A 72,089-nucleotide genomic window follows, 5' to 3' on the forward strand; every position below is an offset into this window, starting at 1 on the left:
ACCAAGGAAGCGACACAAGTTCTATCCTTGGTAACACCTTTGACCCTGTCTCCTCCTCGGTCCTTGTCCAGCTCATACTGTTCGGGGCGTCCTGCCTTCTTGCTGTTCAGATGTGCCAGACTGTTCCCTCACTTGCCCTCCATCTTACTTCTGCCTAGAGCACTCAACTCCCAGATATCTTCCTGGTACATCACAGTCATTCAGCAAACGTCTCTTGAAGGAATAGGGAGTCAATTGAGAAGATTCATATTAATGAGATAAAATCAAAACTCTTTAGGGAATTCCCTGGCAGCCCAGTGTTTAGGGCTCCACGTTTTCACTGCCAAGGGCCTGGGTTTGATCAAGAAAATACATAAATAACATAAAGCTCTAGATTCACATTCAAATTGCACTTCAGTGATGCCCAACTTTGATCTTTATAAGCTTCTTGTGTGCAAATAGCATCTAGAAGTTTTCTGTTTTCCCTGCAGTGAGCGATTTGCATAGAAAAATCACTTAACAAAGACCTATAATTTGTGAAATCAGATATGAAGGAAAGGTACAGTTAGTCTAATTCATTTCAATTTGTATAAACTATTTTCCAATTACTAGTAATTCTAGACTAGTCTCTCCCCATGTAGCCATTTGTTCTAATTGTAGCAAATGAAACTGAGTAAGGTTTTGCCTGTAATGAGGATGATTCTTCATTAATAGTTAGGGGCTACCTGATTCTACCTAACCTAATTTTCCTTGTCATTTCTTTAAGCCTTTTTGGTGAGAATTTAAGATGCATAGCCTGGGGTTTTAAAAAAATCCGTGCATGGACATATCTTTTTTTTTTCTTTTATCATTTTTTGGAAGCTTTTATACTTGTTGTTGCTGTTTAGTTGCTCAATCATGTCTGACTCTTTGCAACCCCATGGACTGTAACCCACCAGCTTCCCTGTCCATGGAATTCTCCAGGCAAGAGTACTGGAGTGGATTGCCATGCCCTCCTCCAGGGAGGAGGAGTTTTAGTTTTAGAGTTTATAGAGTTATAGAGGAGGGATTTATAGTTTAGAATCTTGATTTTTCACTGAGCTCATGATCTTCCAGAAAAAAAGAAAATTCCCAGCCTCTTTTGCAAATGACTGTGACTGTAACACTATGTTCTACTAAAGGGAATATTAATGTAAGATATCAGTTAAGAGAGAATCAGCATGCACTCTTTTTTCCCTTTTCTTCTATGCCTCTTCCTCCATCCTGCTGCCTAAAATGCAGGTGTGATGGCTGGAAACCTAGCTGCAATTTTGGATAATGAGGAAATGGGCTATGTCCTAGAAAATGAGGGGTGAGCTAGAAGGGGTTTAGATTACTGAGGGACTCATGGAGCAGATCCATCATGCTAACCCTTGACATTTTACTTCTGGCCTTGTGTTAGAAAGAAATTTCTCTCTTACTTAAGTCACGGTTATTTTAGAACACACCCAAAGTCAAATATAATTCTACCCTAAACATCACAAAAACTATTTAGTTCCTGGAACTTTGGAGCTACAACAAATTACTGCAAAGAATCAAAGCAATAGAAAGAATCAAAACAACAGAAAGTGCCTGCAATGATAATCAAAGGTCTTTATTTTCTATATTTAATTTCTTACAATCATTTTGGAAAAATAGTTGTTTCTCCAAACGTACTTTCACTGAAGAAAGCTGATATGACCTAAGCATTATCTGAGAGACAATGGAAAAAATATTTATCACTGAAAAACAAGTGTTCTGTTCAGTTTGCACGTTACACATACTTAACACAAGCATAAAGGAAAAGTTCAGTGTCAGAAATAGAGGCCATTCTCCTTAACTGAAACATTCGATCAGAAGAGTATTTGGCAATTAGAGATTCAAATTTGAAAGATTTAAAAATCTCATTCAAAATAAATGCTGCCTAAGAATACAGAAACACACAACATTTTCTGAAAATCTTTTTTTAAAGAATTTTTTTTATCTTTGCTTTTGGTATTCTCTTAGACACTCTGAAACTTATTTAACACAGCATTCTATCTGCTCAACGTTCAAATTTAGATGTGCTTATTATCTCCTCCACTCTTCTGCATAGTTAAGTATGTCCTATAAATAAACACATCAATTTTGCTCGATTACTATCCTTCCAAAAAGCCTCATATAATTGGAATTAACCTAGTATTTACTTATCATTAAATATATTTTTATTAGAAAGGATGCACAGCACATGAAATCACAGAATTCTCATGAGTTAAAGACAAATTTCAGAACTCACAAATAATATTTACAATGTAAACATCACAGTTATTACATCAGAGTAAAATAAATCACAACATTCACAACACAATGTATTTTATTTGGTTTTGATATTGAAGTAGTTTTCTTGAATTACTTATGTAGAACTCAAAATAAAATTACTTCACTTATTGTTTTTCTTCAAGAATTCTGAAAAAGAAAGAATTGGTGTTTTAAGCATAAAATCATTTTTATTTACAGCCTCTGACTTTCATTTACTGATCCACTCATTTAATAAATATTTCTCTTTGCACTTGATCAGCAGCTTTTGAAAGGGGGTCACGTTTTGGAATATCAAGAGGGACTCTTCCAAGGAAACTATTGTTGGGAAGGGAGCCAGAATGTGAAGGGGTTCTCTAATTAGTCATAAATAATTTCTTATTTGTAATTTTCAGAATTGGCTGACCAGCAAAACTTGCTGTTAAAAGAATTTGTCCAATGTCACCCATTCAAAACAGCTAAAAAAGGAGGTTGGACTCTCACAAGGGGACAGAGTAATGAATCCTCTGTTATATTGTTGTGTCTATTGTATCTCTTAATTTAATGGAAAATTCTTTTTTTTTTCCTATGTACAGTAGATAAAAGTTTCATTAGACTGCAGAATGTTGTTTCATGGAAATTAAGATACACATGTTTCACACAAGACATTTTGCCATGAAGTGAAGTGAAGTTGCTCAGTCGTGTCCGACTGTTTGTGACCCCATGGACTGTAGCCTACTAGGCTCCTCGGTCCATGGGATTTTCCAGGCAAGAGTACTGGAGTGGGTTGCCATTTCCTTCTCCAATTTTAATGGAAAACTCTTATTTGATAAACCACTGAGAATCTGTATGTAACTCTCTTTTTTGAGCATTCGAGGAGTTTGTTTCTCTGAAATGTCTGTGCATGATGAGGAATGGGACCCTGAAGCACCCTTGACCACATATGTCTCTTACAGGGATCTTTCATGCTACAAGAGCAGAGTTGAGCAGGTGTTCCAGAAACTGTAGAATACACAAACCCAAAAATTTGTCCTCAGAGTCCTTTAGAGAAAAATTGTGACAACTTGATATAGTGATGCTACAAAATTTCTTTAAAGACTTGCCAAGCATTATAAAAATATTTTATGAGCTACTGTAAACATTAATGTAACTCAGGAAAGAAATGTGCCTTGTGTCCATGTTCACACAAAAATAATTTTGATAACAATCTTATCAACTTAGCAAAGAAAAAAATCTATTTGTGTTTTCTCTACTCCAAATATGTTTTACAGTGGATATTACTAGAGTCGTAGTATCTACACTCACTTTATAGGTAAAATAAACTAAATTTGATTTTTGCTCCATGAAGTTTACTATGTTTCAAGAAATACAATATTTGTTGTTCACCTGAAGCTATCACAACTTTGTTAATCAGCTATACCCCAATACAAAATAAAAAGTTAAAAAAAGAAACAAAGAGACCCAGGGTGTCTTGGTATCTTCCAATAACAAGCCACACTGTAATTTGGTAGTATTTCCTTATACTTAAATGAGATGTTAACAGTCAATTGTGATACTAGATTTTAATAAAAGCAACATGGCTTTACTATCCAAGAGAAAGCCAGTTTTTCTCAGTAGTGTGATTCAATCTCCTTTTTCAATATTTCTTCAAAAGGACAGGAATGAGTCTGAGCAAAGTAGGAGGTACTGACCTGTTTACTCATTGTGAGCTGTCTTTTTCATGCTATCAGAACACTGCATGAATTGTTTCAAGCTCTACTAAGCTGTGATCCACTTAGGTAGAAGCGTCCTTCTTAGATAAGGTCTCACTGGGAGAACATTATGATGTTTTTTACCAAGTGACTCCTACCCACTTAAATACTGAGATGGTTGCTACTAGCTTATAAGAACACACAGATATACTCACCACTGGGAAGTTGTCAGCAGCTTTGCTCCAAAGAGCTTTCTCATCATTTTTCTAACTCTTCAAGAAAGTCAGGAGACTCTCCTTCACTGCTGCAGACCAGAAAGAGAGAACTGTGCTTGTGAAGGTTCTTGGATGAGAAAGCTTCTAAAGAAGAGCTGATGCATGGCCTAGGCAGGACAGGGTGCTCAGATAAGGGCTCTGGGGGCTAAACACCTTTGTTTCAGGTGAGTCATTACCTATGACAGGCTCTTCAGTCTTAAATTGTCTAAAAGCTTTCTTAAAGAATTATAATCTGGTGGCCAAAGAGATCCATCTTGCTTGATCTCACCCAAATAGAGTTGTCTTGTGTACTCCCGATCTAAACAAAAATAACTGGAATAAAAGAGAAAGGATCGCACTTCCTATATATTGTGTTCCAATATTTACATACCATGGAAAGACACAGGTTTTACTGAATCCGAGAAGACAAAATAATTCATGGTTTAATTTGGTAAAATAGATAATTGAATTTGGAGGTAAAAAGGGAATTCCATGTGGTAACAAATTGCTAGCTGACTGCCCTTCACATGTTTTAAAAAAGCAGCACTTTTGATAAAATCTGTTCCTAGACCCAGACCAGATGTCTTTACAGTGATCATTTTTAACCCTGGAGGCACATTAGCATCAACTGGAGAACTCAGAAGATACCTGTGTCCACAGTCACATGCCTAAGGACACTAATTTCCTGGCAATTGGTTTTGGGTTAGGGTCAGACATCAATATTTTTTATATTCTCCAGGGTAATCTAATGTTAGCTAAGGTTGAGAATTACTGCTTCAAAGGTAGAGAGAGAGATATGTCTCCATATGCAACTACTATTTTGAAAGTCAGTTATAATTTCTCATGTTAGCAAGTTCTCATTTCTTTACCTTCGCTTTCCATTTAGAATTGAGTTCAGGTATTTCTTCACAGCCATTTGTTTTCGAAGGCGTGTGTAGTTGTCAGTGAAGACAGCATCTGAGTGGCGTTTAATTGGTCCCTGGTCTTCTGAGATGCTATTGCTAAGAAACATGAGGATAAGGAAGTCAAATAATAATTTCTTGGAGCCAGATAAAAAGGAATTCCAACACCCAACTCATTTCCTATCACCAAAAAAACTGAAAGAAAAAAGCATCTAAGCCTAACGAGGGAGGAGCATGGAATAATTCAATGTACTTTGACCTTTACTAGAGTGCCTTTAGACATTCTGTCCTAACTGAGCAAATAATTTATTAAAAAAAAATTGAGGAACTAATTGAAATTGTGTTCTTCCATTGGAAGAAGGAGTTCTTTAAAAGTAAACACTTCTTAAAAGCATAAATAAATGCTTCTTTATGAAGAGATGCCAATTTAAGTAATGCCATCTAAAATTCAGTTATTAACTATTTAAAGACAAAATCTTCCAATGCTTAGTTTGAGCAGGAAGTAAAATACAAATGCTATGGTTAGCCTTAAAATTTGCTTCAGTTTAGAATATGTCTTATTTTGTTTTCACTGTGTCTAGTTTAGTTTGTTTGCCAATTTATAAATGATTATTATTTAAGAAAAATAAATGTGTCTGGAGCCTATGAATATGATATTACTAGGAAACCTTATTTTCTTAATTCACAGGTCTAGTGTATTTTATTGAAGTATATAAATTATTTTATAATGAAATTAAACATTATCAAGAGTTATCAGTTTTGAATAAAATAAATAAGTTGCTTACAGTGAAGATATAATTGTCCAATTTAATAACCATAGCATGTTTTTTAATAGTAATAAATTCTCTTTACCTAACTCGTTTTCCAATAAGGGACTCAAGGTACTTTTTGGCAGAAAGTTGACCCAAGAGTCTACTATAGTCACTGGTAAAAACTCCATCAGCATGTCTGACATTTCTGAAACAAGGAAAAAAGGATAGTCATTATTTTGTAAATAGTTTGCTAAAAGATTATTTTGGCTCATTAAATAAAAAGGAAACATCAACTTATTTGATAGCTTCTCATTCAAACTTAAGTCCAAAAGGAAGTTTTTAAACAAGTGAATAAATAATATATTCTGGTGACTTATTTCCAGCCCCAAATTTTGAAAAACTGAAGAAATTAGCTTTTTAAGGAGCATATCCCAATATTAATATTCCCTGGTAGAATCTGTAAAACTAATTCTTTTCTATGAAATATTGGTGGGAAGATATATTTAGTTTCTATTTATTCATGGTGATTTATTTCTTCTACTCTGAATAAAGATATATGCAAGGGGAAATTATTCTGATTTTAGAAAACCTTATTATCCCTTTTGCTATTTCTTCTGCCGAAAGGTTGTAAACAAAATCTCTTAAGATAGAAAGACTCTAAAAGTCTATCAACCAAATTTTCCATCCAAATGAAAAATACTTCATGCTTTGCCTTCTGGACAGAGTTACTCTGTCTATACTGGAATGTCGCTCTGGACAATATTCTATGAAATGAATGGCTTTTATTATTAGACACCCTTTCTTTACATAGAAGTGAAACTCTAACCTTAGAACTTTTTCCATCATGGATTCTCAAATGCTGTAGTTTTACTACAGTTGACATAATTTCTGATGTTAAAAATTTATAAAACAGAGTATAAGTGGATGACTTGCTTAGCTTGGCCTGTTACAATCTCTCCAAGTAAAAATCACGCAAGCATCAAGAGTTTCAATAAATCAGGCTGAATGAAGCCACAACACATGGAAACTCATAGTGCAATGCTATGAGAATAGCTTCATGGTGACACAAAAATAAAATGTTTAGATTTTTAAAAAGTATTTGCTAAAATAAAACTCAATAAAAATGAACTCACCTGGATACATCATAATAAGGTGTGTCATTTTCAGCTAATGCCTCTTGTAAAATGTCAGTGTCTGCTTTTAACGAAACTTGATCAGGTTCATTTGCTCCTTCAAATGGTATTCTGTCCCCCATCCTGGTAGGAAAAGATACAGTCAAGTAAAATACAATCTTTTCTCAGAAGCTGGTGCTTACAGCTTAACTGTCATTTGAGATAAGATACTCAAAATCTTAGGAAATATCAGCCACTCATAATATATGGATGGCAAAATTGAATTAATGGCTTCCATGGTTTATGAAAATGTAAATAGTAAAATTCTTATTTATCCCATTAAACAGATGCCATACAATTTTTACAAGCTGTATGTAATAAAAGTTAGAGCTACTTAGCCTAGTTGTTCAGAACATTAAGCAAAGTACACTTCCTTGGCAATAAGTAAGTAGCTTCACTTTGCAAAGTACACAGGTAGAAAGATCTTACACAAAATAGAAACTTCGGAAATTTTTTTATATTCAATATGAAAATTGCAAGCAATTCATATATTTCTTGATGGCCAATATCATGTGTCTCAACATTTCTCAAGATTTGAATATTAACTATTTTTCTTTCTCTGAGTCCATAAATTTTACTTCAAAGGTTCACTTTGGTGTGGTGCATTTCTATGTATTGACCAAGTCCAAAGACTCTCCTCATCTCTGAATAGTCATTCAAACTCAGTGAATTTTGTTTTCAAGTTTACATAGGAGCACAATTTTAATAAAGGATATACAATGCTTTACTGGAAGACTAAGAATTGTCCTGCCTCTACATGGACTATGTGGGTGCATGCACATTTTGAACCCCAGCACACTTAAAATTATGTGTGTGCATGTTTTCACTGTTACCCTATTAAGAACTGTGTTGGCTGCTGGGCACTTGTGTATCTTTGGGTGAGGCAGTTCTTGGTAGTCAGGAACAAGCAACCCTCTTTAAGAGCAAAGCTTAGCAATTAATGTAAGCTCCAGCATTCTTGAGATTATTCATCTCTTTTGATATAACTATTCAGATAGACTAGTTCTATTTAATTATCAAAGCAACATACAATCTGGCTTTAAGCAAATTTCACAGAACACCACTAATAGCTAAGAGATTATTCACTCTATTGAGCATATGTCTACTTGAACAAAGAATTGGAAATGAGAAAATAAGTAAAGACATGTAAACTGGAAAGAAAAATAAAACTAATGTAGTTTCCTTTTACTGTTTCCTTCTTTAGCATAAAGTTATCTCAATTAAAGCTTTAAAGGTGAGTTGTATTATATGAATTTGAAATATGAAATGCAATGTAGAGAGCAGTAAAACTAATGATTTATGGTAAAAACCAAGTACCTTAAAATTCACTCCTTGGGGAAGGGTGACTCAGTAGATTAATTATCTCACAATTTTTAATATTTACAAGTTGATTCTGCCTAGATAGTCTGTCCAACATGATTTTATACATATTCCACTTATCAACTGTTCATGATTATTTGCTGATTGATCTCGAAAAATGAACTCAAATCAAGTGGGCAACTAGACATCTATTTTTCTATCAGAAACTGAACTGAACTGAGGTGACGATGGAGAAGAGCTAATCACTCACCTGAAACTGGTTTGAATGAAAGGAAATCCAAGCCCCCTTTCTGCCTTGCTAGAAAAGGTGGTCCATCTTACCCATAAAACTAGTCATCAACACTGTCTCTCTGGCCCTGAGAGTGAATTCCAAAACTCAGAACAATCATGCTGCCCTGAAGTTGAAAAAACTTGCTTAACAAGTCAACCAACAGATTTGAGTAACTAATACATAATTTGCAAAACTGAGCTGTCTGAAATAACATATCAGAAATTCCCATTTAGGTGGAGGAGGAATGCTCAACTGCCTGAATTGAAAGAGAGCCTACCTCAGAGTTGAAGGTGCTCCAAAAAGAGGCCACGCCAAGGTCTGGGAGAAGAGCACGCTGAACAGTGTCAGGAGCACAAGAAGCTGGGGCTTACTTCTTGCTTCCATCTCAGCACCTGGAAGGGGAGACAATCACAGCTGTCTTTTCCAGCCACAGCTGTGCCAGAAAGGTAACTCTGTGTGTTTATCAGTAATTCCTGAGGAATCATGAAGAGTTTAGAAAAAGCGATTTACATCTTACAGAAAGTCTTAAACTGCAATATGAGTATTTTTTAAATCAAGAAGGTCTTTGGGTGTGTGAACAGTGCTTGAGTAAAGATTAGAATCCTTTCAACTTCTGCCTATCTCTCACTAGGCACAAGATTGAATGCAATACTTTTATAGTACTGGAAGCAACCATAAGGGCAATTTTCTTATTATAACAGAGTTGTAACATCCATGTTTAGTATATTTTCTAACTATGAAGCAGCTTCAAGAAACTGATGTTTCTTCTTCTACTCTGTTTTTAGTACCTGAGTAATAGAAAAGTGGAGTGTCATGTATTTAATAATTTGTGTATATAGGTACATATATACCAATACATAGATACATATCAGTAAAATTATGTTGTATATACATTTTTCCTCTTTTGATTATAGATTTTACTGGGAGCTTAATCTCCTTAAGGAGTATGGGTCTGAACAAACTGATTCAATTAACAGTGTAAATTAATACCAAAAAATCACTGAGGTTCATATTTCCACCAAAATAATTTCTGCCATAAAAGGAAAAATACATCAAAAACAAAGCTTGTATATTTTCACATCTCATTTACTTACACATTTCATTTGTAAATAGGGTGCAGATAGAAACTTCAGAGTTTGATGTCTGTTTCTTGTGCTGTTTGTAAGACTCACAGCATTTAAACTCAGAAGAAAATAAATGTTTTGTAAGTTCACATAATTAACAAATGAAATGGAAAGAACAACACTAAGTAACAAGTTGAAACTTTCAGTACATATGTACCCACTGAACTTTCAGTTAAAAATTTATATACAAGCAAAAAAACAAAAAACCCCACTTGAAGGCATTATTTTAAAGTTGGCATTGAGTAAAAAAGCAATCAGAGTGAAGCATTTTCCAACTAAAGAATTCAGAAAACCCCTTCATATGTGAGACATTGAGGCATTTCTATACTTACCAGGTGACTTGAGAAACTTGCCTTTTTATTGTTGTAAAGAAGGAACACTGTAAAGTTATTTTTCAAGAGAAATAAAAACTCAATATATCCAGAGAAAAGTTCCAGAGTCAGGGGGAGAAAGAAAGAAGAAAGGTCAAGTTTTCACTTACTTTGCCGAGTCGTGGTCTTTGAGAGCTGTCTGTTCTGAGGCTGTGAGCGCTGTCTCAGGTGCTGAAGTCCTCGGAGTCGGTCTTCGAGTTCTCTTGCCCTCCAGCTGAACCAGAACTTGGTGCTGGCTGAGGTTGACTACTGCTGCCAGCAACTGCTTCTCACTCTACCCTGACCAGCATTTCAAGCCCATCATTTTATAGGGCTTATGCGTTGGGCTGAGCAATCACACAGCTCTCGGAAAGACGTCACACTAGTACTCTCATGGGATGAATAGGACTCGAAGTTCTTATTAAATTGTCATTATGCTTGATTTATATAAATTTAGAGTGAGTAACTTCAAGATGTAAGATATAAAGAGGAAATTTACTTTTCTTTAAACAGAAAAAGGTACTGAGCTTCATGTGAAATATTTTCATCTCTAATTAGTAGTAATGAAATAAAAAACTGATTAGTATTATGCCCAGGGCCAATGGGAATGCCTTTAGAAAATAAGAATTTTTATGTGTAGGAACAGATGCAGAAAGCAACAAATACTTAGGCTCATGGGCTTACCAGTGTATAATTCTCCTTTATTACAAGGCATCAATTGCCCTAAAGCTTTTTTATTTTTATACTCTTCATATAGACTCTGACTTAAACTTTTCTGAGATCTGTCTTAATTGTAAAAGCACCAGAAATAACTTTCTATATTCTATTGTTACATTTTCCTTATATTGAAACTAATCCCTGGATAAATTTTCAAAAAGCCTCTAAGATAGTGTAATATGGACACTGTTGCATAGAATAGTAGCAGTACTACTGTTTCACATTGGTAGAAAATGTCATCATTCCTAATGCATTTTCACACACATGATCTCAAATGATACAAAAAACTTAATAAATTATCATACTAGATAGCCCCAAAGGGTCATTTTTTCTCTCTTTTTAAGTCATACTCATCCATTTTTTAAGTTCTTACCCCGTGTGGAATTTTATGTATCCCTGAACATAGACCAACATCCATAGCAGCTTATAACATTTCCAACTCAGTCACTTGACAGGTGATTTCAAAGAACTGGTTGGAAAGCCTTTATGGAGTACTTTGACAAGTCCTTAATTTTTATTTGTGGGTTTCTAATTCAAAGTAGCCTAGCATACATTCAATCAGAGTTTAAGATTAAAAATACAGAAGCCTGAACAACTTCATGGACAACAAAGTAAAATGCTATCCTTCCTTTTACTTAAAAAAATGGCTGGGATATGTATTTTTACATTTTTCTTTGTAAGTTCCGGAGGGAAGGGGTAACAGCCTGAAGCCTCCTTTCCTTCTACTTTACGATTTCAATATCTATTTCCTTCATTCAAATCCAGTAAAAGAATATCCTGCTTTGCTTCATCATATTTTCTAACCCAGTTACAAGAAAAATTAAATGAATTAAATTTCAAAATGTCTGGAAATTTGTTTCCCAGTTGACAGCTCTGACTTAAGCCAGAGTTCCTGTGGCTTAATTCCAGGAAATCTTTTTTTACCTGATGGTTACAAGCTAGAGGTTGACATTATTCTCATATGGAACATTTTTATCTTTACTTTTCATCACCTAATTCCCAGTGAAGCAATTTTATTTAAGAACAGCAACAGCAAAATACGTTGATTGAGAGTCACAGGAAATCCAATGCTGAAGGTAAGCAGAAAAAAACCTAAAAGTAAAAAGACATAAAAGTTTTTTTATTACTTGGTCTAAGCAAGCACTTAGCATTCACACAGAGTACCTACAGTAAGTTTTCCAATTGTGAAGAAAGTTTCTCCAATTATAACAAAAAATTATAATAATAAAACACAAAATAGAATTAATTCAATCTTATCACCTCTGAATAAAAGTAAACTAAATCAAAGAACTGCATTTTCTCCTATGAATTCAAATAGAAAGCAAAACTGAATTTCAAAATGGCATCATAGCACCATCTGCAGGTTCATAAGTCTTAAATCACAGATTTTTTTTAAAATGTGTGGTTTTTTTCCCTCTTCTTTAAGGAAATAGATGTAAACCAGAGGTCTTTTATCCAGCTAAACCACAGAATTTTCCAGAAAAATAACCATGTGAAAAAATATTGTAGCTGAGTTTATTCTGAACACTTTGTTACTATAAAATTCAGTGAACACAAAACTACAAATACGAATTTACTGTTTAAATCTGCTTTCCCTCCTACTTTGGCATATCTTTCCATAATGTTCCCACATCTCTAGTAGAATTTATTCCTTACCTAAGACTTTTCATTAAAATGATATTATAAAAAGAACAATTAGCATACAACAGGTTCATTTCAGTGCCTGAAAGTAAGGGGATGTTTACATTTTTAAAAGGCTGAAAAATATTAAAAGAAGAAAAATGCTTTGTTACAGTTGAAAATTATATGAAACAAAATTTCAGTGCTCATCAATGAAGTTTTATTGGAACACAGAAATACTCGTCAAATATGTATTGTCTGTGGCTGCTTTTGTGATACAATGGCCAAGCTATGTAGTTGTGACAGACACCGTATAGCCTGCAAGACCTAAAATGTTTACTATTTGACCCTTCACAAATAAGCTTTGTGGACATCTGGTCTAGAGCCTCCTGTTAAGGAAGATATTTAAGAAGTCATGTTAGACTTAGTATTCTTAAATCCTTTAGATATCAATAACTTGTATTGGTTCCAAATATATACATGTATAGGTGTATATTGGAGAAGGAAATGGCAACCCACTCCAGTATTCCTGCCTGGAGAATCCCATGGAGGGAGGAGCCTGGTAGGCTACAGTCCATGGGGTCACAAAGAGTTGGACACGACTGAGCTACTTCACTTTAGGTATCTATCTATATTCTTTTAATATACACTATGGATAATGTGGCTTCCCTGGTGACTCAGATGGTAAAGAATCTGCCTGCAATGCGGGATACCTGGGTTTGATCCCTGGCTTGGGAAGATCCCCCGGAGAAGAGATCAGTGACCCACTCCAGTACCCTGGCTTGAAGAATTCCATGGACAGAAGAGCCTGGCAGGCTACAGTCCATGGGTTGCAAAGAGTCAGACACGACGGAGTGACTTTCACTTTCTTGGGTAATATGTATGTATGTGTATACCTACGTGCAATGTGCATAATGTATACATGTATCAAGAGCCTCCCTCTGCTGGATATTCTCAATTGCCCTTTGCATGTGTTCCCTGCTCCACTACACTCTGCTTTTTGTGCCTTTGAAGTTGGACCTCCGAATTCATTATGCTCTGTGGTCCTCTGGCTTCTGATTGGATTTAGCCAAAGGGAGGCACTAGGAGGAAACTAAGGGAGCAAAGATTAGAGAAACAAGGGTTCTCAATGTTTATTCTCCATAAGCCATAGTTTGGAAGAGACTACATTCCTCTCTCAAGACCCAGAATCTGTACAGTGGCCCCTCTCCTGAAGACCTAACAGGTACCAAAAGCTCTGGGGCTGAGGCTATTCCATGGGTCCTTTGCCACCTCGTTAGTTCTCAATATATTTATTAAATTCTCCTCAATCTTTATTAAACTCTATGATATCTTTATGAAACTCTGTTCATCTAACCTCTGAAGAGAGCCATGTGTGTCCTGCTTAGACTGTATCTCATGTGTTGCCACTCCTAAACCCAAGCTCACACTTCTAAGAGTAATTGGAGACACTGAATTTTAGGATTCAGTAGCTTTAGAAAATAAAATCTGTCATCATTTCCACTTTTTCAGTGACATATTTTATTTCCTTGGACTCCAAAACCAATGCAAATGGTGACTGCAGCCACAAAACTAAAAGATGCTTGCTCCTTGGAAGAAAAGCTATGACAAATCTAGACAGCATATTAAAAAGCAGAGACTTTCACTTTGTCAACAAAGGTCTGTCTAGTCAAAAATATGGTTTTTCCAGTAGTCATGTACAGATGTGAGAGCTAGACTATAAAGAAGACTGAATGTCAAAGAATTGAGGCTTTCAAACTGTGATGTTGGAGAAGACTCAAGAGTTCCCTGGACAGCAAGGAGATCAAACCAGACAATCCTAAAAGGATCCTGACTATTCATTGGAAGGACTGATGCTGAAGCTAAAGCTCCAATGCTTTGGCCACCTGATGGAAAAGCTGACTCATTGTAAAAGACCCTGACACTGGACAAGATTGAGGGCAGGAGAATAAGGGTGTGACAGAGGATGAGATGGTTGGATGAGATCAGTGACTCAATGGACGTGAATTTAAGCAAACTCCAGGAGACAGTGAAGGACAGGGAAGCCTGGCGTGCTGCAGTTCGTGGGGTCGCAAAGTGTTGGATATGACGGAGCAACTGAACAACAACAAAGCTTTAGAAAGTTTGCCTGTTTTTAAAGTTCTAATATATTAAAGTTGAGAGAATCCTCTGAATAATCAATGTGGAAGCTTATAGGAAGGTCACTCTAGCCCTGAGCATGTCTGCTGGACTGGTGAGCAAATAGTTTTTGAAGGTTGTGAAACACACATAAACGAGAAGCCCTTTCAGACCCTTGTTATTACTCAGGCCCCTCCAGGAAAAGAGGCTGGATCTATGTGACACATATCAGGAGGAAAGGTCAGTGTACTGCCAGAAGCCAAACAAAAAACCCTGATGGGGTCTCTGTAGTGAGCAGCACAGTGGTCCTGGGAAGGACATCTGAGGCCAACACGTCCTCCACCTCCCAGGGCTCCTGGCGCCTGGTCCTCAGGAAATAGACTATCACTGTCTAGGAAGCAGGAGATGTGGCTATTTGATCAACTTTATTTTTCAGTTAATCATCATTCTAATATCCTGTATCTGTAGTCATCTCTCTGTACTTCCCAGGCTGAGAGACTGATGTTCTCATTTCTGACTCATAAAACCATAATTTTTAGGTAGAAAGAATGTAAGATAGTGTTTTATCTTATCTGCAGTTTGTTCTGAGAGGTTGTTGGGCTTCAATATCCAAAAGAGGCATCAGTGTCTATTTCATTTAGGAACACAGAATTGAAAAGCCAAACTCTGTTTCCTATCTTAGCTCTCAAGAGGAGCGAAGATCAATGGAAAATAGAGACATTGAGTACATAATTACTAGGTGAATTGGTCTAAGAAGCATGACGTATTATGAAACGCAGAGCAGGTATTTCTGACAGTGTCATATCAAAGCTGAGATTTACTGAGGGCATGAGCCTTGGCTTAAAAACTAAAGGAGAAAAAGAGGGACAAACATTCCATGTATAAAAACAAAGCAATAATGCACTTTAGAAGAGCTGGAGGTATGACACACACAAGAAATTGATATGGAACTTCATCATAAGGAAAAGGAGAACCGATAAGTAGGGGGATGATATGAGCTTCTATTTGTTTTGTCTGCTATTACAGATAACTTACTGGGTATAAAAGACCAGAATGTCAGTCTGCTGAGATTAGTGTTCTAGTTCCAGAGGATACTAAAGCAGATTTTCTGTCCAAAAGAAGCAAGGAAAAAACAAAGTCCTTGGGATTTAATAAGGCGAGAAACTGCTTTAATCATTTATAAAAAGAAGAGTTAGAAATTGGATGCTGTTATCAATTATAGCTTCTTCTACGAGATAGTAGGTTTCAAACTTATAAGGACTTCTGTCTTTCCAAAGATCCGCAATAGTCAATTCATCCATGAATTGTGGTTTAGAGTGTAAAAAATGGCCAGGGTCTTCCCAAAATCTCCCTCTTAACATTGCTATGTGACTCAATAGATACGAGTTTGAGCAAACACCAGGAGACAGCGAAGGACAGAGAAACCTGGTGTGCTGCAGTCCATGGGGTCGAAAAGAATTGGACACGACTCAACAGCTGAACAACAAACAACTTTTGTTAATTCAAGTGGCATCAGTTAAATAGCTGGCTTAAGTTACTAAACTAGTAGAGGTATGGAGGAGCCAAATGCTTTATAAAGCCAAGTTGAGAAAAATATATCTTAGCTTCCCCTAAATAGTTTTAATCTTGCCTATTTCCCTCATTCTTAGAAACCATTTGAAGGACCTAGCAAATGTCAATAGTTTGAAAAATAGTAATTAAATGGACGGCAGGATAAATAATCATAATAAATTAAGCAAGACAGTCACTAAATGTGGAGAATCTTAAACTAGAGAAATATCAAGTGTATCACAAAAACTATACAATATTAGATAGCCTAAAGCTAGTGCCTCTGAGTTGTAGGATAATTGCCTGCTTGTTTGTCTCCTTTTCTGGGGTAAGAGAGGTGAAAGTGAAGATGGTGGGTGGCTTATTAGAAAGGAAAGATATAGAAAATAGAAAACCTTTAAAAAAATTTTTTTTAACTGTGTTGATAGCCTTACCTATAAAGAGCTTTCAAAATTAACCTTGCATTCCTAAAACTATTCTTCTAAAGAATGTGTTTATGGCTAATGGAAAAATATATCTGTAAATCAGATACAACTAAATATACTTTCATTTTTATATGAAGTACTAGCTTTTCAAATGTAAAGAACATTTGTTCTTTTGTTCTTCCTTCCCAGTAAGACACCTCAATCTGAAAATGCTTTCCTTTAAGAGAAGCCCACTTGTTTAAAATGGCTGAACTTCAGCTTCTTTTGAAGCAGAGTAGTTTACTAAAATGTCTCACACATTAATGCAAAATGCTGAACACTTCATAAAATGGTAACCGAATTTGCTTCTTTCTTTCTTTCTTTCTTTCTTTCTCTCTCTTGTTTGTCTGTTTTTGCTGTCCTGGGTCTTCATTAAGGTGTGGGAGACTTTCTAGTTGTGGCGTGTAGGCGGAGTCGCCCCATGACATGTAGAATCTTAGTTCCCTGACCAGGGATCAAACCAACATCCCCGGCATTGGAAGGCGGTGGATTCTTAATCACTGCACCACCAGGGAAGTCCCTGCTTGTCAGTTTCTCTTCGGTTTGTTTTGTTTTTTAAACGTCTACTGTGTAGCGGGCTTCCCTGGTAGCTCTTATAGTAAAGAATCTGCCTGCAATGCAGGAGACCTGGGTTCGATCCCTGGGTGGGGAAGATCCCCTGGAGGAGTGCATGGCAACCCACACCAGTATTCTCGCCTGGAGAATCCCCATGGACAGAGGAGCCTGGTGAGCTACAGTCCATGAGGTCACAAAAGAGTCGGACAGCACTGAGCAACTAAGCAAGACACAGCACATACTATTAGGAGACAATGTATTAAATACAACATCATTTGATCCAAACAATACTATGAGCTAAGTGTTATTTTCTCCATCTTCAGTAGGGAAAAGAAAATGCTGTCTAGAGGAATTAATTAACTGGTACAATAGTGTCCTACTAATGAGTGGAAGACCCAGTATTTAAAAGATATGAAGTCCACTAATGACTAATGAAATCCTGAAAAACTTTAAAGAAATCCCTGGAATTTGTCAAGGAATTTTCAAATATTTATGAAATAAAAATTACAAGATCAAGGAAAGAAAGAAAAATATTTATAATCCCATTACACAATGACTATTTCCATTGCTTTCACATTTTTTTTTGCTTTCACATTTTTATATGTATTTATGTTTTTAGTTGTTGAATGTATAATAGTTGTTAAGTATATGTCTATAAATTAGTGTTTTGCTATCCTTTCTTGATGCTTAGTCAGATGTTTTCATGAGTTTACAAATTTTTATAACTTCATAATACTTTTATAATATTGCACTGTGTTGATATGGTGATGCTAGTGGTAAAGAATCCACCTGCCAACGCAGGAGATGCAAGAGATGCAGGTTTGATCCCTGTGTTGGGAAGATCCCCTGGAGGAGGAAATGGCAGCCAGCTCCAGTATTCTTGTCTGGAAAATTCCATGGATGGGGCTACAGTCATGGGGTCTCAGAGTCAGACACAACTAAGCGACTGGGCACACACAGACATCCCCCTTAATGTAGCATCTCTGGGAAGGAAGGGGTGGGTTCTTTCCAATATTTTCTTATATTCTGTTACAAATAAAGACATGCTGGATATCTACTTGAATGTATATAGCTCTTGTGCTTTCCTTAAGTGGCTTCATTGGGATAAAACCCTCGAGTAGAATTGCTGTGTCGACTCTGGTGTAAACAGTCATACAGCTGGCTGGAGAAATTTGAAAGGATGAAGAATAAACCATTTAAGTGGATACTCTTAATTACATACAAATGCAACAATACTTCCTACACTTAAACAGTAGCTAACTAAAAGGAGATGTCCAGCTACTCTGTTAGCAGCTCTCAACTTCTCTCAGCTGTGCAACCTTAAACGGAATGATCACTGTACAAATGCTCTTGAAGAACAGGCTTGCGTGCTCAGTCGTGTCTGACTCTTTACAACCCCATGGACTGTGGCCTGTCAGGCCCCTCTGTCCATGGAATTTTCCAGGCAAGAATACTGGAGTGGGTTGCCGTTCCCTCCTCCAGGGGATCTTCCCTATTATCTTGTTCTTCAATAATTGAATGGCATTTTGAGTGCAATAGATGTGTTGTTCCTGGAAAGGCACATTCTTTTAAAAGTAAATAGCACGATGGTATTTGTCTCTTGATCACGTCTCTCGTGTCTCCTGCATTGACAGGCGGATTCTTTTACCACCTGAAAAGCCCCATATATTTTGTATATTTTATGTATTAAGAAAAATATATTCGAACATACATATATATTTATATATTTTATTTATGTAATTTAATATTATGTTTATATAGTATATAAATTATATAAACATATAGTATATATTATTTACATTAAATATAAATTAATTATATTTTATATTAAGAAAAATACTAAGACTATATTTATATAGCTTTAATATATATATAGTTTTAAGGTCTTGGCTAGATTGCAAGTATAAAAGTTTATTATACATCTTTTGTGTGTGGGTACAGCTTAAGACTTCATATATATTTTATATATGAATATATGTAAATGAAAATATATGTTGACTATATATCTTTTATCAGGGCTTCTCCGGTGGCTCAGACAGTAAAGAGTCTGCCTGCAATGTGGGAGACCTGGGTTCGATCCCTGGGTCGGGAAGATCCTCTGGAGAAGGAAATGGCAACCCACTCTAGTACTCTTGCCTGGAAAATACGGTGGACGGAGGAGCCTGGCAGTCTACAGTCCATGGGTTTGCAAAGAATCAGACACGACTGACCGACTTCACTATCACTATATATCTTTACAACATACTTAATATATAAAATATATATGAAAATTTAAGTTGTACTCACACACAAGATGTACAATAAATTTTTATACTTATGATTGAATCAAAACCTTAAGAAACTTCTGGCCTAACTACCTATTGCTAGAAACAAAACTTTTAATTTATTTAAAGCTAACAATACCATTCATCAAGATACCTCATTCATTTACAGAGGAATACATTTTGCAAGCAATTTCCATTAGTATATCATTTCAGGAAACTGCATCACTCAAAGCCAGACTGTCTATGGGTGATTTATTCAACGTTTCTTTTGTAATGTTCAAGATAATCTCCTGATTTCACCAGCTTTAAAAATATTCGTGTTATGCTTATCAACACACGGGCTGAACTTTTTTTCACTTCATTTGGAATATACACAAACTTATTTTCTATAAAAATCCTTATCTTTCTTGAAAATACACCTTGGCCTTACCTCTGAGCATATATGAAGCAGATTTCCAATCAGTCCCAAATCAGCGCCTCAGCTTTTATAAGAGGTCAAGTCTGTAGCGCTAGTGGTAAAGAACTCGCTTGCCAATACAGGAGGCATAAGAGACGTGAGTTTGATCCCTGGGTTGGGAAAATACCTTGAATGAAAGACTGGCAGCCCACTCCAGTATTCTTGCCTGGAGTATCCCATGGGCAGAGGAGCCTGGTGGGCTACAGTTCATATGGTCACAAAGCAACCGAAGTGACTTAGCACGCATGCACAAGTCTGCTCTAGTGAGCTGACTCATGGGACGTATGTTTTCTTTTTTTAGGGGACATGCAGAATTTTTTCTTTCTGAGGAGTAGGCAGAGAGCACAATCTCAAAACTCATTGTCATATATATTTTTGAAAAGTTGGTTAAGGAAAAGATATCTACAGATTTCTCTTGGTGGTCGAGTGGCTAAGAGTCTGCCTTCCAATGAAGGGAACATGGGTTCAATCCCTGGTCAGAAAACTAAGATCCCACATACTTCGCGGCAACTAAGCCCACACGCCACAGCTACTGAGCCTGCATGCCTCAACTTAGATTCAACCTATTCAAAAATGAGAAAGCAAATAAATGTTTGTTGGTTTTTTTTTGTTTTTGTTTTTTTTAAAGAAAAAGATATCCATAATGGATATGCAGTTTCTTTATTTCTGTAAATCAGTGGTTCTCAGTCTTTCCTGGAGCAAAGATCCTTCTGATAAAAATTACAAACCCTGTCCTCAAAAAAATGCATTCATGCCCACTCACACCCACTAATGGACACAATTTACAGGATCCCTAGAACTTTTCTTTTAAGACTTATTGATCAACTCCCTTTGGGCTTTTGAAACTGGTTAAAAAGATTTGTTCCAGATACTCCAAAATCTCTCAAGATCTGTAAGATGCCATTTATCTGGATGATACTATGGCATTTCCCCTATGGTTTTATTTTAAGTGATTATTTTTTGTTATAAGGACAACTGTCTAAATTAAGATACATTCTCATAAAACTGCTGTAGTTATCCTAAGCATATTGCTTAAGGCTTTGTTCCTTTCATCACACAGATCCTGTTTAGCATAAACTTCAAATCAGAAATTACTGTGCCTCTTCTTTGTGAATAATTTGCCTTTATTTTATGAGCACTCTGAATGATATGACTACTCATGTTTCTGTTTTTAAATTTTCATCCAGAAAGCTAAAAACCAAATCCATGGCCCTTTGCTGCTAAGTGTTTAGGATGTAAGGCTCTCTCATTTGAGCACTAATCTCATTACTGGCTCTATCTTACTTCCTTTTGGCCCTAACTTTGTCATATACTTCTTATTTATGTTACCTTGTTTAAAACCTTTTATAAAAATTTTATGACAGTAGAAAGAAGGAAGAAAAAAGACAGAACAAAGGAAAATGTAGAAAAGTTTTCTTCAATTAACTGTTATGTTCCTTTATTTGCAATTTCTTTCAAAACAAGCAATTAATCAAATATTTAATTCTGATTTATATTTTAGTTTTATAAGGCTTTAGAAAATTAAGGGAAAAAACAAAAAATGGTAATAAAATGTGAATTCACATGTTGCAAAATCTCAATTGTTAAAACATTTTTTAGCTATGAAATTTTAAAAAATTTTATTATTGAAACAATCAAATATATAGGCAAGTAGAGAAAATGGTATCATGAACACTCCTTTATATATCCATCTCCTAGATTTTAAAATTTTACCATATTTGCTTCTTTTAGTTTTCTTCTGTTAAAGTATTTTAGAGTCTAACTAACATAAAGATACTTCATTCTACACAAAGTCAGTATGAAAAGACATACAGACAAGTTTTTTGTCAGACAGAAAACAGAGAAATTCATACTAAATAATGTATCAAAGACAATGGCTCTAACACACCCAGGAGATAGACATGTATCTGTAGGAAGCAGAAGAATTTTCTGTAGAGAAACCACTTTCAGGAGATGATTAGGTGGACTTGGATTTTGTTATATCTGTCACTTGGCAAATGAGAAACCATCTTCAGGACATCCGTCTTATATATAGGTGATGATGCATTTGCAAGTGCAGTCCCATTATCACTGAAGACCACTGTTGTGATGCTGGAGGGGTATCTATGGACCCGATATATTTACAAATCCATCAGAACCACCCATGGCAAGTACATTGTTGATGTTGTTAAAACAAATGGCATTGACTGAATAAATCCACTTGGTATTCTTTTCTTTCAGCCTTGGACATTTGAAAACAAGCTTCTACTGTACCTCAGGGCTCAGCAGGAAGTATTCAGCAGCCACTTGGCCTTCAAAAGAGCTTAATACATAATTCTGCTTGTTTGGAAATGCTCAAAGCAGTGAGCCTGGTACTTCGGGTTGGACATCCAGCACTGTTGCCTGGAATCCATGTTTTGTGATCCCACGGTAATACTTTACGGCCTGCCTTGCTCACAGTCAGCCATGCTCAGACAGAGAGAAGGTTCTAGCACTGTAAGGAGTTCTGGGGTTCCACAGATTAACCGTTGAATCCCAATGCCCAGTGACCACCACAGTCACTTCTGGACAGAATTCACCGCCTCCGATGGGGCATCATGCGTTCCAACAAAATTTTCTTGATCAGTGTTGGAATCATGCATTTTCAGTCAAGGGTTTAATCTCCCACTCAAGGTGTGTTTGGATCGTTGAACACACATACCAGACAGCTCTGGACGCTGGTGCTTGAGCTGAATAACCGGAACATCACAGAGATGCATCCTTGAATCCCGGGAGGAGACAAGTAGGAGCTGGTCTTGGGAATGAACTTCACCAAGGAGACATCACCCTTAGTGGGTGGTTCAGCCTGAACTCACTACCAGCGAGCATAATGGGCTTCTCTCAGAAGTGACTTCACCGCCATCTCCTCCCAACTTCCCTCAGACGTTACAGTCTTCATCTTTTAATGTGCATCTCTGAAATGGAAACACATCTGTTTCTGCAAAATCACAATAACATTTTCACACCTATTAAAATTTGTAATAGTCTCCTAGTGTCACACTAAAACTAATGTCACCAAACGTGTGCGTGTGTGTCGGTGTGCTAGTCGCTCAGTCATGTCTGACTCTTTGTGACCCCATGGACTGTAGCCCGCCAGACTCCTTTGTCCATGGAATTCTCCAGGCACGAATACTGGAGTGGGTTGCCATTCCCTTCTCCAGGGGATCTTCTTGACCCAGGAATTGAACTCAGATCTCCTGCATTGCAGTTTCTTTATCTTCTGAGCCACCAGGGACATCCATACCGACTCTATATTCAAATTACCCAGTTATCCAATTACCTTTTATAACTGCCCCAAATTCTTAATCTTAGGCTATATGAGGTAAGCTACTCCGAGTTCCTCCTCACTTCCATTTAACCATTTTGTTCACCCCTAGATGCCAATATGTCTGGGTATCTCTAAATGGTTAAGAAAAACAAAATGATGAAATTGATTGTATTGTGGTCCCATTCAACAGTAAGAATTAACTCAAGACTCTTTAAGTCATCAATAAAAATTATCCTTTAGGAAAATTTCAATTTTCAATATTACTACAAAATAAGATGTCGTTTATTATGAATTTCCCAAAGGTTCTAAATACTAATTAAAATCAATATGCATTGGCTTTTAAATATAGGCTAAATGTACCAAAAACTTTACTTATGTATAGCTTTTTTAACTTTGAAATAAAAAGAAGTTTCTCTGTCAGTTTTTTTAACAATGCTAAATATTGTCACCCCTTTAACATTTGATAATGCTCTCTGACTCCCTTTTGAAAAACTAGATTCGATCATAATAACTTATACTGTTCTTTGTATATTTTCTGCTCCTATTGAATATAGTCATACTCTTCATGCATTTTAAAAATGTTAAATATAAATTTCTTTTTTAAAAATTTCTTTGAGGAGCATTATCTCATAAGCATTGCCTAATTTTATAAAGCAGCTGTAGATCAGGGATCTGGCCTATGTTGTTTTATTTTTAAAAGCAAATTTCCAGTAAATGCAGTTTTCAGTTTACACTTATGAAGTCAAAATGTCAAGATGACTCAAAAACAATACGTTAAATTGCAAGTGAACTTTACAGATTTGATTTGGTAAAGATAGCAGGAGATTCAGTGAGGCCAGACCCTGCATCTACAATACAACAGGCCTGAGTGAGCAGTCAGAGATCATTCAGGAAGATAACGTCAAAAGGCCAGACCCACATACACTTATGCAAATACCTTCGGGGGGAATTAACCTAATAGGATGAAACATTTTCCTCAGGAAAAAAAAAAAAAAGATGTCAAAGCATGTGGGGAATGTTACTAAAGTGTCTCATCTAATGAGAAACTCAGTGAGGAAAAAACTATGGAAAAGCACACACTTCAAGGTAAGACTCAGAATAAAAAAAAAATCCTTGCACACAAGTCTCATCACCTACTTCTACCACTGATGGCTGCGCTTCCTTTCAGTGAGGTGAGCAGAAGTGTCTAAACATAAAGACTGAAATTATCGCAAGCAGCACCTTTGATCTTGATGTTTATTACACATGAGCATCTTCTCATTCAAAGACCTTTGGGGGAAGGGATTGAGTTACAGAATTCTATACTTGTTCAGAAGAAATAGGTTAAATGAAATTGTGGATTTAGCAGGCAAGTTGGAGGACTGGAAGAGAACCTTGGGAAAATGGTCCAGATTTTGAAATTGAGATACAATGTGATGGTCTTTTAGCCAGCAATTGGCATTGCACATTCTTTTTTGTGTGCGTGTGGTGACAGTCTCATAATGTTTTATACTAAAGAATCCGCCTGCAATGCAGAAGACCCCAGTTTGATTCCTGGGTCGGGAAGATCCCCTGGAGACGGGAAAGACTACCCACTCCAGTTTCTGGCCCAGAGAATCCCATGGACTGTATAGTCCATGGGATTGCAAAGAGTCAGACACACCTGGGTGATTTTCACTCACTCACTCACTCACCCAGATTTAACTGTACCGGTTAGGGGCACTGAGTTCATTCACGCTGTGGTGCAGCTCTCACCATCATTCACCTCCTGATTTTTTCACTTTCCTAAACTGAAACTCTGTTCCCATTCAACATTAACTCCCCATTCTCTTTTGTTTGTTTGTTTTTAATTTATTTATATTCATTGGAGGCTAATTACAATATTGTGGTGCCTTTTGCCATACACTGACATCAATCAGCCAGGGGTGTACACATTTCCCCCTGTCCTGAACCCCCCACCCCCACCTCCCTCCCCATCCCATCCCTCTGGGTTGTCCCAGTGTACCGGCTTTGAGTGTCCTGTTTCATGCATCGATCTTGGACTGGTCATCAATTTCACATATGGTAACATACAGGTTTCAATGTTATTCTCTCAAATCATTCCACCCTCGCCTTCTCCCACAGAGTCCAAAAGTCTGTTCTTTACATCTGTGTCTCTTTTGCTGTCTTACATATAGGGTCGTCGTTACCATCTTTCTAAATTCCACATATATGCATCAATATACAGTATTGATGTTTTTCTCTCTAACTTACCTCACGCCATTCTGTTTCAACTCACAAGAGATTCATGGTTGAGAAAGGGTTGCCTAACCCTAACAGATTTATACTATCCACTTCATCTTTTACTTCTCCATGACTTCTGGTTCTAGGTCCTGCAATTTATTTGTAACCCTTGTTTAATACCTACTTTGCTGTGGGACACAAAGTAGGTATTTTTCTGCTTGAGCACTTGCAGAATGTGACCAGTATCTGAGTTTAGAGATTTGGGGTTATTTTCCGTGGAGTACAGTGAGAATTTTAACTTGCACTCACTCCCTCTCTGACTGTAAATTCAAATCCCAGCTCATCTCAAAAGTCAAATATGGCTGAGTAACCTCTAGGTCAAGAGTACATTTTTACGTGGTTTGGGAGTTGTAAGCAGACTTGGATTTGGGAAAGGGGCTTGTTATGCTGTCTTTTCAATGGAGGCTTTGGTTTAGTAATCATCAAGTCCCTGAGGAGGTAAGTTAAATGTAAAATTTTATAATAACTAGGATTACTTCTCCAGGACAAATGCTTATTTAATCCTCAAAGAGTATTTATATGGTCAAAGTACACTCTAGAAAAGTAAATTTCAAGGCCATATTAGCCATTTTTATATCTTTATTTTGCAAATTACCTGATCATTGTGCATTTTCCACTAAGGTATAGTTTTCCTAAATCAAACAGTGGAACATTCGATCTACACTAAAGCTCTTACTCACAGTTCGTAATTTGTCTTTTAATAGGGTTTAATAGCATCCTCTACTCAGGTAATGTTTAATCATTTTTTTTAATTCTTAAAAAAATAGCTTTTCAGAGACTTCCACCTCCAGCCAAAATAGATAAAAAACATAAGATTAATCTTCTGACAACAAAGTATAAAACTGAACATATTTGGCTACAGGCAGGACATGAGTTTGATTCCCAAAAGAGTAAAAACAAATGAGGGAAGCCCGACAATCACGTCCTATTGCTTTTTTTGGAAGACATATTCCAGGGCAGGGAGAAGGAATGCTAGGCACAGCACGCCAGTCTCTCCAAGTTGGGGAGAGAGTTCATGGATCAGGGGAGTGGAGGGAGCTACAAGGCTCCGCATAGTTATTACTCAGTAGGAACAACGAGGTCAGAGATCTTTCTGACTTCAGGGTGGATGCATGTGAGATCAGTGGCTCAGTCTTGGCCAACTCTTTGTGATCCCATGGACTGTAGCCCACCAGGCTCCTCTGTCCATGGGGCTTTCCAGGCAAGAACACTGGAGTGGGTTGCCATTTCCTCTTCCAGGGGATTTTCTCAACACAGAGATTGAACCCGCGTCTCCTGCAGCTCCTGCATTGGCAGGAGGATTACTTAGTTCTGCACCACCAGGAAGCCCAAAACACTGAATAGGCTAGCAAATAAACAAATCATAGTATATGCATTCAGTGGAATATTATTCATCTATTAAATAATGAATCTCTAAAAAAAGTAAAAAAAAAATTAAAAATTAAACTTACAAACATGCAACAACATGGATAAATTTCAAATACTTATCTTGAGAGAAAGAAACCAGAGGCAAAATAGCACATGTTGTGTGATTTCATTTGTAGAGAACTTGGGGACAAATAAACCTAATCCATAATGATAGGAAGTACATCTATGTATGTTTAAGTGTTGGTTGCTCAGTCGTGATGACTCTTTGCGATCCCATGGACTGTAGCCCATCAGGCTTTTCTGTTCATGGGATTCTCCAGGCAAGAATACTGCAGTGGGTTGCCATTCCCTTTTCCAGGGGATATTCCCAACCCAGGGATCGAACTCAGGTCTCCTGCCTTGCAGGCAGATGCTTTACCATCTGAAGTACCAGTAAAGCCCATGTATGTTTAAAGGTGGTGCTAGAAAATGAAGATTGGGATTTTTTTTTTTCCTTTTGGCCAAGCCATGCATGATGTGGAACTTTAGCTTCCCAACAGACCAGGGATCAACCTGGTGCCCCCTGCAGTGGAAGTACAGAGCCCTAACCACTAACCTCCAGGGAACCCCCAGTGTTCTTCATCCTGAATATGGTGATGATGACATGGGTGTCTGTGTTGTATTTGTGCTTAGTTTCTCAGTCGTGTCCGACTCTTTGTGACCCCATGGACTGTAGCCCACCAGGCTCCTCTGTCCGTGGGGATTCTGGAATACTGGAGTGGTTTGTCATGGCCTCCTCCAGGGGATCTTCCCAACCCAGGGATCGAACCCAGGTCTCCCACATTTGTAGGCAGATTCTTTACCATCTGAGCCCCCAGGGAAGCCAAAGAATGCTGGAGTGGGGAGCCTGTCTCTTCTCCAGTGGATCTTCCTGATCCAGGAATCGAACAGGTGTCTCCTGCATTGCAGGCAGATTCTTTACCAGCTGACCAGGAAGGCCTTAACATGGGTGTCTACCTATTTCAAAATGGATTAAGTCCAACACTTAAACTGCAATGAATCTAATTGTATATTAATTAAATCTCATAAAGTTGACTCCAAGTATCAATTTTAAGTAGCAAGATTTAATTTAAAAAATTAAACTTCAAAATTAAAAAAAAATCTGATTACCCACTATCCAAACTCACTCAGAAAAATTATTTCCATGTAAATATTTTTCTGTTTTTATTATATGCCTTTATTTTAATGTTTACATTTATTATTCATTTTAAATTTATTTTAAGATAAATGAGAGAGATATTTTTCTCTTTCACCATCTAGTTTCCCCCAAAACATTTGTGAATCAATTTTTCATTTATTAGAAATTCTTCTCTCAACATAAATAATTTTCCATATGATCTTTGTTCGATTTCTGTTTCATGTATTCTATTAAGTTGATTTGTACATTATTTTCTTTTGATTTTTTGTGTTGAATGGTAACTTTAGCTTTAAGAATGTTTTAATATCTAATAGCCCAAATTCTTTCTTATTACTCTTCTTTGTCAGAATCTTGGTGACTTTGTCTCGTTTTATTTCCAACATGACTTCCATCTTCATCTATAAAATACAAACAAAAACACATACAAAAATCAAAGCATAAACCCTTACAGAAGGATTCTGACTGAAATAGGTTGAATGTATAAATTAATTTATAAAATAGCTTAAGATATTGAGGCTTCCTAGCTATAATTATGGAGAAGGCAATGGCACCCCACTCCAGTACTCCTGCCTGGAAAATCCCATGGATGGAGGAGACTGGTAGGCTGCCGACCATGGGGTCACTAAGAGTCGGACACGATTGAGCAACTTCACTTTCATTTTTTTCACTTTCATGCATTGGAGAAGGAAATGGCAGCCCACTCCAGTGTTCTTGCTTGGAGAATCCCAGGGACAGGGGAGCCTTGGTAGGCTGCAGTCCATGGGGTCGCACAGAGTCAGACACAACTGAAGCGACTTAGCAGCAGCAGCAGAAGCTATAATTAAGGCATGTCCCTCACGTATATTCAAATATTTCTTTATATCCCTCAGTGTGTTTTTAGTTGGCTTTATGAAGACATTTCTGGTGCTTTGCTATTAATACTTGCTACCTAAGTTTCAAGATAATTTATATCCTCATTGGGATGATGGTTTTTAATGTTATGAAGTGATACTCTTTTTTTCTATTCACATAGCTTTTTCTGATGTTGATAATAGGTATACTTTATTATATCTTTGCCTTTACTTTGTGTGTGTGTGTGCGTGCTGGGTCTTCATTTCAGCACCCTCTTCACTGGGACATCTGTGGGCTCTCTCTAGCCTTGTAGCAGAAGGGCTCTGGGAGTGGGCTCAGTAGTTGTGCCACGTGGGCTAAGTTGTCCCAAAGCATGTGGGATCTCAGTTCCCTGATCAGGGACAGAACCTGTGTCCCCTGCATTGGAAGGTAAATTCTTAACCACTGGACCACCAGGGAAGTCCCTGTCTTTACTTTTAGTTTTTCTGAATCACTTCATTTTAGGCAAGATTTACAACTGGCTTACGGTTGGAATGTTTTGATCCAATTGAAGCTATTATTTTATGTATTTATTTCATTTGTATTAATTTTGTAAAGAATAAATTTTATTTTAATAATACTTGTGTATATTTATTACATTCGTTTTGTTGATATTTCATTTGAATCTGATATCTGACACTTTCACTTTTCATTATTTCCTTTGTTTTCTATCATTTGTTGTCTCATCTGTTTTTTGCCTGTTTTCCTAAAATAGATACTCTAATTTTACCAGCAGTTGCTAATAAAATTTCTCATAATACACTTATGCCCATATTTTTTAACTTATCAGCTTGAGAAATAAAGCAGTATATATTAAATTTCTGTTTTGTTAGAAACCTTTTCGGTGAGTGATTGTAGTCTAACTCAATTTGACCTATAGAAAAATGAGAATTTGCTAGAAAGCTATTATGGTATTCAGTTGAATCCAGGAAAGATTTCATTACTCTTGCCTTATGAAGGTAAGGAATGTATCCAGCCTTCAAGAGCTACAAAAACTAAGGATTTCAAATCCATTGACTATGCCATTTTTTTTTTTATTTCTTTCTGTGGATCAGTTTAATTTCTTTCCTATCACATGGCAGGAAAAAAGCTTTTACATCTTACTTCTTACAGTTTTAACCATCTAAGAGATGCTGATTTCTCTTGGGCTCCCTACCACAAAATCCTTTGCAAAGGACCACAGGATTGGTTTGATCAGACGTCTTCTAGACGAGTCAGTGAGGTTACCTTGGATGTGGTGATAGTTCCTGCTATAATCACATGGGTAGGTAGTCAGGGAAAGGAATTTGGTTTTCAGAACAGTAGAGGATTTGACAGCCAGAAGAGCATGTCCTATACTCTCACACTTTGAAAGATAAGCAACCTATCCCTTCTTTTGTTCCCAACACCCAGTAGCTACTTAATTTTGGTAATTTCTAGCTTGATTTTTTTCTTCCTTATGTGTAAATCAGATAATACTTGCACTAAAATTAGACACTTCTGTAGCTCTGCAGTTTTTTGTGTTTTTTCTTCTTGTGATTTTCATGCATTACTGGGGTTCTTTTTCTTAATTTCAGAAAGTTTATTTCTAGTTGTTTTAAGACTAGGCAATATATACATTAGACAAAATTCCAAATGAACCAATAGGACTGTCTACTGATATCAGAGAACAGGGAGCCAGAAATGGTAGGGAGGGAAGTGGAGACCAAAAGGGTGAAGCTTGTCAAAAAAAGGCATAAACCTCTAGTTGTGAAATAAACAAACCCTGGAGATGTAATGTACCACATTATGACCATAGTTCATTATACCGTACTGTATATTTGAAAATTGCTGAAAATAGATCATATACATTGTAAAGATGGATATATCCAACCAGTCAATCCTAAAGGAAATCAGTCCTGAATATTCATTAGAAGGACTGATGCTGAAGCTGAAACTCCAATACTTTAGCCACCTGATGCGAAGAACCGACTCATAGAAAAGACCCTGATCTGGGAAATATTGAAGGTGGGAAGAGAAGGGGACAACAGAGGATGAGGTGGTTGGATGGCATCATGAGTTTGAGTAGGCTCTGGGAGTTGGTGATGGACAGGGAAGCCTGGCGAACTGCAGTCCATGGGGTTGCAAAGAGTCAGACATGACCGAGTGACTGAACTGAACTGAACTGAGAGTAGATCCTCAAAGTTCTCATCACAAGTAACTAAGTGTGGCTGCGGGTGTTAATTGAGTGGACTATGGTGATCGTTTTGCAGTATATACATATATCAAATCCTTATGTTGTACACTTAAAACTAATATAATGTTAAAAGTAAATTATATCTCAAAAAGTTTATTCTCTTAAAAAGTTAAACAATTCTGAAATTGCTTATCTAGTGAGATAAGAATCTAAATTCATGTTTTTAACAAACAACTTATTTTTCATCTATATTAATTCACTGAAAACTGTTTTTTTTCTTTGTGATGTTACCCTTTTTCTGTTATATATTATTAGATAAAACAAGGTTTGTGTCTCTGAAATAGTTTATAAAGAATGATTTTTTTTCCCATTTTTTAGAGAATGATCTTGATTAAGTTAAAATACCAAATAAATAGGAAATAGTCACAGGCTATTCAATAAATAAACTCTGAATCAAAATTGACATTAGTTTAATTTTATTTCATAATCAACTAAATATTTCAAGTAAAATAATTACAATTAAGAAAAGTCTTCCAGTTTTTGTTTTAATTTCACGTTTTATACATTGCACAATATTTATAAGATACTCATTTTGGTTATTTCATAACTCGGTGAGGGAGGAGGTAATAATTCTTTCAGATGGTTAAATACAACAGAGGATTTTTGCTCTTGTTTTATTTGAGAGAGATGAAGCAGCTTTTATTTTCAACATAAATTCTACACAAAAACCATATACTTTGCTTACCTCACATATTAGACATTAAAGATGGCATACAAGCAAAGATAGAGTTGAATGGCATCACTGACTCAGTGGACATGATTTCCAGCAAACTCCAGGAGATGGTGAAGGACAGGGAGGCCTGGTGTGCTGTAGTCCATGGGGTCCCACAGACTTGGACATGACTTAGCGACTGGACAGCAACAAGCAAAGATCTCTTGAAATTTTATGTGGCTATAACTAAGTTTGTATTAAAAAAACTTACAACAAATTTGCTATCTTTTGAGCTGTTTTTCTCTTTCCTTCCTTCCTTCCTCTGTCCCTCCCTTCCCCCCCTCCTTCCTCCTTTCAGATATATTGCATTAGAAAGTATCTATTTATAGACATTTACTATAGACATCATTAAGTATAACTGTCTTTGAGGAACAGTGGAAAATGTAAGCTAAAAAAAAATAAAGAAAATGCTATACAGAATTTTTTATTATGTAAATATCTATTATAGCATTGAATCATATTCAGACACCATTAGCTGGGTCTGCTGCATTGCAGAAACTATCATGAGAGCACATTTTTCTTCACGGGAAATCCCAGAGTTCAGAGAAGAAACAGCAACATGAGCTAAATATTCACTATATCAGAAACAAACCCCAGGTCTTTTGAGTTATAATTCTGGGAACTCATGTCCTTAAATGAAAAAGACCAGCCAGGCATCTCTGGCCACTGAAGCTCTGTTCCTTTAAAAGGGTGGCTTCTTGTGGAGATAGACTCCTTAAATAACTGTCCGCACCAAGGACCATGTGGCATAATTTCATCTTTGTACAAAGACTCTTCACAGAAGCTGAGGTTGAAATCCATAGAGAAGTAAATAAAAGATGATGACTGATGGGCCCATCCAGGAAGGAAGATTCTTCATGGTTATAACATCTAATTTGGATAACAGACCTTCTCTCTACTAGCCCTCCTTTATTTGTCTGTGAAGTTACAGAAAATCCTTAGGTAACAAGCTTTCCCCATTACTAGATTTAAATGTAAGAAATACAGTTTATCCTTTAAGAAAAATGTAAACTCGGTATTAAAGTTTGTTTTTAGATCAAATGAATTGGATTTGCTATTGTTTTTCTAACAATATAATGAAAACAGTAAAGAAAGGTCAAATCATCAAGTGAGTAAATCCAAGGATTTTGCCTCAATGAAGTGGATAACTATTCTCGGGAAAATCACAAAAGGAGTCGGGGAAAAATAAGTGTCAGAATTGCAGTATTCTGTAACACTCACTGAGTTCAGCTTCCTATGCTTGATTTCCTCACTTGTCACAAATGAGTGAAATCAAGGAACTTCAGAATCTCCTATGTTCCATCATTTCATGTCCATAAAATCACTAAAAATCCAAGACTGTCAAATGATTCACTTGTCATTCTAAAGAAAGTTAAATTAAAATCCCTTAAGACAGGATTTTTTTTAAGTTACACAGTAATTTTTCCCCCTTTATAGTCATATTGGACATTGAGTGAAGATTGTAAACCACAAAAATCCTGTTTTTGTTTTAGTCTAAAAGATATAGATACTGTATCCAGCTGATTCTTAGGTAAGAATCACTATCTTAAAAAATTCCCATGTTGAATACAAAATACATAAATATATAACTATTTGGAAAAATATTATTTTTGTGTATGAGACAAAAAAAAAAAGGAAATCTGTTTTACATTGTGATGTCCAACTTGTGTGTGCACATTTCAGCTTGGAAACTCACTAGGCATTTGGGCCATGTCCTCAAAATTCTGTTTTGCCTATTTGTAATTTCCCTTCAATAAAAAAACAAGAAAAGAAAGAAACAAAAACAGAAGCACCCTACTCAGGAATCCGAGAACGCCTTTATGATGGACTCGTAGGCAGGTGGGGGTGGTGTTGAAACGCCAATCCGAAGATTGTTGTTGGACCAGTGGGAATCCGGCCGGCCCAGGCTGTGGGAAGTGTTGATGGTGGAGGAGGTGGTGGATGAAGGGAAAGTCACCAGCTGACTCTCAGTTTCCACAGGAAGTGGTGGGCATTGCAGAAAGGGGTGGAAAGTTGAGCCCCTGAAGCTTGATTTTCTTGGAAAGGAATTGGCTTGTTCCAGGGAAGCTTGTCGCTGGAAAGTGAGGCTCGCCAGGCTGAGGTTGCTTCGACGTTCACAGCCACTGTGGCGGTAAAATCCATTTCTGTTGAGGCCATGGGTATATGAAGATCTGGGTCGCCGGCTTGAACTCCACTGCGAGATGGGGGCGCTGGCCCTTCTTCGAGACAAACAGACAGACAAAGCCCAAATAAATCCTCCGATTACAAGTACCGTTGCCACGGATACCGTGAAGGACATTATCACATCCTCTGAAACAAAGAAAACAAATAGGCAATATGATTTATAGATAGGTGTTCAACTAAATATACAGGCAAAATGCAAATGAGGACTATGGAATATCTGATTAACTTAGATTTTGAATTTGGGAGATAAAAGATGGTGTTGGGTGGGTATAAATAAATGAAGCTGTTAGGCTTCCATTTATCAAAGAAAAACAATAAAGGATGTAAAATGAGATCTTTTTAGTTGTAACATTCCACATTGTTTACAATATTTTCTTATCTTTAAGAAATTAATAATTTAAAAGTCTCATGTTTTGAAAAAAGGCTCTTCTTTATTTAGCTCATAAATTTTTATAGTTGCAAATATAATCCAAAGATTACTTCCTTTTGAATTACAGTAGTAACCAATGTGCCAAAAATCGATAAAGAATTTCATAGTCACATCGGCTTTGCCTTTTCCTCTGTCCGCTTTCCAATCCCCACCAGTGTCTCCCACCCTGCAGGTGGCATGATGCCTCATTTCCTGTTCTTATTCTGAGACAGGAAGTGCTGTGCTGGAGCCATCTGGCTGACTGATTTATGTCATATTTCCAGAACTCCTGGACCGTCACCTTTATCTTTGACTCGTTGATGACATGAGCTGTACAGACTGCTGAGCTCTTTCTTGGTCCCCAAGGCTGCTTCATGCTATTATCATGCCCTTGTGATCATGAAATTCCTGTCCCCAAACCTCCATAGAATCTCTGCTATATACCAGTATCCTCCAGTTCACAGAATTTGTCCAGATTTCCTGTTGTAAGGAGGGAAAAATGCCTTTCGCAAATACCTTCTTGCTTCTTTTTGTGAACTAAAATATATTCTCGAATGAAACTGGTTAGCAGAGCCCTGCATTGACTGGAAAGACATGCTGGATATTAGAAGGTCCCTCCACCCTTATCACCCACCACACACACCCCCCCCCCTCTTTACCCCATGATCTAACCCATAAACCATATTGATTTTCACACTATCCAGAAATCTGTTGTTCTCACTCAAATTCCACACATTTCAGTATATTTTCCCCCAATACCTGGATATACTTTTAGAATTTTCTATTTGGAAAACTCAGTATGCACTGAATTTTAAATACAGTCAACCCACCAACTGAGTATGGTTCATGAAAAAAGACCAGCAGAAAATCCATCAAGCTGATCCCAGCCTAAGTTGCCCACCCACAGAATTGTGAGCTAAGTAAATGGGGTGGATTGTTAACACTGCAAAAGTTAACTGATTCAGGGTTCCAAACTCAGCTCTATTCCTAATGTGATTTTTATAAAAATGTATTTAGACTCACTTATTTTATTACTTTCTTCAAATGAAGGAGTTAGATTTTATGATAACAAAATTTCTCTCCAGTTTGTTAATATAGTCTATGACAGTATGCCCCAAACCTATAATATAGAAATAACAAAACAAACCAGTATTAATAGATAAAAAAGATATTCATTGTTCCTTAATTTTTGGATCTATTTTAGCACCCTTCTACCTTATATTGTTATGTTTTTCTCCTGTGGAAAGACCATATTTGTTATGTCGAATGTTTACAGTTATCATAAATGCTTGTATCAAATCTCTAGAACAACTCTTTATGTCAAATCTAAGCAATGCATTCTTTATAACAGGAAGATGACTTCTGAAATACAAGATGATTTATGACAGTTCTTCTAGACCCAGGATTGTTCTTCAAAATTGTCTCTCATCTAATATTGAGTCATGGCCTTAAAGTGAAATCTCTTGAGACTGGAGTTTCATAGAGTTAGGCTTTATCTGGAAAAAGCAATAAGCCCATTCAGAACCTAAAATTAGCCTTATTGATAATACAGTAAAATTCCAAGTTAACTTGTAACTATCAGTGCCCCCAAATATTTAGATCTTAAAAAGGGAATTATAGAAAATCTGGGCTGCCAACGCAAAGAGACCATGTAAATCAGGATTTTCCTAATTTTCTTCTGAAAAACAATAGAGAACAACAAGATGACCAAATAAAAATATACAAAACCATGCTTTCAGCATAATTAGAAGACAACAAATATCCAAGCGTCAATTTATCTAAAAAGTAAATGATGGAAAACAGAAATCAAGAAATTATCTCCCATACTTCCACCACGTTGTCATGGAGAAGAAGGGCAATTCTGGAGATACTATAAAAAATAAAATGAAAAGGTATTTTGGTACATGAGCATGCTGACCAGGAAAGGGACTTGTAAGTGAACATAGGAATGGGAAGTGGCAGTCTTGGAAAGTATCCTTCCTGTGAGGAAGAATCCTATCACAGAAGGATCACACATTTTATGATTCTACTCCCATGAAATGTCCAGAAGACACAAACTACATAGAGAGCAGATTGGTGATGGTCTAGGGCAAAGGGGGCGAAGTAGAAGGGAATCGGGGGGACCTCTAGTGGGGTTTGAAGGACAGAAGTGAAAGTTGATCAGTTGTGTCTGACTCTTTGCAACCCCATATAATCCATGGAATTCTCTAGGCCAGAATTCTGGAGTGGGTAGCCTTTCCCTTCTCCAGGGGATCTTCCCAACCCAGGGATCGAACCCAGGTCTCCCACGTTGCAGGCGTATTCTTTACCAGTTGAGCCACAAGGGAAGCCCAAGAATACTGGAGTGGGTAGCCTATCCCTTCTCCAGCAGGGAAGCCCCTCTTTGAAGGACAAAATGTTCTTAAATCAGATGCTGGTGGTGGTCACACAACTCCTATAACAAAACCATTTAATTGTGTGCTTTACGTGGGGGAACTATATGGTCTGTGAAATATATCTCAATAATACAGTTGTTTAAAAAAAGAAAGAAAAAGATAGGTGCTTTTTGGAAATCACACAATGAAGCAGGAAAGAGGCAAGACTGAGGGGAAACTTGAGGATCCTTCAAAACAAAAGAAAACTTAAAACAAAGGACATGCAATTCCTCCCAACTCCACTCTCTAAAAATTAAAATCAACCAGTAAAAAGCAACCAAACACACATGCAGACAGACACACACATACACACAAACACACACACACACCACACAGTCAGCCAGTAAAAACACCATGTTTTGCTACCCTGAGAAAAGGATGAACCTGGAATGACTCCCAGGTTCTGGATTAGGCAAGTGAGGGTGCACAGGTGCTTACTAGTATCGTTTGTCCAAACAGGGAAGTAACATGAGACTGTATAATTGGGGCTGAGCCTCATATTAGCCTCATGTTGAATTTGCATGTTCCTGGGGTGTATACTAGGAATTCAGGGTTAAATAAATACAGAGTTTAAAGAGATGCAAAATTGGGAATCTTCATTGCTGCTAGAGAGTTCAACTATCCAAGGAACGCACTTCTACTAAAAGAAAGGAATGTGTTTATAGGAGTGAGTTGAGAATAAACTTCCAGGAAAACCAGAATTTAACAGGTGGTGGAGGTCAACCCCAGGGAAATACAGAAGGGCTAATTAGGGTGGTCCACAGAGACAAGGAAGATTACTAGCCCTGAATCAAAGTGAGAAGAGGATTTTAGAGAGAAGTGATTAGCAACCAGGTGCCCCAGAGAAATTTATCAATTCATTTGTTAGTGTATAAAGCACCCACTAGATACCAAGTACTGCTAAGTACAGAGACAGCAGGGAAGAAAATAATCTGTAGAGACGTTAACATTCTAGAAGACTTAAAGTAAGAAAAATGCCCTTTAGATGCGGCAGTGAGTGGATAAGTGGCCACTTTATGCACAGTAGATTGCGGGTCAGATGATGGAAGGCCCTGAATACTTCCACAAGAAGTTCAACCTCTTCCCTGTGGGCAAAGAAGAGGCTTGAGCAGTTACCCATAGGAAAGATAAAGATGGAGCTGGTGTTGATATCTGCGGTAGACTGAAAACAGAGAAGCAGGGAGGAGAGAGAAACAGTGATTGAAGCATGCAGTAATAATGGCTTAATCTGGGAGGTTGTAGTAAGAATAGGAAAGAATCCAATTATGGGAGTCTCACAGTGAAAAGAAAGTAAAAATTATTCCATAGTGTCACATCATCTAATGTCCTAGAGATAAGACATTGAGGAGCATAATGGTGATAAACTGAGGCTTAGAAGCTCTCGTTCCTAAAACCTAAATAATAATGTTATTTTATAGTAGTAATTTGATAATCAGATCAAATTTTAATGTTTTAGAAATTCTAGCATCTGCTTACTTTATATTTGCTTGCCTTTGCCATTTTATGCAACAGTAGCTTATCAGAGAATAGATTTACTAGATAAAATTTTAATTCATATTATAATCATTACATTTTTCCTTGAAGTTTTGTGCTGTTTATAACAGCTATCTAAATTCTGGATTTCACTGAAAAATGTTTTAATTGCCCTTATAAGAGAACTATGTAAAAATCATAAACTACTCAAATACTTCATAAAACCCAGTCTTTTGTCTTCTTCCAAAGAAGTATGTGAATCCAGAAATTTTACTAAATTTGGTTCTTCTGTCAAGGAAAATACCTAATTTTACTATATTTCAGTTAGGTTTAGCAATCTCTGTTTTTTGTGAGGTGTATTGCACATAATTTGAATAATTTATCATGCATTATTAAGTGGTCAGTTGTCTCTGGAAGAGTTTATGCATTAAGTAGTTTATGCTCCAGAGGATCCGTAAGTTGATTACCATGATAAACACTTTAATCAAAGAATATGAATAAAGTCACTCAGAAATTCTGTCTTCCTATTTAGAATAGATGAATGAGAGATATATTATGATTCATTTTCATGTTATTGTGTCTTTGAATAGAAAACTGATGCATTAAGTTGAGACTTAGTTGGTAAACTGTAAGCTCATTCTAAATTTGAACTCCTATCATTCTAAGCTAGAAAGGTTTCACTAAAACTAAGATTAAGAAAATTTTGATGTTGGAATGAATACAGCTTACAAAATGCAACCCTATTTTTATTTCATTATTTTGGTAAATAGTAATATGCATTTTTAATTTGATTAATTTAATATAGGGTCTCAGTCACTATTTTAAGTATATTGCATCCCTTAATTGTCAAACAACCCCTATTAGGGAAAAGCTCTTTATCTTTGGTATGTTGTAAGAAAATATTAATCTGAAATTAAAAATTTGAAATGCATAAAATTGTATTGATTTAATACCAGATTTGGTAGCCAGTTACAGATAGAAATACTTGAGGGAAATGTGGTAAAGCAGTGTTATGTATTCTGCAATTACATTTCTGAATCAACAACCTCCACTGGAGAATTTTAAATATCAACAACTTCAGATATAGAATCACAGATATAATGTTTCAACTAAAACAAACTCTTAAAAATGCCTCAGCTCAAACTCTGAGTTTTTTATGTTGAAACAGAGTCATGCTTTTGACTGTGGTGCTGAAGAAGACTCTTGAGAGTCCCTTGGACAGCAAGGAGATCAAACCAGTCAATCCTAAAGGAAATCAACCCTGAATATTCATTGGCAGGACTGGCGCTGAAGCTGAAGCTCCAACACATTGGCCACCTGACATGAACAGCCAACTCACTGGAAAAGACCCTGATGCTGGGAAAGATTGAGGACAGGAGAAGGGAGTGACAGAGGATGAGATGGTTGGATGGCATCACTGACTCAATGGACATGATTTTGAGCAAACTCTGGGAGATGGTGAAGGACAGGGAAGCCTGGCATGCTGCAGTTCATGAGGTTGCAAAGAGTCAGACGTGACTTAGCAACTGAACAAGAGGATTTATGCTATAGGTGTGTGTGTCTGTTAGTTGCTCAGTTGTGTCTGACTTTGCGATCCCATGGACTATAGCCCACCAGACTCGTCTGTCCATGGGCTTCTCCAGGCAAGAATACTGGAGTGGGTTGCCATCTCCTCCTTCAGGGGATCTTCCCAACCCAGGGATCAAACCCAGGTCTCCCACATTGCAGGCAGATTCTTTCCCATCTGAGCCATCCACTGCATATAAGTAAAATATTTAATTCATTTTAATAATTGAATATTAACAACTAGCACCAGTCAGGGTGCTGTTGCTTTCACTCAGGTATGACATAAAATGAGAAAATAAACACTGAAGTCTGCAAAGTATTGGGTTGGCCAAAAAGTTCATCTGAGTTTTTCTGTAAGAAATTATAGAAAACCCAAGCAAACTTTTTGACCAAGCATGCTCTTGTATATAAACCTGTGTATAAACCTTTGTAACCACTAGAGGCTGATGGAGGATTCTGAATATCTCAGTACATAAGCATGTATAATAGATGAGATTAAAGAGACATACTTACTTTATTTCAACTAAATGGAGCTAAAATCTTAAAATCCCATAAAAGCATTTAAGGTTTATAAGAGTTCTTGTATATATACCCTCTGAGCCCTTCCACCACAGCCTATTCAGACAATGTGTTCTAAAAGATTAATCTATAGCCGAAATTAGCATAAACTTCATTTCAAGAAAAAATTAGAAACTTTTAAAATGTAAAATCAAGGGGAAACAATTTTACTTCAAGTAAAAATTATAATGCAACTAAAAAGATCAAATGATTGCTTTAAAAATGACAGATGTCCCTTTAAAGGAAAAAAGGAACAAACTCTAACATTAGTAAGGCATGGCATATAACTCAAGTGTTATCCTATTTTATAACTTATGTCTATATATCTACCAAGGGGCTGATACACTGGTCCTCAGTGAACGACAGCTATTATTACTAATGGTTGTATGGCTTTTCTGTGTCATTTGATATTTCCTAGCCTAATGATAATGGTCACTATAGTGCCTTCCAATTCTAAGATTCTAATATCGAATCTGGTTTTCAATAAATCTAATCCATGCCTAAAATTCTGGCCACTAGTACCAAAATTTAGTAAACGTCACCACCTAGTGGCCTTGAGTTGAATCGTTCTAATATCTGAAAAGTGATTTTATCTTTGACAATAGAACATTGATCAATTCACAAAATCCTTTGCAATTTTAAAAGTCATTAAACTTAGTTACTACTGAAGTAAACTGTGCTGGTCTTACCCTAGAGAACATAGCAGGATGGTTCAAACGACAAGATTTAGGCAAAAATTGTTTTTAGGAATAATTACATTTAAGTTTCAGAAATCTTGATTACAATAATTTAAACAAGAGCAAGCATTTCCTATGCATATCTCATCTCCCAGAAAGTCCTATTGGGTCTATTGTCAGAACGTATCCAGAATTCAGCTTCTCATTATCTACTCTGCTACCTTCCTGATCCAAGTCACCATCATCTGTGACTTGGACTATTACTATAACCTTCTCTCTGGTTCCTGCATCTCTCCTTGCTCATTCTCAGTACAGTAGCCAGCATGAGCCTTCTAAAGTGTTAGTCAAATCACATCACTCTTTTGTTCTAAACCATTCATTTCTCCCAAGAATAATAAAACGTAAAGTCTCCCAAATCGCCTTGAGGTTCCACCTCTATCTGTTCCCTGTTAACTGTGCCCTCACTATCCTTCCCCTGGCTCATTCGTCTCCATCCACGCTGCCCTCTTTGCCATTCCTTAAACACAGCATCTGTACTTCTGACTTAGAGCCTAGTGTGAACTATAACCTGTTCCTGAAACTCTACGCAGCTGTTGACACGGGTGACTTCCGGTCTTCACTCACATGTCACCTTCTCATTGAGGGCCACCCTGACCACCTCATTTAAGGGTCATCCTGTCCCACCTCTGATGCCTAACTGCCCCTGTTGGTTTTCCTTTTTTCTTTCTAGATTACTAGAAACTAGACTAACTGGATTGTGAGACAAATGAAAAATCTGGGAGATTTGGAAATAGTTTTGATCAAAAGAATAAGACATAAGTCATACTATGAATATAATTATTCAACAGTACTGTTTGAGTAGAAGGTAAGTTAAACTATGTTCAGAAGGAACAGGGTAGACCATCACTTTCTGTGTGTGATAAACCAACTGTATCAAACCACTGGGACCAATGATAAAATACAGATCAAAACAATATGTTTTTTAATCTGGGTATAGTCATTAGGGTCTTCCCAGATGGCGCTAGTGATGAAGAACCCACCTGCCAATGCAGGTAGACATGAGAGACACAAGCTCAGTCCCTGGATCGGGAAGATACCCTGGAGGAGGGCTTGGCAACCCACTTCAGTATTGTTGCCTGGATAATCCCATGGACAGAGGAGCCTAGCGGGCTACAGTGACATGGCTTTAGCAATTTAACGCATAGTCTTTAGAGACTTATCCAAACTGCTAACTTGAGGGAGCAAATTTTAAGAGAAAAGAAAATCCCTTATCACAATAATCTATAAAGAGAGGCAAAAAGTCTGAGTAGAATTCTGTGAAATCTCAGTAGGTTTAGAACACAAAAACTGGAGTTCAGGTTATACCAAGGAAGGTAGACTCTGGGAAATATTCTAGACTCTGAGTTGGGCTTCCAAAGAGCTACTCCCTAACAGTAATACCAAATAAGCACAAAAGCAGACCTCACAAAGATAGAAATACAGTTAACCCTAGGTTTGAACTACACGGGTCCACTTATACATGGATATTTTTTCAATAAATACATAGTAGTGGTTTCCTCTGGGGATGATGTAAATGGGGTTGACTAAGAAGTGTCTTTAGGGAACTTTTCAGGTTGGAGATAGCATTCTATATTTTTACTGGGGTTTGGGTCACTCAGGTGTGTATGTATTTATCAAAATTCAGCAAATATTCAGTTATGATCTGTGCACCTCATTTTTTGATCATTTTACACATTTTATTGATGTACATTTGACCTTAAAAGAAAAAAATTAAAATATTAAATTCTTGTTAATACTATAAATGCTAAATTAACTAGGGGGAAGCATACAGATATCTTTAATTTTCTTGGAAATATAAACTAATAGATTGGTTGATAAAATGAGTATTATAAAAATGTTAATAGACTCTAGAAGTAAGTATATAGATATTCATTGCAAAATTCTTCAATTTTTTTCTGTATATTTCTTTCATAATACATTTTAGAAAAGTATATGAGAGAAGGTCATGAACAACTTTAAGGCAACACATTTAGAAATTTAATTCAAATGGGAAAATTCCTACAAGACACAAAGTGACCTTAAGTAATCAAATGATCAGTAGGAAATCTGAATTATCCAATATTGTTAAACACATTGACTGTTCACCTAAAACCTTCTTATTAAAAATACTACAGATAACTACACTGGTGAATTCTTTCAAACATTTAAACAATAAACAATGCCACTTTTACACAATTTTTTCCCAAATGATAGAATTTTTTCTACTTCCTAACCTGTTTTAGGAAACCTGCCTAACATTGATACCAGAATCTGACAAGGCTATTGTAAGAAAAGACTACTACAAGCAAATTTCTATCATTAACACAAATGCAGAAGCTCTAAAGTCGGTAACCTATTAAAAAATACATTCTTCTAGGCTCTGCCTCATCCTACTGAGTCAATCTCTGAGCATGGAGTTCAGTGAGAGATGAATCATGAGCCTTCTGTCTGTGGAACTGAGATACAGCAGTTTTAAAGACAAGCATTTATAAACACTTGTCAATTAAACTTCCTAGGTAACTGATATAAAGCAAGTAATTAGCAGGCTGTTAATATGAAATGTTGATAGATGTCCAAGAGTTTTTAAAATACAAATTAAAGATACACACTTGAAACATAGTATTTGTTTACTATTTGGGAAGAGGGGATTTAAAGAACATTGTTGGGGTGCATACCCAGCCTGTAAGCTTCCTCCCTCGTCAACCGCTCTAGAAACAACCTTCTTCCACCTCTGGGGTAAATCCCTAAGTGATATATTTTTCTCAGGTTATGAAATAAAGTTTTCAGCTATTAACCAAGGTTTGCTGCCCTTGACAGCACTTAATTGCCAAGAAATCAGTTAACAATCCTCCATCTCTTCAACTATCTTGAAGAGGATTAGGGCTGTTATCAAAGATACACAGAAAAAAAAAAAGCTGGTGCTCAGAATTACTAACAGGATTATTAAATACTTAGAATAAAAGATAGTCTTGAAAACAAATTGTTTTACTCCAATCACTAGACATTGTGAAAGACACAAGAGTGTTTTGGGTTTTTTGTTTATTTGTTGCAGTTACAAAATACTGAGAGCCTAAAAGACTCGAGAACATACCTTTTACTGTGATGAACAGTGTTGGAAAAATAAACTGTGGTCTCTGAATCATGCCCAGGTCAACTTGGGCTGCTGTTTAAATACCACAGACTGGGTGGCTTCAGCAACAGACATTTATTTCTCACAGTTCTGGGAACCAGGATGCCCAGCATCCAGGTGCCAGAATGACCAGGTTCTGGTGAGAGCCCACACCCTCATCTCAGTGCTGGTACACAAATGGAGAAAGAACAGTATCTCTTTCTCCTCTTATAAGGCCATTAACCCCATCATGAGGGACCCACCTTCTAATTGACCCCAATTACCTTTCAAAGGCCCTATCTCCAAGTAACATTGCACTGGGGGTTAAGGATTCAACATTGAATGGGGGAGGGGACTTAAATATTCAATCTGTAACAAGTGAATTTTCAGAAGCAGTGGGCAGAGGAGAAATTTTGGAGACCAAAAAAGGGCTATGCATACATGTGACCAGTGAGGGTCCTGGATAAGGGGCCATTACTCCATTTCTGCCTGTGAATGAGCTACAGATTCATTTAGGGAATCCCAGAGAAATTGGTATCCATTTCCAACTTCTTGGGATCCAGATGGGAAAGATGACAAATCTCTCTGAGAAACTCTGGGTCCCTGAAAACCAGAGTAGGGATGAGGAAGTATCGACATTAGTATATCCAGATCTAAGGGTCTTATATACAGCCTAAACACCCTAAGGTCCAAGGTTATGGAATAGCATTCAACATTGTTCTGTGCCAGCTGAGACAGATGGAAAAGAGCCAATAGACTAGAAAGGAAAAAGCATGCCATTAGCAAATGTCGCACAGATCATACTAGTCAGATTTTATGGTAATAATATTCAGCAGTAAAGGCAAGAAAAGGGCAATGCCTCTAAAGCAGATGAGAAATACACATCGGCAGAGTCAGCAAAGACCAGAACTTGACCAAGAACCAATAGCCCTCTCGTTCCAACACATTAGATAGCGTAGAGTTCCCAGTCCTGCCTCATCCCCTTTATCCAGCTTTAGAGGAAAGTAAAGAGGGAAGTGGGGAAGCTCGAAGTAACTAAATTAAAAATAATTAGGTTAAATCAGATCTCCTGCATTGTAGGCAGATTCTTTACGTCTCAGCCACCAGGGAAGGCCAAGTTTAAATCAGATCTCTGTCCATGGAATTCTCCAGGCAAACTTTTACAGTATACGGTAATACCGGAGTGGGTAGCCATTCCCTTCTCCAGGTAAATTTTTACAGTAACAGCCAAAACTACACAAATCTCTCTCAAGTCATTCAGTTCTCCGCAAACTCAGCTTGTGTGTTTTTTACTTCTGCATATTTGCTGGTAACAGTTTTTTCCTGAACTTCCTGAAATTCTCCAACCCTGCCATATTTATCTCACAAACACCAGATACATTGCCTAATACATAAGGCGGGGTCAGTCAATGCTTCTGAGTAAACTAATGAACTGAAGATATAAACAGATGAAAGAATGCTTTAATAAGGTAATGTAAGAAACAGGGATGACTACAATGTTCTTCCTAGAATTGTCTCCCTATTTGAACCTTATCTGATTTATAGAAACAGGTAAAGCCTCACTTTTTTTTTCTAAGAAGGATTTAGGGATCAGATGGTTCAGACAGTAAACAATCTGCCTGCAATGCAGGAGACCTGGGTTCAATCCCTTGGTCAGGAAGATCCCCTGGAGAAGGGAATGGCTACCCACTCCAGTATTCTTGCCATGAAAAGAGGAGTCTGGTGGGTTATAGTCTATGGTGTCACAAAGAGTCGGACACAACTTAGGGACTAACACTTTCACTTTTCTGCCATATGCATCTTTCTAACTCATAACATTCATTGCCATTTTACTGAATGTTATCTTGCAATATTGCATAACCATATAGACATATGTATGCATATGTATGAACATATAATCTCCTCCAAGAGTGTAATCTTCTTTAGGACAGACATTATAGATTTGATGAAGATTAAATGAGGTGAATAAAGGCAAATTCCTAAACCAACAAATTCTCCAATTTTTCATAATACTAGCCGAAACCACACATGGTAATGTAAGATGTATAACCAAATGGTCTTAGGACTCTAAATACAAAAAGACTCATCAAGTTTAATGACACTTGTCTACTATATCATTAAAGCAGAGTGCAGCAAACTCTAACAGGTTATGTTTCCTGTTGTTTTCACTGGGGTTGTTTACAGGGAAGAGAAATGCATCAAAGAAAGCAAAAGTGAGAAATACAAGTCTTCAACTGTGTCATCACTCAGGCCAGTTTTATCTATCACCTTTGCATTAATTACTGCCATGTCTGTACAACGTTTAGTAAATTTTACTGGGTGATTATCAAGAAAATGTAAGCTATCATTATTGGTAATAACCTGGTATCATTATCTAATTTTTCAACATTCATTAAAGAAAACCAGGGAACTTACATTTGGAAAATGATTTTTTATGCAGCCTTAGCATAAGTCTGGGAAAATTGTATGGTTTGATAATGTACAAATTTTGCTTTTCTAAACTGTTCTTTCCCTATCTTTTGAATTCAAACTGCCAATAAGCAGACAATTGATTTTGGAAGTAATAGACAATGCATTGCACTGCACTTTACAGGATTTTCAAATAACATTTTTGTGGAGAGAGTGAACATGATAGATATCAATTTAGATAGAAAAAGTAAATAAAAATTTAAAAGGTTAACATTTATATTTTAGGAAATTTTTACATTTCATAGATTCACATTTTTGCATTTTATGCTTAATTTTTTTTTTTTACCCCAGAAGAAATAATGGGATCTTCTATATATTTTCCCCACATGATCAAACATTATAATATTATATCTGCACAACATATCTGTTTGGCTTTGTTAATGCTTATCAAGGTAACACCCCCTTTCCTGGTTTTCATTATTTCCATCTATTTTCCGTTGTATTCACAAAGTAAGATAAAGAAACACTCAGAACTATCTTTGGAACAATAAGTTTGAATTCTTTCTTAAGCATAGATTTCTATACTTAAAATAAAAACATTATTTTAGTATTGGTAAATTGCCACTAAATATTCTGGTTTTAACTGGGGTTATTTTATGATTATTCTCCATGTTTTAATCAGAGGATAATGATTTTTTTTTCCCTTAAATCTTTACACAGACTTGAAAATTTAACTTTGGTCTGAAAAAAAATTGATTTGGCTTTTACAGGTAATTTTTCAGTAAGAATTACTTTTCAATAATTTTTACATCATTTTTGCAATGATGAATTTAGTTGAAACACATTCTCACTATTTTGTAGCATCTGTTTAATACATTCAGTTTCTCTATAAAGGAGGACAGCAAACTGTATTCTAAGAAATCCATATAATTAAGACACTCACAATTCAGACTTGTCATTCGGTGTAAAGTAGAATAACATTACCAAAAGCCATCCTTTACAATATGCAAGTATAATTTACTTTCTTTTTCTTAATTCTTTAATAATTACAATAGGATATCTACTAATATCTTTCATTTTCAAACATGAAATGAACATAAACGTTGATGGTAAAAAGAGAATTCATTCTCTCCATGAAAATTTCTGTGATGGTGGAAAACCAGGTAGGTGGTTAGGGGCAGGCAGCACCCTAACCTAAAAATGGGCAGCATTTTTCAGCTGAGAGTTCCCCAAACATACTTTGGAATCACAGCAGAAAGTGTGAAATAGTTCCCTTGGGGAAGTGATCTCTTCCTAAACTTCATTATCTCCTTAAAAAAATTTTTTTTCTGGATTTAACCCAACTTCTCCCTTTATTTTTAAAATTTCCCTAAACCCAAGCACCTGCATCAGTTTCATGTCTCAGCCCGTCTTCCCTGAGTCTCCAGCCTTGGAAGACCCAGAGTTTACCTCAGCTCCATTCCGTTGCTACTGATTGACTAGAAGTTGTGTCTGAAACCAGCCAAAAATACTTTTGTATTGTTCCCTTTTTCCCTGTGATAGGCTTTCTTTACAATGTTATATGTGCTGTTATTTCCAATTAACTTGTTCTGCTGCAGTTTTTCCCTCTAATTTCATAATATGATTTTTTTTTGTTTGATCATGTCATCACACTCCTTCAGTACATTTATTACTTAGATTCACTTTGGAAATTAAAGAGTATAACACTGACAATGTAAGTTAAAATTAGTCTCTGTAGAAATTCTTAGGTTCATTAAATAAGATACATAATCTGTATAACCATAAGACAAAACAGTTTTCCAACAAAATCCACATTAATATTTTCCAAACAGCAATGACTTTCATTTTTTTCATTTTTATTCTTATTTTCTAATTATCATTTTCTATTATTTTCTTATTATTTTGTAACACCAGCCAAAATCTTGTTGCCCAGATTCTTCTTGAATGACTTCACAGCCCACTTTACAGACATTTTACATGAACAAATTTTTTTGTACTAAATCTATGAAAACTTTAGGTCGTCAATTTGAAGTAAGTAAAATGGCTCAGAGGTTTCCAAGGTTTTAATCACCTCTAGGCAGTGCATTTCTCCACATTCTAATTTTAAATTAAAAACAGCTAAAGAAAATCTTACCCCAAAAGTTTTCTGGCCATGGGCTCCCTAAACTTGTTGTGTTATTAGCCATAATATCCACAAAGAAGAGAAGAGAGAAGAAAACCCAGTGTGTCCAGAAGAACTTTGAGTCTGTGTCTTTGTAGTTCGGCAGGAGAAAAATAATTTTCACACAACCTCTCATATACTTGTGTTTGCATGAAAGGAAATAAGTGTTTCATGTTTCCTGCTTTTATACTCAAATTAGCAACTGTTTTTCTTATCTTGGAATTCCACACAGTTCCTGAGACACAAAACAATTTCCTTCTCGTCATTTCCTCAGCTCAGTTGCTAAGTACCCACCTTTCCCCCACCTCCAATCTGCTTTGGGGACATGAGACTCCTTTTCTGTCCTTTCCTCATCTCCTACTGACATGTAGAGGATAATTTCAAACTCTCAGCTACAGCACTTTGGGTTAAATTTGTGTCGGATAAAGAAATATACTGAAAAAAAACAAAACAAAACACAACACTGCCTTCCAGTTACTATATTTATATAGTAAGTTGGGGTGGAGGGGAACTCTTCAGAAATCCATAGTCTGTTCCAAAACAATTAATTTTATCCAATACCTATTTTTTACAATTCTCACTAAAATTCTAATGTCTTTGGCTCTATTTTGCATATTGATTTTGAAAAGGGAATTCTTTTTTTTCTCATAAATACCTCTAAAATATAATCTATATTTAATTTTTTAAATTGGCATGTAAGTATGAGAAAAAAACAGTTTCTATACTGATGGGCCCTATTTATTTATTTATTTATTTATTTTTGATGGGCCCTATTTAAAACGAATTAGGGGAAACCTAAATGTAAACATTTGATTTCAACAGAATGTTAAGCACTCCGTTGTAAGGAGTACAAGGATAACTATGTTTTTCTTCATGATGAAGTGATGACTTTGGTACTGTGTATGACAGTATGAAAATAATTGTACCAACTGGAGAAAAAGTAAGACAGAAAGCAACATCAACAAAGAGAGGAATTATGACAACACTGTGGGTATTCTGGATATCACTATAGTGGAAAGTGGGCTTTGAGAAAGAATTACATGAGACCCCTTGGGAAACATAAGTTAGTTAAAATTTCAAGAGTCTTTGCAAGTTTTACTATTTAGACTGGATTCTCTGAGCATTGGGAAGGCATCGGAAGTGGGAATAACAGTGCCATACCACTTATAATAGCACTAAGCTGTTAAAAATCTGGTTTCCTCCATCTTTGAGCAACTCTAGCATTAACTCTTGTACAATTCTCATTCATCCCAATTGTTATCATAATATGACTTAGTGTGAAGAAATAATCATCTTCATGAAACCTATCATATATTCCTGAGTAGCTCTAGGAAAATCTGAAAAACCACAATATGAAGTTGATCCCATATAAATATTTGCAGTCTTGATTCTCTAAAATTAAGTTGTTTCTGCTCATTTAAAAAATTTTGATATATTTGCATCAACTTTAAATTCATTGGAAATTAAAATATAGCCACCTAAAGGAGAACAGTGGAATGTTATAGAAAATTTAGAGACTCCACTGTGCAAATATGAAAGTCATCATCTCTATAATATTCTTGCTAAGGTTTATTTCCATATAATTGAATAAGTAAGATACTCATTGTTTTGCTTAGGAAAAACAAAAAAAAAAGGGACTCACTGTTTAATAGTTACCTTTACTTTTCAATATTTTTGACAGAATTTATAAAAAACATAAAATTAAAAATTATCTTATTTCTGGAAAAACATAATCAGGATGAAAATATGTTGAAATACTTCTGAATTCTAAATTCTTGTGGGATTTGTCAATCATTAGTTTTTTTAAAGTATTTATTTATTTGATCTTTAGTTACAGCACACAAACTCTTAATTGTGACAGGTGTGATCTACTTCCCTGACCAGGGATTGAACCCGGGTCCCCCTGCATTGGGAGCATGGAGACTCAACCTTAGCCACTGGACCACCAGGTTAAGTCCCTACATTATTTTTAAGTGCACATGTTGTATTATAGGCTAGCTGATTCGATATATACTAATTACAAAAATGGATATATTTTTATAAAGAGTTATACAGAGTGCATTTGATCTAAAACAACAAACCAAATGAGTGGAGCAGATGAGTCTGGTTTGGTGGAAGCGACTTCTGTACGGAAGCTGGGCTCACTCCATCTCAAGGCTGGGATACAGTTTGAGACTTCCTTTCATTGTTTCATGCTTATCTAGATTTTCTTCCAGTTTTCACTTTTGCAGATGTTCAGAAGCCAGTCAAAACTCTGAAGAAATTTATTTTCTAGCACTTTATGGCCTAGGAATATTTTTCTTTTCTGTAAACAGATGTGTGTAACATTTGCTCTTATCTGTGCATATAATTTGCTTGGTAAAAGATTCATATTTTTCTTGGCAGAGATCTACAGAAGTGAATATTTATGTCTATGCCATTTTTAAAATCATGACTTGTAATGACAAAACAGGAAATTGATTTTTATCTATAAAAAAATTGTTAGGTCTTTTCTTCTACTGTTCATTATTTCAGAAGATAGGTCTTTAGATCTGGATTCCCCAGTAGTCATACAACGCATTTGGAGGCTAGTTCTTCCTTATAGAGGTGGCTGAGACTGTAAAGAATGTGCCTGTAATGCAAGAGATGCAGGAGACACAGATTTGATCCCTGGGTGAGGAAGATCCCCTGGGGAAGGAAATGGCACCCCACTCCAGTATTCTTGCCCGGAGAATTTCTTGGACAGAGGAGCCTGGTGGGCTACAGTCCATGGGGTTGCAAAGAGTCAGACATGACTGGGCATACACACATATAATGTTGTATATGTATACACACATACAGTGTTATTAAAAGCACAACAGGCTTAATAACAGGCTTATATTAAATACTTGTTTAATAAGGGAATGAAATAATTCCAAGGAATCTGAAGATGAAAGTGTTACTAAACCAGGCACGTCTGATGTACAGCAGGCCGAATGCTGAGATCTGCAGCACAGAAAAGCTTTTTCCAAGAGGCAGCCAAGCAAGCAGATGGGAAAGCAAACTTCGAATCCATCTTCCCAAAGGTGAGGGGCTCGGGATATTTACAGGCAAAATACAGGGTGGTCAGAGGTTCAGGGGAAGGTGACTGAAGGCAGGAAAAAGTGAAGTAATACTGCTCTCTACAAGTCTATCTACATTACCTGCTTCTTCCTAGGATGCATGTTCAGAAAATAGCAGCATTAACATAACGCGAGGGTGGAGTTTCTGGTCCTCTGATGTTGAAAGGTCATCCATTGGACATTTACATAGGTCCATTTGAATGGTGAGTGGTCTAGATTAACTTGAGCTGAGCTAGAACTAGTTCCAAGTTGCTGAAAAACAACTTAGGCAATCATTAGTATTCTGGCCCACACATTAGAGGTGTTATCTACATGGGACCGTTAAAGGAGTCTTGTGATATACCGTTTAAGAACCTATGTGAAGCTTGGACAGTATACAGTTTGCAGGAACAATTAAAGTGAGCTTGGTTAGTGAAGGTAGGTTATAATTTATTGTTTATTAGACAAGCAAGTTATAGTTTAATGAATCTAATCCTCAGTTTTAAAAGTATTTTGGACATCCCAGTGGAAACCAGAAACAATGAAATAATATCTTCAAGGTTCAAGACAGAAAATAACCAATGTACCCAAGCAACTGATATACTGTGAACCCATTTTTCAAAGATAAAATTAAACTACAGATAGTTTCAGGAAAACAGAAATTGAGTGATTTTATTATTCGAAGAATTACCAAAGAATAAAGATCAGAAAGAAAGAAAATCATTCTAGAGAGCAAATTTGATATAAAAACTGGCAAATATGTGGGTCAACCCAAATGTTTATATTATGAAAATAATAACAATAAGTTCTAAATTATTAAATTATTGGGGTAAAAAATCAAGACAGAACTAAAAGTCTGTAGGAAAATATAGTCTATAAGTTAAAGGTACAAAATGAGCTAAAATATTCAGATGACTTACTTGTCCAAAAAAGGGATAAAGATATTGATGACATAGTCTAAAGGAAAGAAAAAAACTTTTCTTTACCTGAAATGTAGTATGAACTAAGAAAAAATTCAGTTAAAATTGTAAATGTAAAGAAATACTAAAGCACACCCTTTATAATTCCTTTAAAACATTCCCTTTAGAAACAAGATGAATCTGATCACTATCAACATTTGCATTCAGTGTTGGACTGCATAGACTTGCCAGTACCATAAGAAAAAGAGATAAATATATAATGTAAGAGAATTGGAAAGATAGAAATGAAACTATATTTTTGTATAGATTGTATGATTGTCTACATTACCACAAACTAAAAAACCAAAACTTCAAAAGAAAGGAGTTATTAATAGCTATAAAATACAGAAAAGAAAAAAATGCGCAAAATTTATATTTAAAATGATAACATTTATTGAAGAATGTGAAGGAAAGCTTTTAAAATGTGGTAATACAACATATTCATAGATGGGAGTAATCAACGCTCAAAAGATGTCAATTTTTCAACATGCATATATTTTTCAGGTATGTTGTTTTTTAATCCCTTAAAAATTCCTAAGGGCATTCTTTAATAAATTTGGCAAATTTATTCTAAAGTATATATGAAAGACCAAAGGGCTAAAAATCAGCCAAGACACTTAAGAAGAAAAATTAGCTTAGGGGACATATAAAGATATTATGACAGACTTCCTCTGTGGTCCAGTGCTTAAGACTACCTTCCTCCTCCTTCTGCATTACCGGGGGTGTGGGTTTGATCTCTGGTTGGGGAAATAAGATGCCACATGCCACGGGGTGTGACCAGAATGTTAAGTAAATAAATAATAGCTAATAGATTTTTTAAAAGATGTTGTGGCTCATTATAATGTGCTGTATTCAGTACAGTATAATTTTGATTCTGGGGTAGAATGTTGTGGTTGTTCAGTAGCTCAGTCATGTCAGGGTCTTTTCTAATGAGTCAGTTCTTTGCATCAGGTGGCCTAAGTAATGGAGCTTCAGCTTCAGCATCAGTCCTTCCAATGAATATTCAGGGTTGATTTCTTTTAGAATTGACTGGTTTGATCTCCTTGCAGTCCAAGGGACTCTCAAGAGTCTTCTCCAACACCACAATTCAAAAGCATCAGTTCTTACTCATTCATCATTTTTTATGGTCCAACTCACATCCATACAGGGGTAGAACAGCAAACCGATTATGCAGAATAGTCACTCAGTCAGTTCAGATGCTCAGCTGTGTTCGACTCTGCAATCCCATGGACTGCAGCACGCCAGGCTTCCCTGTCCATCACCAACTCCCCCAGCTTGCTCAAACTCATGTCCATTGCATTGGTGTTGCCATCCAACCATCTCATCCTCTTTCATTCCCTTCTCCTCCTACCTTCAGTCTTTTCTAGCATCAAGGTCTTTTCCAATGAGTCAGTTCTTCACATCAGATGGCCAAAGCATTGGAGTTTCAGCTGAGCATCAATCCTTTCGATGAACATTCAGGACTGATTTCCTTTAGGATTGACTGGTTTGATCTCCTTGGTGTCCAAGGGACTCTCAAGAGTCTTCTCCAGCACCACAGTTCAAAAGCATCAGCTCTCCAGTGTTCAGCCTTCCTTATGGCCCAACTCTCACAGCCATGCAGGTGTAGACTAGCAAACCAACTATGCAGAATAGAGAATTCAGAAATGGATCCTTGACGGATGACAGATCTTGGACTGATACAATCATTGTCAATATTGAAGGTCCTACAGCTTAGACATATTTTAATAATAAAACTAATTTAACATGGCATGACTTGCTTTTATTGCAATAATATAGGCTCCTGCCGTTATCAGTTCACTCTCAAGCAATGCTCTCATTCAAAAACTCATTCTAAAACTTTTAGGATTGATGGCAAAAATTTACCTTAAATTTTAGGAACCAATTTCTTTCTTATTAAAACTAAAATTTTTCCTATTCTCCATGGCTCTCTAAACTTACATTTAATATGTTGATATTCAAATTCTCAGTATGTTAGAAACCAGCAAAAAGGGGGAACAAATTATTGCAACATGCAAGTTGGATGACTCTTGAGGGAGTCTCAAAGGAATAAGCACACACACTCACACTCACACATACACATACTCACATACCCATGAATGCATGTAAAACTGGGAACATCTAAATAAGATCAATGGATTGTATTAATGTTAATATCTTGATTATAATGCTCTACCATGGGGAAATACTTGGTTAAGTGTACATGGGGTTCTTTATGATTTCTTACAACTGCGTGTGAGTCTACAACGATCAAAAAAAGAAGGAAAAAGAATTTCCAAACTTTGTGAAAGATTGAAATGAACTATGAAGTGGTTACTAATGAAATAGGACAGAAATACTAGATGAGGCCTCCAGGAATCAAGTCTCTATCTCATGAATCAAGTCTAAAGTCTAACTTCAGAGAATCTTGGGATGCAAAAATGCTTGGTTTGAGTAAAAATACAAGAGATGTGGGAATCAAAATAAGACGATTGACTGTAAATACATTTTGGCAGTTCAATACCAACTTCCCAACAAGTCCCCCAACCTAAGAATAACTGAAAACCAGATAAGCAGGTTCTATCACCTCCCAACTCCTACTTCACCACTATTTACCTACTCCTCCATCCTGCAAAAGGTGATTTTCTTTTCTGAAGTGATTCTATGTAGTTTCTGGGGAAAACTAGAGCACCTAGTCTGGGAGTCTGTGTACCAGAGCAAAGCTGATGAATTCTAGCATTTACAGGATTTCACAGAGCTACAGCCATCTTGTTACCTAAAAACTGGGTTTACCCCTTGGTCAGGCCACAAGACATAACCAAGGCAAAGAGCAGGAGAAGGAAGGATTTTTTACTTCCATCAACTACGAGAACACAGGGGATCTTCCCCAAAGCAGTGTCCCCCTGAACAGAAAAACTGGGGAAATTTTAAGCTAAGGGTACACGTATATTCATGAATAGCCTTGGGCAGTTGACAGAGTTCCAGCTTTAACTGACTGAAGTCCGGAGGGCTAAAGCCAACATCATCCTCCCTTAGATGCTGGCTGTTCTGGTGACGGAGTGCTTCAGACAAATCTTTATCATTGAGACATCCTGGGAGCCTTTACAACTGATTCATTATCTTTGCTTTAGTTACTTCTCTTGTATGCTGCTGCTAAGGCGCTTTAGTCATGTCCAACTCTTGGTGACCCTATGGACTGTTGCTTGCCAGGCTCCTCTGTCCATGGAATTCTCCAGGCAAGAATACTGGAGTGGGTTGCCATTTCCACCTCCAGGGGATACTCTTGACCCAGGGATGGAACCTGGGTCTCCCGAGGTTCCTGCATTACAGGCAGATTCTTCACTGAGTCATTGCCACTGGGGGAATTCAACACTCTTGCATGATAACAGTCATTTGTTTTTGCATTCTTTTGTTCCCTTAAGATCATTAATTACCTGAGATCTGTTCAAGGGCAAGGATTGTGGCCAGGTCAAGGAGGCCATGATTGTTTCTCTTTCTCCAGGGATGCCTTCCCCCTCCCCGCGATGCGATCCTATCTGCTTCTGATTTCCCCATCCACTCTTAGTCAAGCAAAGGCTGTATCTGTAAAGTGGAGATTCTAATATCAAGCATGGATGGTTATGTGCATGCATGCATCAGTCATGTCCAACTCTTTATGATTCCATTGACTGTAGACTGTCAGGCTCCTCTGTCTGGTAGTTCAGGCAAGAATACTGGAGTCGTTTGTCATTTCCTCCTCCAGGGGATATCCCTGAACCAGGGATTAGGATCGAACCAGATCTCCTGTGTCTCCTGCATTGCAGGTGGATTCTTTACCTGCTGAACCATTAAATAAGAGAAAGGATATGAATGTAACTTCAAAAAATGTTGACAGGCTACGCAAAATTTGGTTAGTAAAAGAAAAACCTGTAACTTTACAAAGTATGATATGCCACGTGCACTTGGCAAATAAAAATGCAAGATTTGATTAATAATAATATTGCTAAATCTGTTAATGTAACGAGGGAAATCCTCTCTATTATGCTGAGAGGATTTTAATGCCATAGTAATTTTTACAAAAAGGCTGAGCACTAAAGAATTGATGTTTTCACACTGTGGTGCTGGAGAAGACTCTTGAGAGTCCCTTGGACTGCAAGGAGATCAAGCCAGTCAATCTGAAAGGAAATCAACCCTGAATATTCATTGGAAGGACTGATGCTGGAGCTCCAAAATTTTGGCCACCTGATGCAAAGAGCTAACTCACTGGAAAAGACTCTGATCCTGGGAAAGATTGAAAGTAAAAGAAGGAAACAGCAGAGGATGAGATAGATAGATAATGTCACCAACTCAATGGACACGATCTGAGCAAACTCTGTGAGATAGTGGAGGACAGAAGAGCCTGGTGTGCTGCAGTCCATGGGGTCCCAACAAGTGGATGTGATTTAGTGACCGAACAACAACCACATACTTAAACTTTGTTTGCCCTATAAATTTATTTTACATGAAAATCAGTTGTCTGAGACCAAAAAGGTTTTATAATGGAATACTCAGAAAGCAAGAGAGCTTCAATTTTATCTTTCAAATCATTTCTAATCATAGATTAGAAATTTAATTTTCTCTTGCTTATCATGAATAACAAATGTTTACCTCTTTTGTTTTTTGCCTATTGATTTCTTTCTTTCATTTTTTCCATTCTTTCCTAGGTCTCTGAAGTTGAATTTCCTTATATACTAATTGAAGTGATTATAATATTCATCCTAGAACTGACAAGTGATTTAATGAAAGGCCTTGTTTAAAACATTCAGATCCCAAGGTCAATATATAGTAACTATAATTAGTGCCTGACCTATACAAATTCTACTCTTAACGTCTTATAAAATGACTTGGATTAGAAAATCTCTAAGAAATATTCTAGTTCTTATTTTAGCTAATTTTATGGTGATAATTTCCTAATTATAGTGACTTATTATACTGAGTTCTCATTTTCTGTCAGGCTATTTATCAAGGAGATAAAAAAGTTAAAATGAAACAATAATAGTGGACTTCAAGAGGACTAAAAAGGGTCTTTGCAACCCCATCGGATATAGCCCACCAGATTCCAGGCAAGAACAGTGGAGTGGGTTGACATTTCCTTCTCGAGGGGATTTTAATGACCCAGTGATTGAACCCAGGTCTCCCGAATTACAGGCAGATTCTTTATCATCTGAGCCACCAGGGAAAACTAAAATGAGTCTACTCAATATCTAAATACATATTTAATAGAAATTATTTTATATACAATGACAAAAAAATACATGACTTATAGAAATGGAAAAGGAAAACAATGGTAGTGTCCTTTGGTGAATATTAAATCTTGAACATAATTTACTATTGTTTCTCACATGTGACAGTAGCATGATTTTATAACTTTGAATATAATTTAAAATAAATTTTACTTGAAGATATATACTTACACAAAAAAGGAGAAAGATAGTTTGTGTTATTCTACACGTGGGTAAAACACCTCATTCACATTTACTTGTTTCAAGGGAATTCATCACACATAGAAGCTTATGGCTAACCAGCTTGAATGAATTGTCCAGACATAAAATAATCTCAACAGTGTTCTCTACAAAATGTACTTTTAGGTTATAAATAAAATGTGTCTAAGCTTTGAAATGGTGCTGTTAAATTAACAGAAATATAATACTCTAAATACCTATTATTTTTCCTCTGACATTTGCTTCCAGCACCTTTTCCCCCTATCTTTTATTGGTCATGAAATTTTTGAAAACAAAAAGTGACCTGGAACAGGAGTAGTTGTTTTTAATTTTACTAAAGGCTCATTTCCTCTTACTTGGTTCACACCCTAAAGGGAAGAATTACAGGGGAGGAGACAGTGGAGAAGTGTCCTTGAAAAATCTGTGTGTAATCAGTAGAATTGTATGTCCCTGAAAGTGACTTTTTTTTTTTATTATGCACAGCTTACATTAGTGGACAACAAATGCCTATACATTCAAAGTTCTCAATGCCCAAATACTTTCATTTTGTAACTGAGATTATGTTATACCCTCCCAAGTATAAACTTTTCCTTGAAATAACTCTGGTTTGCTCATTACTATATCCTAAATTGGCCTTTATCAAAATAATTTCAGATGTATTATATATAGGCAATGGATATACTCCCCAAATATTAATTATATAATCTCTTTTTAATAAAACATGGGAGTTCATTATTAAAGGAGCCTTTAGAGGATTACTTTGGGTGAGATAATGATTTATTTTATAATACAAAAGAATCAAACAATGAATACTATTGTAAAAACAAGATGGGTACATGTTATATGGGTCCATATTGCATCTTTATGCAATTTTGTTTTTATGTACTGCAAGCATTTCATTTTGTGTAGTTAGGCAGATATATATATATCTGCATATATATATATATATATATATATATATATATATACACACACACACAGAGATATATGCATCAGGGAAGTCCCCAAGCAGATATATTTTGTGAACAGCATCTTTCAAAAAATGTTTGTAAATACCATCTTACCCCCAATTCATTTTGAGGGTTTTTTTTTTAATGTTTTGATACATAAATTGCATGGCATAGAGATGATATCCACAGTGTAGAGTACATAACCTCAGTCTTTTTGAGTTTTAAATACTAAATGCATGAGTACAAAGCATAAAGAGAGCAAGAGATGATGCCATGGGGTAAAAAAAAAGAGGAAAAAAACCTGCCATGAGTTAGCGGTGTTAAAGAAAACCTTTCCATTACACATTGAAGCTAATTAAGCCTCAATTAAAGACAAAGTGTTAAATTTTTAACATTCATTGTAAAGAAGCTAAGCAAGAGCAAAGATGTATTGTGATGAAATAATATTGTCCTTAGAAATTAAAATTTAAACATAATTTCCACTAATACCCATGACCATGATTATAATCGAAGGCTAATAATTTATTTTGCTCTTCTCACGGTGATTTCAAAGTGGCTCAAAGGAACAGGAAGATCTCAAAGTGGGCAAGCAATGCTGCAAGGCTACTACAAGAGGAAACAGTTGTAGGAGAGCTTATACATCCTATAGCTACTCTACCTAACACGGTCGTCACACTTGGCTATTTAAAACTAAACGTAAATGATTTAAGATTAAACTGTAAATTCAGTTTTTCAGTCATACAAGCCACATTTCTTTGTTTAATTTTTATTTTCATATTGGATTATAATTGATTAACAATGTTGCATGAGTTTCAGATATATAGCAAAGTGATTCAGTTATACACATATGTGTGTCCATTGTTTTTCAAATTACTTCCCCATTTAGGTTAGTACAGAACATTGAGCAGAGTTCCTTGGGTTATACAATAGGTCTTTGTTGGTTATTTCTTTTCAATATAGCTGTGTGTGTATGCTAACCCCAAACTCCTAGTCTATCTACCCTCCAGTCACCCATCCCCCCATTAACTGTAAGTTCGTTATCTAAGTCCATGACTTAGTCTGTTAGTCTGTTTCTGTTTTGTAAGTAAGTTCATTTGTATTCTTTTTTTTTTATTTCACATATAAGCATATGATATGTGTCTTTCTCTATCTTACTTCATTTATCTCATACTTACTTAGTATGATAATCTCCAAGTCCATCCATGTTGCTGGAAATGGCATTATTTCATTCTTTTCAGTGGCTGATGTATACCAGCGGCTGGTATATATGCACCACATCTTTTTTATCCAGTTATCTGTCAATGGACGTTTAGGTTGCTTCCGTGTCTTGGCTATTGTAAACAGCTCTGTAATTAACAATGAGGTGCATGTATCCTTTTGAACTGTTTTTCTCTGGATGTCTGCCCAGACATTACTGGATCATAGGATAGCTTTATTTTTAATTTTTAAAAGAACTTCCATACTGTTCTCCGTAGTGGCCACACCAGTTTGCATTTCCACCAACAGTGTTAGGAAGGTTCCCTTTTCTCGACAAACTCTCCAGCATTAATTGTTTCTAGACTTCTTGATGGTGGCCATTCTGACTGGTGTTTTTTTAATACTGAGCTGTGCACAAACTGTTTGTGAATTTTGGAGATTAATCCCTTGTCAGTTGCACCAGCATACTAGCCACATTTCACGTGCTCAAGCTGTGTGTGGCTAGGAGCTGCCATATCAGACACCATATATATAGATGTCCATCATCACAGAAAGCTTTATTGGACTGTACTACAGTTCAAGGGAAAGTTTCCATGAAATTTGTACTATTTTTAAATGTCTTTGAGGTTATTCAAGTTTTATAAAGAAGTGATGAGATAGAAGTATGCTTCTACCATTTTGGTTCCTACAAAACCTAGTTTTAAAAGATTATATAATCTCATGAGAAGAACACAAAATTTGGTGTCAGATAATTTTGAGTTCTAATATTACCTCTGCTGAGTAATCTTGCATATATTATTGTTAGTGTTTGCAAATTTCTTCCTTTATGTGCACAACATAACCTTACTGAATAAAAAGTTTGTAAATATTAGAAATAATGTATGGAAAGAGATTAAACAGTACCTGACACATCAGTTCAGTTCATTCGCTCAGTCGTGTCCAACTCTTTGCAACTCCATGTAGTGAGTTGCCAGGCCTCCCCATCCATCACCAATTCCCAGAGTTGACTCAAATTCAAGTCCATTGAGTCAGTGATGCCATCCAGCCATCTCATCCTCTGTCGTACCCTTCTCCTCCTGCCTTCAATCTTTCCCAGCATTAGGGTCTTTTCTACTGAGTCAGTTCTTCGCATCAGGTGGTCAAAGCATTGGAGTTTCAGCATCAGCATCAGTTCTTTCAATGAATATTCAGTGAAGAGGAAAAGTTAAAATTTTATATAACTTCCTCCTTCTGTCTCTGTAATTCAGCTTGCCCCTTGCAAAGTCTAGATCATGTAGGTGACGTAGTCTCAGAAAGTGGGGACTTGCAATACTAGGAACTGGAGTTTATCTCACTCACCCTTGTCCTGCTCTTTGTAATCAACTGCCCCTGCAAACTTGCTTAATCATGCCTGTCTGTGTAAAGGCCAGGCATCTCTCCCGCGATCTTGACTGCTGTTCCTGAGCACGCAAAGACCCTTAGTTTAAACCAGCCTGTTAACATCTAGTGTTGCCCACTACAGTCTGCCTATAAAACCCTGTAATCCCTTTGTTCAGGGCTCAGAGCTTGGAGTGTTAACTCCTCAGGGCCCGCCGGCGTACTGAACCTGAGCTCTCCACCTCTCCCAGTGCGTGCTTGGTTTCCAGAGTGCTGGTTTCTGCAACATCAGGACTGATCTCCTCTAGGATGGACTGGTTGGATCTCCTTGCAGTCCAAGGGACTCTCAAGAGTCTTCTCCAACACCACAGTTCAAAAGCATCAATTCTTTGGCGCTCAGCTTTCTTTATAGTCCAAATCTCACATCCATACATGACCACTGGAAAACCATAGCTTTAATTAGACGGACCTTTGTTGGCAAAGTAATGTCTCTGCTTTTTATTTTTATTTTTTTAATGTCTTTTTTTTCTGCTTTTTAATAGGTTGTCTAGGTTGGTCATAAATTTTCTTCCAAGAAGCAAGCATCTTTTAATTTCATGGCTGCAGTCACCATCTGCAGTGATTTTGAAGCCCGAGAAAATAGTCTCTCACTGTTTCCACTGTTTCCACTGTTTTCCCATCTATTTGCCATGAAGTGATGGGACCAGATGCCATGATCTTAGCTTTTTGAATGTTGAGTTTTAAGCCAACTTTTCACTCTCTTCTTTCACTTTCGTCAAGAGGCTCTTTAGTTCTTCTTCACATTCTACCATAAGGGCGGTGTCATCTGCATATCTGAGGTTATTGATATTTCTCCTGGCAATCTTGATTCAAGTTTGAGCTTCTTCCAGCCCAGCGTTTCTCATGATGTACTCTGCATAGAAGTTAAATAAGCAGGGTGACAATATACAGTCTTGATGTACTCCTTTCCCTATTTGGAACCAGTCTGTTGTTCCATGTCCATTTCTAACTGTTGCTTCATGATCTGCTTACAGATTTCTTAGGAGGCAGGTCAGGTGGTCTAGTATTCTCATCTCTTTCAGAATTTTCCAGTTTGTTGTGATCCACACAGTCAAAGGTTTGGCATAGTCAATAAAGCAGAAATAGATGTTCTTCTGGAACTCTCTTGCTTTTTTGACAATCCAGTGTATGCTGGCAATTTGATCTCTGGTTCCTCTGCCTTTTCTAAAACCAGCTTGAACATCTAGAAGTTCACAGTTCACATATTGCTGAAGCCTGGCTTGGAGAATTTTGAGCATCGCTTTACTAGCACGTGAGATGAGTGCAATTGTGTGGTCATTTGAACATTCTTTGACATTGCTTTTCTTAAGGATTGGAATGAAAATTGACCTTTTCCAGTCCTGTGGCCACTGCTGAGTTTTCCAAATTTGCTGGCATATTGAGTTCAGCACTTTCAGCATCATCTTTTAGGATGTGAAATAGCTCAACTGGAATTCCATCACCTCCACTAGCTTTGTTCGTAGTGATGCTTCCTAAGGCCCACTTGACTTCACATTCCAGGATGTCTGGCTCTAGGTGAGTGACCACACCATCATGATTATCTGGGTCATGAAGATCTTTTTTGTATAGCTCTTCTGTGTATTCTTTTTTTTTTTCTTCTGTGTATTCTTGCCACCTCTTCTTAATATTTTCTGCTTCTGCTAGGTCCATACCATTTCTGCCCTTTATTGTGCCCATCTGTTCATTAAATGTTTCCTTGGTATCTCCAATTTTCTTGAAGAGATCTCTAGTCTTTGCCATTCTATTGTTTTCTTCCATTTCTTTGCATTGATAACCGAGGAAGGCTTAGGGACTTAATTATGATAGTTATCATTGTTTTCAATTAAGAATTGGGAACAGAGCAAAGTTGTTAATAGTTATACACAAAAATCATACCTTTGAATAAAGTGTGAGATTTTGTTTGCTAGAAAAAGTGTCTTAAAAGGCCTCAGTTCATATCAGAAGCTTCATACCAAAAATGTTTAGGATCATGGTAATCACAGGATAGGAGGGAAATGACCAAGCTAGGACAGGAAAATATATAAGCACAAAAGAATCAGTGAGTCAGGAAGAGGATAATGAAAATATGAACTGGTATGAAATGGAAAAAGGAGAGAGGGTAAAAGAGAAAGGATACAGAGATACAGGGTAGAAAAGGGAAAAATATTTCCTCTTGGAAATGTACCAGAAAGGAGTGTGAAGCATAATGACATAATCATATAAGGAAGGAAAAATCATCTCTCACTACATGACTGGGAGGAAACAGCTCTTCTATAAAATTATTTTTCTTGTGCTAGAGAGGCAAATATATCTAAAAGATTCAAGAGAAAAAGGGAGGTGGCAAAATTGGTGAAGAATATCTTCTCCTGGTGTCCTTTCAGCCTTCAACAAGTCACTCTAAACTGATGTGTTGCTGTTTTGTAAAAAATAAAATGCATTCGGTAAACTAATTGATATTTAATCCCTCCAGATTCACTATGTAATAGATACAGTGAGTAGTTTAGCTTTGACAACCAAAATGTGCATTCTCTGAGATCCTTCATCAGAAAGAGGCAACACAGAAAAGACACAAGTTCCAATGGCAAGAGGAACATGCATGAAGAATAACACAGTAATGGAGAACAGAATTGTCACAGGTCACTATGGTCACTATCTTTTAAATAGATAATAAACAAATCAAAAAGATAAAATTTCACCACGAGGGAAAGATCTCGGGCATTGTCTGTGTATTATACCATGGGAATAACATTAAGTGCTTGAAATTAAACAGGATTTTGGAAGAGGAAGCAAGTCACCTCTTTCACAGCATACTGGGGCTTAACAGCCAGAAGTAATAGAAATATATTGGATAAAAAAGGAAATAAGGTGAGGAGCTTAGAAAATTGTGAAATAGCCCAGAGGCTTCAGACTCAGGAATCAATTTCCATTTGATTCTAAAAAACCTAAAGACAATAATAAAACCTATAATTATTGTACACATACTGAATACCCAGATTGTATCATAAATAGTGCTAGGTATTGAAGATGCAGTGATGAACAAAACAATCACAATCCCAGCCCTTTGAAACTTAAAAGCAGTCTGTGTCTAAAAGTAGGTAATTCTATGGGAATTCCTTGGTGGCTCAGTGGTCAGGACTTTGGGCTTCCACTGCTGGTGGCCCAGGTTCGATCCTTAGTTGGGGAACTAAGATCCCGTAAAGGAAATTAAGATCCTGCAAGTCAAGTGGCTCAGTCAAAAGAAAAGAAAAACTAAAAACAAGTAATTCTCTTTCAGGTATATTTTACTTTGTTAGCTTAATAAATTCATATATTCATATTGATAAGGTCATTAATTAGGAAAGTCAGCCATGTGAAATTCTATTGTGAAATCTATCCACGATCTGATTAAGTACTACCAATATGACATATATACCTACAAAAACTTATGATGAAAAAATTTTCCTATTCTTAGGTATTTACCCAAAAGTAAAGCAAAAAGCAAGGGAAAAAGGGAAAGATATAACCAACTGAATGCAGAATTCCAGAGAATAGCAGAGAGAGATAAGAAGGCCTTCTTCAGGGAAGAATGTCAAGAATTAGAAGAAAGCTGTTGAATGGAAAAGACTAGAGATCTCTTCAAGAAAACAAGCAGAAGAGATTAAGAAGAGGTGGCAAGAATACACAGAAATACTATACAAAAAAGATCTTAATGACCCGGATAAGATTCTGCAGGCAAGAACACTGGAGTGGGGATCCAGGGGATCTTCCCAACACAGGGATCGAACCCAGGTCTCCTGCATTGTGGGCAGATTCTTTAATGTCTTAGCCACCAGGGAAGCAACAAATTCATATAATAGGCATGGTAATTAGCAATATAAAGGAATAAATTATTGATAAAAGCAACAACATGAATGAACTGTAGAATCACCTGCTTTGTGTGCTTTGTAAAAGAAGCCAGGTACTAAAGGATGCATATCACATGATTCTATTTCTACAAAATTCTGCAAGATGCAAACAAATCTGTAATAACTGAAAGTAAAACAGTGGTTGCCTGGGGAGGGAAAGATGGATTACCAGGGGACACAAGGAGTTTGTAGGGAATAATTAAACTATTTTTTAGCTTGATTATAAAAAATGTATTTACATAGGCATTTGTCAAAAGTGATAAAAATGAACAGTTTAAATATGTGATGTTTATCATATTTGGACAAAGTGTTAAAAAAAATAAGCAATAAAACCAGAAATAAACAACACATAATATATCAAAGTACCCGCCCATGTGGCACTTTGAAGACTCTCTCAAACAATGATTCTTTCAGAGGAAAAAACCTTCATAACTATTACAGAAATTGAGAGAAAAATAGTTTTTACAGAAACAAGTTAATAACAACCAAGGGAGTTAATAAGAGCATGAAGCTTTTTCTCTGAAAACTGGAAACTCAGAGACAATAACTAAGTATTTGTTTTGTGTTTCCTGAATGAACTATATGTCTGGGTAACTCCAATTGAGGAAGCAAAGGCTTTCTTACACAAGAATCCCAGCTATGTTTCTGTCTTTGTGCCAGTACCATACTGTCTTGATGACTGTGGCTTTGTAGTATAGTCTGAAGTCAGGCAGGTTGATAATCAATGGAACAGAATAGAAAGCCCAGAGATAAATCCACGAACCTATGGTCACCTTATCTTCGACAAAGGAGGCAAGGATATACAATGGAAAAAAGACAACCTCTTTAACAAGTGGTGCTGGGAAAACTGGTCAACCACCTGTAAAAGAATGAAACTAGAACACTTTTTAACACCATACACAAAAATAAACTCAAAATGGATTAAAGATCTAAATGTAAGACCAGAAACTATCAAACTCCTAGAGGAGAACATAGGCAAAACACTCTCTGACATAAATCACAGCAGGATCCTCTATGACCCACATCCCAGAATTTTAGAAACAAAAGCAAAAATAAACAAATGGGACCTAATGAAACTTAAAAGCTTTTGCACAACAAAGGAAACTACAAGCAAGGTGAAAAGACAGCCCTCAGATTGGGAGAAAATAATAGCAAACGAAGCAACAGACAAAGGATTAATCTCAAAAATATACAAGCAACTCCTCCAGCTCAACTCCAGAAAAATAAATGATCCAATCAAAAAATGGGCCAAAGAACTAAACAGACATTTCTCCAAGGAAGACATACAGATGACAAAAAAACACATGAAAAGATGCTCAACATCACTCATTATCAGAGAAATGCAAATCAAAACCACAATGAGGTACCGTTACACGCCAGTCAGGATGGCTGCTATCCAAAAGTCTACAAGCAATAAATGCTGGAGAGGGTGTGGAGAAAAGGAAACCCTCTTACACTGTTAGTGGGAATGCAAACTAGTACAGACTCTATGGAAAACAGTGTGGAGATTTCTTAAAAAGCTGGAAATAGAACTGCCATATGACCCAGCAATCCCACTTCTGGGCATACACACCGAGGAAACCAGATCTGAAAGAGACATGTGCACCCCAATGTTCATCGCAGCACTGTTTATAATAGCCAGGACATGGAAGCAACCTAGATGCCCATCAGCAGACGAATGGATGAGGAAGCTGTGGTACATATACACCATGGAATATTACTCAGCCATTAAAAAGAATTCATTTGAATCAGTTCTAATGAGATGGATGAAACTGGAGCCCATTATACAGAGTGAAGTAAGCCAGAAAGATAAAGACCATTACAGTATACTAACACATATATATGGACTTTAGAAAGATGGTAACGACAACCCTATATGCAAAACAGAAAAAGAGACACAGATGTATAGAACAGACTTTTGGACTCTGTGGGAGAAGGCGAGGGTGGGATGTTTCAAGAGAACAGCATCGAAACATGTATATTATCAAGGGTGAAACAGATCACCAGCCCAGGTTGGATGCATGAGACAAGTGCTCGGGCCTGGTGCACTGGGAAGAGCCAAAGGGATCGGGTCGAGAGGGAGGTGGGAGGGGGGACTGGGATGGGGAATACATGTAAATTCATGGCTGAGTCATGTCAATGTATGACAAAACCCACTGCAATATTGTAAAGTAATTAGCCTCCAACTAATAAAAATAAATGGAAAAAAAAAAAAAGAAAAAAAAGAATCCCAGCTATGAAATGTAAAAGAAATGATCACGTTTTGTCATTTTAAAGCACCATTTTGCAATGCTTAGTGAAATAATAAAACTCAATAATGGGTAAACCCATCAAAAGAGAGATTAAAATGAAATATTACTGTAAAAGTATCAGGTTTTGTCATCTGAGCCCACCAATCATTCCCCCCCCCCCCCAGGTTATTAGAATTAGGTTTTATTGGTAAAAGCAGAGAATTATCAAAGCTTAAATACACGAGTGTAATTTTCCATCAAATAAGATGTAGCAGAGGCAGGTTGCCAGAGGTGATAGGACGGCCTTACAGTTTCTGGTGTTTCCAACTTTTCTGTTTTATTATTCTCAGTGCCAGCTGTCTTCCTGAAACTCGCACCAGTCACTTTTAATTTCACAAAAAGGACAGCCAGACATCATGTGTCTCCATAATTGAGGTGATGTCAAGCACACAACAGCACTGATGAAAAATTTGTAACCTGAAAGTGTTCCTGAACTTAATCAAAACTTTGGACCCAATTTCCATTTGCATGAACTACAAAACTACAAAGAAGTAAAGAGATAAATCCGGAATGTCAGGCATTATGCAAGACAATTGACCTAGTTTCAGTAAGAAATCATGGCAGGGGAAACCAAGAGGGAGGAGCAGGGCAATTGCTCCAGATAGAAATCTACTCAAGAAATTCAGTAATTAACGACATCGCGTAGACCATGTTTGAAGCCTGAGTCTAAAAAAGAGAAAAGGAAATCAGCGCAAGCGGCCCAGATTGGATCCCTGTTTGGAAAACTAGATCCCTCGTGCCACAACTAATGATCCCACATGGAGGAACAAACAGCCCACATGCCACAACTAAGACACGCTGCAGTCAAGTAAATAAATAAATTTTTTTTTTTTAATTTTAAGAGATGCACACTAAAGTATGTAAGGATGAAACAATGCAATACCTAAGATTTGCTTTAAAATACTTTATCAAAGTATTTTTAAACATGCTAAAAGTTTGGATAAAGCAAAATCTTGAAGATTGTTAAAATTAGGTGATGAGTATACTGGGAGTTCTCTCTGCTTTTATATTTGAAAATTTTTCATGACAAAATGTATTAAACCGCACATAGAATCTTGTTAATATAACATGAAAAGAAGCATCTGGTTCAAGACAGCAAGTAGCACACTTATTTGCCTCTCATCCATTTGACACTCCAATGAAATTAAAAAATAAAGCATGAAAAAGGAACAACCACAAAATGAGACAGATAATAGAAGACAGTATCTTTAGTATAAGAGAGACTCCAACACATCTCTGGAAGACTGAAGGGTGATGGATGGACTCAAACTGAGTCAGGTTTTATCAGATTTCTCTTTTATGACCTCAGAGTCTATAAGACAACCAATTTCAAAATTCTTTGGGAAAATGACATACAGAAAGAACAAGTTTTTCTTTTTTTTTTTTTTTCCAATTTGTTTCAATTGTTTATTAACGGGGCCGGATTACAAAAATAATCCTGGTAGATACCTTAGTTCATCCTTCTAATAAGCCTGTTGATCTGGTCTTCTCTGTTGCCAGCATCTCCACCTTCTACAAAATGGGTGGTCTTTTTCTTCATTCCACCTCATGGAGAAGACAATTTAAAGGGCCACAGGAAGTTGTTTGCTTCTTTAAAACGTTTTCCAATGGTATAGATCTCATGAATCAGATCCTCCATGCAGATGATTCCGTACTTCCCAAGAGATCGAGCAATCAATGCATTGTCTGCCAGGGCAATTCGCTTTTTGTTGATTTTGCCATAACCACGCTCGTAAATCAATTCATTTACAGACTTCAGATTTGGGTACCCCCATGCAGTGTATGGCTCCACAATTCTCAGCATGTTAACTGATGCCTTGTTGAGCTTCACAGAGGTACCATTGAAGATCTGCCGGAGGCGAAGGAGCTGCAGCACCTTTCCAACCTGTGGGCTCACACCGTTGATACCTCTGATCCTGATGACAAATGCCAATTTGGGTTTCGTGGGTACATAGAAGTTGCCAGCTATTCGTGCCATCCTAGCCATTTGAATTTCAGTTCTGTACATCTGCCTGTATTCCTTGTGGTAATGCTTAGCTTTTTCATAAATAAGCTTCCTCCTTGCCTTTCGAAGCATCTTTTGGGCAAACTTCTTTCTCAGGCGCTTGATCTTAAGCTCAGCGAAATTCTTTCGCTTTTTCTTAAGGGTTTCTGGCACAGCAGGAACCTTCTTTTTCTTCTCTTCTGCACCCTCCATGGTTCCAGCGGGAAAGAGGAGAACAAGTTTCTATAGAAGAAAAATTTAGGTGTATTTGGCAGAAACAGAATTCAAATGGCCAGTGTGTATATTCACAGCCTCTTAATTCATTTTCACACCCAAACCACTTTGCAAACTGAGAGTTTAGACTGAGGAGGTAAATGAGTTCCTTTGAGAAAGGGTCTTATAAATTGGCCACAGATGAAAACTGTGACTCTGCCTCAGATTGCTTCAGAGACTCAAGGCTGTTTAGCAGGATTACTGGAGACAGGGGAATAGCCAGACCTTCTGGAAGCAATCAGATTCTGTCCCAATTTTCGGTGATTGCCAAACACCTAGTCCATTGTCAGGACTCGTGGAGTCTGTGACAGTCTTGTCCATGTCTGTCTTCTAGACTTGGACGGATATATGGTAATTCTCCCTCCTGTGTATGTTCAAGACATTTCCTAATGATATATTTAAACCTACAAATATTATCTCATAGTTATTTTCCTAGCTCTAAAATGTCCAGTGGAAACAGATACGATTAATACCAGATAGATCTCTTAGCTCCCTGATGCATGGAGAAAGCTTCATTCTAAAAGAAAAGGCAGACTGGGAACCCCTAGAATTGAATTGCTTCCCCTTACCCCCACCTTCCTCCAAAAGAGTGAACAATATGCAATGTCACATACCTGAGGAATTGTCGAGGCAAGTGCCTCCATCAGAGACTTGAGAGATGAAAGGCTAGTGATATCCATATTCTCTTTTAACATATGAGCAAAAGCCAGATGGGTTACAGAGAATAACAGTAGATTACAGCAACTTTAGTCAAACAGTGAAACCAATTACAGCTGCATTTCCAGATGTGGTATCTCTGCCGGAGCTGATAAAAAAGCCCTTGGTACTTACCATGAAGTTACTGACCTGGCAATCATTCTTGTTTTCAAGGGAAATTGAAAGCAATTTGCATTTATATGCCAGAGGCCAAAGTATACTTTTTATTACTATTATTTATTTTCCACATATAGGATCTTTGGTTACAGCTTGTGAACTCTTAGTTGCCACATGTAGGATCTAGTTCCCTGACCAGGGATCAAACCTGGGCCCCTGTCTTGGGAGTGTGGAGTTTTAGCCACTACCAGAGAAGTCCCCCAAAGTATACTTTTAATGGATTACATCCTTTGTCCTGCTATCATAATACAGTCCAGGGAAGCATCAATCATTTCAACATTTCAGGAATATCAGGAAGACCTATTACTCTCCTAACATTATTCTAATCTGCCTTGGTGAGCAAGAAGCAGTAAGCAATCTAAATTCCCCAGTAATAGGTACTAATTACACAGAGAAGGCAGATAAATGTTCTTGATGTTCAAGAACCTGCCTCACTGGTAAAGTGTCTAGAAGCCTAGTGACAGGCGGCATGTCAAAACATCTCTTCCAGAGAGAGATGCTGCTGCTTCTAGCCCAGCCCACCATGGGGCAGGTTGTGCAATAGTGAGTCTCCTTGGTTATTTTGCTAAGCTAATGAATGAATTTAACGAGGGTGATGGGAATCTCGTTTCCTGTTGCTGGAGAGATGATTTACACACATGGGGAGATAGGACATGGGGATGAATGTGAGAGTGTTATCAGTGGGTAAGTGGCCTGGGGCAGCTATAACAAAATACCTCAAACTGGGGGCTTAAACAACAGATGTTCATCCTACCCCAGTTGAGAGGATCCCCTGGAGTAGGAAATAGCAACCCCCTCCAGTATTCTTGCCTGGAAAATCCCATGGACAGAGGAGCCTGGAGGGCTCCCATCCATGGGTTGCAGAGTCGGACACGACTGAGTGGCTGACCGCTAGCAGTAGTTCTGGAGAACAGAAGTCTGAGATCAAGGCCAGTGTCTTGCTCGCTCAAGAGGTCCAGGGGAGACTCCTTCCTGCCTCTTCCAGCTTCTGGGGGCTCCCAGCTTGTGGCCTAGGCTTGTGGCCACATCCCTCCAGTCTCCGCCTCCATCTTCACATGGCTTCTCTTC

General features: G+C 36.8%; 2 protein-coding genes and 2 pseudogenes across 3 annotated transcripts; all 4 read right to left on the minus strand.

The window, feature by feature from the left end:
- Window positions 1–1,566: 1,566 nt before the first annotated feature.
- VIP (vasoactive intestinal peptide) lies at window positions 1,567–10,413 on the minus strand. Of its 2 annotated transcripts, none has more exons than XM_070461699.1 (7): window positions 10,218–10,413; window positions 8,890–9,004; window positions 6,983–7,105; window positions 5,950–6,054; window positions 5,065–5,196; window positions 4,157–4,242; window positions 1,567–2,421 (listed from the first exon to the last, which is right to left on the minus strand). In XM_070461699.1, exons 2-6 carry the CDS (start codon window positions 8,994–8,996, stop codon window positions 4,200–4,202), a joined length of 510 nt encoding a protein of 169 aa, XP_070317800.1. In that variant the 5' UTR covers window positions 8,997–9,004; window positions 10,218–10,413; the 3' UTR covers window positions 1,567–2,421; window positions 4,157–4,199. The 2 variants fall into 2 exon arrangements, with proteins under 2 accessions (XP_070317800.1, XP_070317799.1); XM_070461698.1 differs by having other exon boundaries at window positions 4,157–4,245; window positions 10,218–10,410.
- Window positions 10,414–21,775: 11,362 nt separating this feature from the next.
- LOC139032990 (mitotic checkpoint protein BUB3 pseudogene) lies at window positions 21,776–25,126 on the minus strand (annotated as a pseudogene).
- Window positions 25,127–31,406: 6,280 nt separating this feature from the next.
- MYCT1 (MYC target 1) lies at window positions 31,407–48,870 on the minus strand. Its single transcript, XM_020882418.2, is given in 3 exon segments — window positions 31,407–34,029; window positions 48,692–48,768; window positions 48,770–48,870. Coding segments are annotated over 3 exon segments (690 nt in total). The 3' UTR covers window positions 31,407–33,517.
- Window positions 48,871–69,313: 20,443 nt separating this feature from the next.
- LOC139032988 (large ribosomal subunit protein uL30 pseudogene) lies at window positions 69,314–70,091 on the minus strand (annotated as a pseudogene).
- Between the last annotated feature and the right edge of the window lie 1,998 nt (window positions 70,092–72,089).

Source organism: Odocoileus virginianus, chromosome 34, assembly GCF_023699985.2.
Source record: "Odocoileus virginianus isolate 20LAN1187 ecotype Illinois chromosome 34, Ovbor_1.2, whole genome shotgun sequence".
NCBI classification, from domain to species: domain Eukaryota; kingdom Metazoa; phylum Chordata; class Mammalia; order Artiodactyla; family Cervidae; genus Odocoileus; species Odocoileus virginianus.

Excerpts from the sequence above, each read along its gene's own strand:
- VIP (XM_070461698.1), bottom strand. The coding sequence starts at position 8,996 with ATGGAAGCAAGAAGTAAGCCCCAGCTTCTTGTGCTCCTGACACTGTTC. Across the intron at positions 7,106-8,889 it reads GGAGCACCTTCAACTCTGAG|GATGGGGGACAGAATACCAT; the intron begins GTAGGCTCTCTT and ends TTTTCCTACCAG. Across the intron at positions 4,246-5,064 it reads ATTCTAAATGGAAAGCGAAG|CAGTGAAGGAGAGTCTCCTG; the intron begins GTAAAGAAATGA and ends TCTGGTCTGCAG.